This window comes from Macaca mulatta, chromosome 9, assembly GCF_049350105.2.
Source record: "Macaca mulatta isolate MMU2019108-1 chromosome 9, T2T-MMU8v2.0, whole genome shotgun sequence".
In the NCBI taxonomy this organism is placed as follows: domain Eukaryota; kingdom Metazoa; phylum Chordata; class Mammalia; order Primates; family Cercopithecidae; genus Macaca; species Macaca mulatta.
The window spans coordinates 60,963,518-61,035,606 of record NC_133414.1 but is presented as its reverse complement, the minus strand read 5'-3'; the positions used below and the strand labels follow the sequence as shown (position 1 = coordinate 61,035,606).

The following is a 72,089-nucleotide window of genomic DNA, read 5'->3' as shown; positions in this document are numbered from 1 at the left end:
TCCACCCGCCTTGGCCTCCCAAAGTGCTGGGATTACAGGCGTGAGCCACCGCACCCAGCCAAGCACTCGTAATTTTAAAGTTCCCCAGGCGATCCCAGTGTGCACTCAAAGTTGAGAATTACTGAGAAAATGGAACCTAGATCTTGGAAATGTACACAACTGAGTGTGCAAGCTACTTAACCTCCCTTAGCCTCAAAATTCTCATCTACAAAATGGGAATTATATGTACCTCCCAGAGTTGCTGAAATATTGAGATTCTATACAAAGCTCTTGGGAAATGTAAATTCTCATCCCCAGGGGAAACTTGATCAAATCTTCACAGCTTAGTGTAAAAATGCTAATTCTATCAGCAATTCACATTTTTCGTTGTTACCTGATTATCATATTGAACATTTACATTGGGGAAATTCAGAAATGTTCATTTTTCCACTTTCCTGGTGGTAAGTTGCTGCCTGAAGCTATGTTTAAATTTTTAAGAGTAAATAAACTATGGCAGGAAATCTAGCTGACTATGCCAGTGATTCTCAACCCTAGCTGTACATTAGAATCACCTGAGAAATTTTTTTAAAGAAACACACGAATGTCCAGACCTCACCCAGGCTAAATTAAATCAGAATCCCTGGGGTGGCTCCAGAACATCAGTATGTTTTTAAAAAGCCGATTGAAAGGTAATTGTAAAACACAGTTAGGGCTTAAAAGCACTGATTTGCACTAATGATATCCCATGCTAACTGCACATCACAGTCACTGGGGGAGCTCTTTAAAAAGTTGATTGATTCCAGAACCCTGCTGAGACTTACTGATTCAGAATCTGTGGAAGTGGAGCCTGTCATTCTGCAAATCTTCATAAAGCTCCCCACTGGTGATTCCGATGCAAACTCACTGAGAATTACTACTTTTTATCATACGTTTACTCTACGTGTTGCACATCAGCAAAGATCACTTAGAACTTTCACTGGTCTCAAATGCCAAGCCTGCCAGTCACTTTTAATCAGTAACTGACACAACACATCGTAGTAACTCCAAAGACTTTACAGATCTTTTCAGAATACTTTTATGTCCAGCCCACTGACCCACATCACCTACCATATGCTGTGTCCAATACTGGCTATGCAGTCCATTGGCCTTTCTAACCAAATTCCTCTAAATGGGCTGCTGATCTGGGAAAAACAACATGGAATCACATTACTCCCCAAGCCTTATTCCCCTTTGCTAAGTGGTATGTAATGCCAGGATGAATGAAATGAACTCTATTGGTCAAATGAGTATGAATGAAATTTGAGTTGTTTTCTGCTCCTGGAAGCAAACTTATCTATTTGTTTCCCTCAGAGAGATAAACTCAGAGGAAACAGGAGTGATCCCTGAGGTGGGAATAATATAGTGGGCTGCAATTTTAAAACTCTGCTTAGACACAATAACAGGACACTTGGAGTATTATTTTGATCAAACCAATCGGTATATACTGCTCCATGGTGGTACTAGCAAGCAGATGATAATAGTAGCATTTAAACAACCAGGCACTATATTAGGCATATTGAATATATTAACTCATGTGATTCTCAATTGCAATGATAATAGCCCTATCAGGCAGGTACTATTATTATTTCCATTTTGTCAAAAAAGAAACAAAGGCACATAGAAGTTAGATAATTTACCCAAAGTCCCATAGCTTCTAAGTGGCAGTTTTCTGAAACCAGGCATTCTGGCTTTGGAGTCCAGCATGTTAAGTACTCCACTGCAATGCAGATGAGTGATAGTGAAGCAGTTTAAAAAAAAAAAAAAAAATTACTGTGTGCAGTAGAAACTGGAGGTCAGGGTATGTGTACCTTGGGCAAATTACTTAACCCCTTGGAACCTATTTTTGCATCTGAAAAATCAGTAAAATAATTGTACCTGCCTTGTAGAGTTGAGGTGACGATTAAACAAGATTATGCATGTGATGTGCTTAGAAAAGTGCTTGGCACTTTCAAGAGCTTACTGTCAGACATTATTGTTATTTGTATTTTAATACAGCTCAAGTGGTCAGGGAGAAATGAAAACCTATCAAACTGAAAATTTTCCTGCTGATCTTAGATTTGTAGATTCTATAGATTACTAGTGCATCAGATCTAATATGAAATGCAGTCATAAAAGATTTCACAAAAACTTAAGGACTGTCGCTGTGACAAACCTCAGCCCAAACAGTCCAGGACAATGCCTCTAAAAAGCAAACACCCTCAATTATCACACTGTGTACATGTAACCGCAACAGGAATCAGACTTCTGAGTAGCTGCAAACTGCAGTTCTCTGTGATTGGAGAACATGGCCCAGAACAGTCTGTCGGGTGGTAATTGCCAGGCCTCCTCAGTCACATATGTATAAACAGAAAAGAAAAACAAAATGAGGGCTCAAATAAAAAGCGTTAACATTCATCAAATGCCTGATCCTCTATTAAATGTTTTTCATGCATTACCTTATTTAATCCTCACAACACCCTTCCGAAGTTGAACACGATACAACTACACTGGTTTGTATCACTTTAAATGCATGACTCCACATCTCAAATGGGCCCTCAGCACTGCCTGGGAATCCAACTTTATTTCTCTAGTAAGTTCACTTTCACCCTCTCTAGGACTCTGTCACATGTCTCTCCTCCAAGTTCCCACACCTTTCCTCTCCCCTGCTGCCCTCCCTCTCAGCTGATGGACGACTGTACCAATAGACTCTCTTCCCACCATCCACCGTATCTGCACCTGTTGTCTCAGCTTCCCCTCTAGTTACAACAGAGTAAGTGTCGCTGCTCATTTCAAAACCAACTATTCACCTGCGTAGGGTCTCCTCCTCTCTCAGGTATTCAACAGCTACCCTCTACAATGTTCCCCTCTTTCATCTGCAGCAGTTTTTCCTTTCTATGAGTTTAATCACATTGCCATATAAACATTCTGCTTTCTTCTCTCTTGAAAAAACTCTACCCAACCTTAATGCCTCTCTTCTCCATTAAAGTTGTTCTTGTCAAAATGATTACAATCCTCCTAATTACCAAATTCATCTTACACAGTAACATTCAACATGGTTGACCACTACCTCCTTCCCTTTTTTGGCTTCCCCTCTTCTTTGTGTACACTATTAAACTAGATGTCTTCACCAGTCCCATATATTTTAAATACTATGTACAGTATATGATGTCGATTTCAAAGATTAACTCTAGCCTGACATCCTCCAGGACTTCAGATTTAAATTTCTAAAAAGTATATTTGATATCTCAACCCAAATATCTACTAGATGATTTATGTGTGTATATTTCACCACACTAAAAAAAACAAAACAAAAAACAAAAAACTACCAGGTGACTGATAAATGGAGAGGTGGTGAATAGGTAATGTGAAAAATCAAATATGCTAAATGTTCATGGCACCTGTAGGTGGTAGGTGGTCAGAGCCCTCTGTAAAATTCTTCCCAGCTTATGCTTATGTCTAGTAGGTTTTATTGGGAAAAACCTACTGGGCATCTCAAACTTAACACATTCAAAACGTAAGTACTGATTCTACAACTTCCAAAAATGAAACCTACCCCATCCTACAGTTTTCCTTGAGTCAACGCTAGCATATGAGGGCCTTGTCTATCACATTCAGTGATATTCATAGCTTCTGGAACAGCGTCTGGCACACAGGAGGCTTTCAAAATAGATGCTGAATGGATTGATGAATTCATGTTCTTTCTTTCTAGGTCTCTTGACCTCCACCGGCCCTTGAGTCATTGGGAAGTTCTTGGCTGTCTTAGGGCCTGATGACGGCTTCTTACTAATCATACCACACTGCTGCTCCTCAGGGAGTTGGTGGCCTTCCCCTGCCACAGAGCTACAGGGTTCCTGTCCCAGTCCCGTCACGCATAGGCGCCCCAACACGCGTCACAGTGCAGCTGGCATCACACGGCTAGGATCGGGTCCTGCCCTCGGGCTGCAGCGACACTACCTCACAGCCCAGGCCCACCCGGGCAGCCTCCCGGGCCAGGGCCACAACCCACGCCTTGGGTCCCCTGCACATCAACGGCATCTTCACGCCCGCCCTCCCACAGCCCGGCGCGGCAGCCTCCCGCACGCCCCCTGCCCACCTGGCCCCCAGTCACCTTTCCTCACCTGGGCCTGCGGGGCCGCCCCAACTGCCCCGCCGCAACCCCAGCAGCCTCGCCAGTTGGGTCCACGCCTAGCCCGCCGGCCTTCGTCGCTGTCCAATCCCACCTGCGCCCGCGAGCCTGCGCACTGGAGCCTCGCCCTGCGCCGGGGCCCTCTGCCTGCCAGGCCAGGACAGACAGAGCCTCTACCGGTCTTCCAAGGCACTGAGAACCCATGGGAGACGCCGCTGTAAATTCCCTGCGGGCCGTGTGCACTACCCTGTGCGCATCCCCCTCTCCCAGGCCAGGCTGATAATGCCAACAGCTGTCTGCGCCATGCTTATATCCTGAACCACTGAGGACTGTGTTCTCCAGAAATGCTCACCTGACCCACACCTGCCCTCTAAAACCCTACTGAGTCCCCAGAGGCAATTCTCCTGCCTCAACCTCCCCAGTAGCTGGGACTACAGGCGCATGCCACCACAGCCGGCTAATTTTTGTATTTTTAGTAGAGACGGGGTTTCACTGTGTTGGCCAGGCTGGTCTTGAACTCCTGACCTCAGGGTGGGGGTCCCTTTGTAGTATCAGAGCAGGGCAGCTAGGCTATTGCAAAAGGAGTCAGAGCCTGTGCCAGAATATGAGGTCAGTTGGCTACGAGGTCAAATAAAACAACTTCAGCAAGGGTGGTCAGTGTAGAGGGAATTCAATTGTAGACGTTGCCTGAAGACAGGAAGCCAGGATCTTTTTATCTTGACGAACACACCTCTATTCATTGGTCCTGACCAGAGCCACTTTGGTGAATCCAATTACCCTGAAGGTGTGGCAAGACCTGCCTCACTTATCCCCCAGCCTTCAATGCTGGTCCCACAGAGAGCCATATGCTTGAGCTGAACTGCAGTTGAGCAGCGACAGCCACCCTCTGTCCAGGCTTTGAGGCCAGCTTCCTGCTCCGTAGTCACTGCCAGTGAGTCTCTACAGAGACTTTTTCTTTCTGCATCAGCCAAGGTACCCTGCAAGCAACACATGCCATTGCCATATGTCTTTGTTTGTGTTGCTACAAAGCAATACCTGAGCCTGGGTAATTATAAAGAAAAGAGGTTTGTTTGTTTCACAGTTCTGCAGGCTGTACAAGAAACATGGCACCACCATCTGCTTTTGATGAAGGCCTCAGGAAGCTTCCATTCATGGCAGAAGACAAAGGAGAGCCAATGTGTGCAAGACAGAGGAAGAGAGAGAGGTGGGAGGTGCCTGGCTCTTTTCCACGACCAGTTCTCATGGGAACAAAGAGTCAGAACTCACTCACTTCCACAAGACTAGCACCAAGTCATTCATAAAGGATCTACCCACATGACCCAGACGGTTCCCTCAGGCCCCACCTCCAACATTGGGGATCAAATTTCAACATTAGATTTATTTTATTGATTTACTTATTTATTTTGAGATGGCGTCTCGCTCTGTTGCCCAGGCTGGAGTGCAGTGGTGTGATCTCAGCTCACTGCAATCTCCACCTCCCTGGTTCAAGCAATTCTCCTGCCTCAACCTCCCCAGTAGCTGGGACTACAGGTGCATGCCGCCACAGCCGGCTAATTTTTGTATTTTTAGTAGAGACGGGGTTTCACTGTGTTGGCCAGGCTGGTCTTGAACTCCTGACCTCAGGTGATCTGCCCGCTCGGCCTCCCAAAGTGCTAGGATTACAGGCGTGAGCCACCGCACCCACCCCAGCATTAGATTTAGATGGGACAAATATACAAACTATATCACCAGGGTAGGATTCCCCTTTAAAGATGGACCCCATGTCTAATGTTTCTTCACAGTGTCTAACATCAGGATTCTGCGCTGGTCATCATTTCACAAACATGAGCAGCATGGCTGCTCCAAGACATACAGAGGGAATAACCCCCACTCACATCACCACGAAATCCTTGCATAGAGGCTAAATGAACAGTTGGTAAGAGTGGACCCTGAGGTCTCATTCCATCTCCCCCAGACTTCCTGCTTGACCACACAATATTCCCAGAAGCCACTGACCCAGAAGGCTCTTCTTGGCTTTCTGTCCTTTCACCTGTGAAAAATTCAAAGAACTATAAAGTTTAGGGCCCATCACAGTTAACTACCCTTCTTTGGAGGCCTCTTTAAACCCTTGAGTCTTACCAATTTCCAGTAGCACTAGGAGTCTTGCAAGCCTAGCCTTAAGTCCCTGCTTTGCTACTGAATAGTTGGTGGCCTTTGGCAGATTACTTCCCAACTTGTGTCTCAGTTTTCCTTTTTTTAAAAAAGGGGACACAGTTGCAAGTGTTTAATGAGACAAAGAACAGAAGCATTCATCACTGTGCCTGGCAGTGAATACTGCTTTTCTTGCTCAAGAGATTTGAGCCATATGCTTCTCTAGGTCTGTGACTCTCCCAGAGTTTCTGGGAGTTCTCTCTGAGCGACAGACCCACTGCAGTCTCCGTACTTTAGGGGTAAGGCTGGATGCCCTTCACACATCACGCAGTCTGGATGAGTTCATGCACCACACAGTGATTCCAAAAGCAGAGGCCCGACACCTAGTTGCTAATGTTGCCTCTCCTCATGGTCCTAGGATTCAGTCACACAGGGCCTCCCATGCAGCTTAAGGTCCTCCTCACTCCCCAGTGCAGGCCCAGTTTCACTCTCTGGTCCTCCAGCCTAGGCCTCAGTTCTGCCTTTTTTAATCTATCCCTCCAGGTCCACTTTCCAACAGGGCTGGGAAGTCTTTTGGTTGTCCCCTGCCTGCTGCACCACACCTCCCAGACACCGCTTCCTTATTTCCTGCATGGTCCGAGGCTCAATGCTAATCCCTGGGTGTCTGCTGCTATAACAGAATTCCTGAGCCTGGATAATTAGCAAGGAACAAAATGTTTTTTTCTCACAGTTCTGGAGAATGGGAAGTCCAAGATCAGGTGCCAGCATCTGATGGGGGTCTTATTGCTGCATCCTCCAGAGAAGAAGAACACTGTGTCCTCATGTGGCAGAAGGCAGAGGGCAAATAGGAAAAAGGAAGGCAAACTCGCCCTCTTTAATATCATTAATCTCACCCAGAAGGACAGAGTCCTCATGGTCCTTTCACCTCCTGAAGGTCGTACCTCCTAACACTACCACAGCAGCAACCAAATTTCTTTTAATATTAATACATGAGTGTAGGAGGGGACAAACATTCAAATCATCACACTGGGAAGGCTCAGTTGGAGAAGCAGAATTGGCCAGCACAGGGAGGCAATGCTGGTTTTGGAATTTTTGTCTTTGCAGTCCTTGGTCTTGATCCAGATATCCAGATGCCCTTTGAGATGGACCTTGAGTGCCATGCTAATGTCTGCTTTCTGCTGAGGTAGGGCTCTATCCACTCCTTACAAGTATAAGTACTTACTGCCAAACATACCCTCATCCAAGCCATGGGTCCCCAGATATGGTCAGGAGGACCCCAATGGATAGCTGGAACTCAGGACCTTGGGAGAGACCCCAAGGCCCATGCTCAAGTTCAGAGTTTTCTAACTCAGGCTTGGAGCCCAGGAAGAGAAGATAACTAAGAACAATACTGGCAGAAAAAAAAATCACTTCATTGACATTACCCTTCACAGCACCCCCTGCTTCAGGCCTGTGCTTTGCAGCCTGGTTCATTTGGGAATGGTATGCGTCACACCCAGCCCTATTAAGTCTGAGCTGAGCTGATGAGGACCATGAGCTTGGAAGAAGCTGGGAGGGCCTCTCTGTGTGTTTCTCTCTGCCCTGCTTTGAGACGCTTCACATAAAAGACTCTATAAAAATAAATTGTGGAGATTTCAATGCCAATAAAAATCCCAGTGGAGGTGGAAAACTATTTAAAGGGCACAAGAACATACATTTATCTTGTGAATCCCTGGCTGCCTGGTCCCTGAGCCTGACACACAGCAGATGCCCAATAAATATTAATAGATTGATCCATTTATTGGCTGCTCATCCATTTGCAGCTTCAACCAGCCCATGGCTCTGCATGCACACACCACAAGGAGAGATAATCCATAGGCTTCGATGGAAGAGAGCTGCTCAGCTGGCAGGAGGGCCTGCCACAAACCCTTGAACATAAATGTCTTGCCCTCTACTTGCAGCTCTACTTACTAACTGTAAAATAATGATGTGGCAGAAAGTGAAGTGCAAAGACTGCCAAATTCTAAGAAAGAACCTAGATTCATGCCTTTTAATCCTTATGAATTGCTCCTTGGTCTGCACCAAGTCCTGTGCTTTACAGCAAGAATACAGATGTCTTCACTGAATTGCATCTCATTAGTGGAACCTAACAGAGTGCAAACAGAAGACAACTTTGTTTCTTTCCAATGCCATTTGAACTCAATGCCCAGATGCTTTTTCCCCTGGGCCCATGCATATGAAATCTTGGGCTGGTTTATAACTTTGAACACCCAGAATATTCCCATTTCAGTTTAAGATTCCCTCTGACTTATAATTGTTAGGCTCTCTTCCCCTTCAGCCTGGGAAATGGGCACCATCAATTTCTCCTTTCTCACCCAGGTTCACACCTAGGCGCTCCAGACTCAGTGGCTGTCTGACACCTCTACAGCTGGAGTCCTCCTGCAGCGGGCCCGCTGGGCTCAGCAGCTATTTTGAGCTGTCTATTTCTTCTGCGAGACAATCTTATGTTTTCTCAGGAATTCCTGTACAGAAGATCTCTGAGTATAAACCCATGCCCAGTGATGTTGCCTCTGCCAAGCTACTTACAAGACCCTCCCTCAGCCCCTCCAGGGCTACCAATCTATTTATGTAATTTTTGCCATGAATAAAGGTACCAGACAAATGAGTAAGTGGAGGCTGAGTTGTAAGCATTGTTTTGTGCCCCAATAATGGGCTGCACAGGAAAGGAAGGGCCACCATTTTTGTAATTCAATGGCTACACGTGGGTGCCTTTTTGTGATTCCCCCTAATGCATGCTCTGTGGGAGCTGAGGCTCTGGCTCTCTCTCTCTCTGCTGGGGTCCCCTTCACCCCTGCTTATTTCACAGTGGCTCCAGGCTATGCCCTGCCTGCAGCTTACTTGGCTACATAAAAAGCGCATCCACACCCTTGCCCTGACATAGGGATTGGCTGTTTACTCCTAGCACAGTCCTCTTTCTCTTTGCTCTCCTGTCAGGCATGTTGTTGCTGTCATCACCTCTCACCATGAGATTGCTCAGGGCCATTCTAGACACCAAACCCTTGCAGAAGACACATGTCAAACCCTGTATATGATTTGAGCAGTCTTTCTCATGTGGCTGGAGGGAAAGGAGAGGTACCTCATTCCTCTCCCCTCCACAAGGAGGGGAAACAGGTATGGAAGGGGAAATGCTATAGCAATCCAACAACTCTTTCCAGAGGAATTTTCTACTCCTGGCCTCAATTTTTTGTAAACCCTCATGGGTGTGTTAGTGGTAGAAGTCATCTAGGTTATCGGTGGCCAATCTGTATGGGTCTGCAGCAATCTCAACTCTTGCCTCCTCAGAAGAAAGAATCTGAGGGGCATAAGGCAGAAAGAGAGACCAAGGCAAGTGTTAGAACAGGAGAGAAAGCTCATTAAAAAGCTTTAGAGCAGGAACAGAAGGAAAGAAAGTACACTTGGAAGAGGCCCAAGTGGACAACTTGAAGGACAAGTGCCCCATTTGACCTTGAACCTAGGATTTCATATGCTGACACACTTCCAGCATTTTGCGCCCCTTTTCCCTTGCTTTTCCCTCAGGGTGAGCTGCCCGCATGCACAGTGGCCTACTAGCACTGGGAGGTGAGCATGGGCAGTGTGCTTAGTGGAGCTGTACACATGTTCACCTGAGGCTTTCTTCCCTTTCCGGGTGGCATGCCTCCGGAAGGTCATACTCTGCCATTTTGCCCGTTAATGCTCGTGCTTGAGCCCACTTGCCCAATTCTTGAAAGCTGCCAGTTACCAATTTCAGATGTTTTTATCTATTGGGAAGCTGCCTCTCTCTGGTGCTGGCTGTGACCAATTATTATTTCAGAGAGACAATGCGACAACTGCCTGACCATCAGCTGATGGTCGCCTGACATTCCTTGTTGGTGGGGGTAGCCCTCTCCTGCTCTACTCCTGCCTGACTAGCTACCTACCAGGAGCCCCAAATGACTGCAAGAAAGAGTTTGGAGATGGTCCAAGAGCTGGGATTGGAACTGGTGACCTGGGTTGTAGTCAGATACTGGAGAGTTTCACATGCCATGCTGAGAAATTTGAACTTTATCCCATAGGATTGCAGGGAAGCGATATTCAGCAGGAGAGTACCTGGACTTATTTGCCTCTGAGCATGCTGGGTGGAGAGGCATGATGAAAGTGGAGACCTCTTTGGTGTGCACTAAGTAGGTTTATAAGCAATGTCCAGAGAATCTTCTACTCACAGTAAAAAAAATTCTCACCTTTTTCTCATTTCTCAAAATGGTTTCTAATTCAGTCTTAAGAGCCAGACACTCTTCTTGGTTTGGGTTTTGTACTGTCTTATGTGTTGATCAATTAGGTGAGGCCTCAAGGGTAGACTGAGTGCTCAGGAACACAAAATCTGTTATACTTTTAGGTCCTAGAGACAGCAGGCACAGCAGGCCACACAGGACCACATGGGGAAGACACCAGGGTGGCCAGGAGGCTGAAGACAGGAGCATGCCTTTGATATACAAACGAACCAGCACAGAGCTGCATCTCTATCTCTCCCTACGCTCCAGGAGACCATACTCCTCTCCTTAATCATCCCAGGGCCAGGTACAAGACAACTAGAAACGTGTCTAGAGTCAAAGCCCACTGGAATGATTCAAACTGGCTAGTCCTAAGCTGTTCACCCTGCCTTGCCTTTCCCATGGAAACCCAGTAAAGGCCATGGCCTAGGTGTCCCCCTTGCCTGTCTTCTGCCTCCTGACCACCCTGATGTCTTTCCCATGTGGAGTGGCATGGCATGCCTGCTGTCTCCAGAACCTGTATGTATCATAAACTTTATTTTCATGAGTCTGTCCTGGGTCTCTTCTTGTGGTCACACCTGACTGACCACATCATAAAAGAATACAAAACAGCTTGCCAGGTCCTTAGGCAGGCATGATTGAGTGAGAAGGATGTAGTCCTGGGCCTCAGTGACTTTATTTACTTGTGGCCTTAGACAAATTATTGAACTTCTCTTGGTCTCAATTTCCTCATCTATAAAAATGACCCTTGCAGTGTACAAGTCAGAATAAACTAGACTACGCTGCTGTAATAGATAAACCCCGAATCTTAGCCACCTGTAGCAGTAAAGGTTTCCTTCTTGCTCTCAGTGCATACGCAATGTGGGTCAGCTGGCCACTCTGCTTCCTGTTCCCCGACTTAGCACGCAGGCTGATGGCACGCCCACTGTCTCTGATCACATTAGGATCTCGGTGGCAGATGGAAGGAGTGCTCAGGTGGGTCCTCCACCTGCAATTAAATGCACCAGCATGGAATTGGCAATGCATGCCTCTCCTCACAGCTCCATGGTTGGAAATCACATGGCCCTGCTTCACCACAAAGGAGCCCTGCATGACTACCACAAATGCCTACTCCATGGGTATAGGGTGAGGGTTACATGTGCTACAACACAAAGAGCCTGGCACAGGGCTTGAAGGCTGGCAGGTTCTGACAAAGCTCTTCTAGGAAGAGCAGCCTCCACCCACAGCTGTGGTCAAGACTCCAAGGTTTGCACTGGTAAGTACTTTAGAAAAAACATACTGTCTACAGTAACACAGACTTTTTTCTTTTCTTTTTTTTTTTTTTTTTTGAGACAGAGTTTTGCTCTTGTTGCCCTGGCTGAAGTGCAATGGTGCAATCTCAGCTCACTGCAACCTCTGCTTCCCGGGTTCAAGTGATTCTCCTGCCTCAGCCTCCCAAGTAGCTAGAATTTCAGGTTCTCACCACCATGTCTGGCTAATTTTTGTATTTTTAGTAGAGATGGGGTTTCACCATGTTGGCCAGGCTGGTCTCGAACTCCTGACCTCAGGTGATCCATTCACCTTGGCCTCCCAAAGTGCTGGAATTACAGGCATGAACCACCATGCTCTGCTGGAGCTTTTCACTTTAAAATTATTTCAAAATGATAAAAGGAAATCTGAAAAGTCCAGTGAAGGAAAACCACTTGGGAAACAGAAATCCCAAAGATCAGGATTGATAAATGTCTCTATCTTCGAGTTACAGACTAAGAGGACTCTCAAGGACAAAATCTGGGGAAAGATGATTGATAATCTCTTGTGTAAGAAGGTTTTTGGGCCGGGTGCGGTGGCTCAAGCCTGCAATCCCAGCACTTTGGGAGGCTGAGACGGGCGGATCACGAGGTCAGGAGATCGAGACCATCCTGGCTAACACGGTGAAACCCCGTCTCTTCTAAAAATAATAATAATAATAATACAAAAAAACTAGCCGAGCGAGGTGGCGGGCACCTGTAGTCCCAGCTACTCGGGAGGCTGAGGCAGGAGAATGGCATAAACCGGGAGGCGGAGCTTGCAGTGAGCAGAGATCCGGCCACTGCACTCCAGCCTGGGCGACAGAGTGAGACTCCATCTCAAAAAAAAAAAAAAAAAAAGAAAATTTTCAGTTGCAAGAAACAGGCAGAGCAACTTAAGCTGGCTTAAGCATGAATAGACTGATTGCCACAGGAACTCCAAGTCCCACTGCAGGACAGGGTTCAGCTGGTTGACTCAGTTATACCAACTGGGACCCCAGCTCTCGCCATTCCCCAGCTCTGGCATCCACAGTGTTGATTTTGTTTGGCTTCCTTTGAAAACGGATCCCTCTTAAGGTCATGGAAAGGCTGTCAGAAGCTGTACAGTGGGGTAGATAAATAATTGCTTCTGGAAATTTTCCCTAAAGATGTGCGGGTATTTTTCTAAAAGTCCCTATGAAATATTTGTGTATTTCACTGGCTTAAATTTAACTATGACTCCTGTCCCTAGCAAGAAGGGTTGCCTTGAAGCCAATTGGGCCATGCTGACAGGAATAAAGAGGAAAGGATGCTGAATAGACAACGCGTAGTCTACGTTACCCAGTGAGAGTAAGCAGGCCTGGTTTTAAGAACTGAGCCAGAGATGGGTTTGAAACCTGATGATCTTTAGCAGTTTCTTCTCAAAGACGTGGGATGACTTGAAAGCGCTTGTCAGTCAGGCAATGAGAAATCTAATGAAGAACCACAGAGGAGACATGGTGTCCCTTCCTCTGCTCTTCTCCTTCACCCTCAACCCTGAGATGCGTCCACTGACACTCACCTTGAAACTCCCTCCCTCCGCTACTCCCTTTGGGGGTTGATGCTTCATTGCGTGTCAGCTCTCTTTAGAGTGCATCCTACAGAACCTCATGTAGATAAAACCATGTCACAGCATTGCTTTGAGGCCTCAGTGACTGTTTCCCTTGCAATGGAATTCACCATGATTTCGCCTAAGTGGAAATATCCCTCTGGGATCCCTCATGTTCAGAGATATCACAAATTCAAAATGTACAAAGCCAAAATGATCACCAAATAGGATATTCCAACTCAGTCGATGACCCCATCATTCCTTCTTCTCTGGAATGAGTAATGGTCTCTAGAGTGGTCTCAATTCTTGTCTTTCTCATACCAATCCATCTTCCACCCCACAAACCAGACTAACTTTTCAGATTTGAGTTCTGATGATAACAAATACCTGCTGAAAAGCCAAGCCTTTTAGCTCACAGTGCGTGCCCACCTCGCAGTGGCTCTCCTCCTGCCTCTCAGCTCCATACATGGTCTGTCTGCATGTTGGGGTCTTTGATGGCCTCCTCCCATGCCTAACATGCTAAGCCCTTTCATGCTTCCACCTCTGCTTCCAGAGGAGCTCCTGCGACCCCATCCAAAGCCCTCTCCTCAGGCAGGATTCCCATTTCCTTTTGGGAAAAAAAAAAATCCTTGTTTTTTTATACGTTTACTTCCATACCATCATTCCAGCATCCATCCGATTGATTGTAATACTATTTCATGTGTTTATGTTTTATCTCCTGCACAGGAAGCAAGACCCCAGACGGCAGTTCTCATCCACATCACCGCCGTCCGCTGGGCCTTGCCTACAGCCTGCTATACAGCATGTGCTCAGTGAATGTGTGTCAAGCCAAGGGAGCAGACACCTAGAGCTGCTCCAACATTCTTCCTGTATGTTTTTCTTCATGATTATTTGACTCTGAAGTTGAAGCTTTTATTCTGTAGCAGGTATAAGTACTGAGGGATGGAATTGGTTTAGACTCTTATAATTTATTAAAAATTACTACAGGTGCCAAAGTGATAACGTTGACTATGTAGGTGGGCTAATCAGCCACAGTGAGCCTCAGAGGCTGAGCACTCTCATTCTTGGTCAGTGAGTCTGTAACCTTCTATAGAACTTGACCTGCCAATATGTGGAGCCACTATGGCATGGTTAAAGCACAGTTGGAAAACCCAGTTTTTAGTTAAATGTTTTTATTTTGAAATAACTGTATACTCATAATGCAGTTGGAAGAAATAACACAGATGATGCCCTGTCACCTTTACCTGGTTTTCCCCAACAGTAGCATCTTGTAAAACTAGAGTATAGTATCTCAATTAGGATATTGACATTGACATAATACATCCATCTTATTCAGATTTTCTTAATTGTATTTATACCTGTTTGTGTGGGTGTGAAAGAGAGAGTGTGTGTATGTGTTCTATACAATTTTATCCCATGGGTAGGTTCATATATCTGCTACCTGTCAGGATACAGAGTATTTCCATCACCAAGAGGACCCCTCCTGCTGCCCTTTTATAACCACACCTGCCTTCTCTCCTCCCCCACATCTCCTTAACTTCTTGTAACCACTAATCCATTCTCCATTTCTATAATTTTGTCATTTTAAGAATGTTCTATATATTGAATCATACTTGTACTACCTTTGGGGATTGGCATTTTCTCACTCCACATAACTCTCTGGGGTTTCATACAAGTTGTTGTGAGTGTCAAGAGTTATTTCTTTTGATATGGATTACCACACGTTACCTAGCCATTCACTTATTTGAAGGATATCTGGGTTCTTTCTCATTTGGGGCCATTACAAGTTAAGTTGCTATGAATATTTTCATAAAGGTTTTTGTATAAACACAAATCTTAATTTCTCTAGGATAAGTACCCTACGTGCAATTGCTGGATCTTACGGTGATTGTGTGTTTAGTTTCATAAGACCCAATCAAACCATTTTCCACAATGTATACACTATTTTACATTCCCATGAGCAATGTATGAGCAATCCCCTTTCTCCACATCCTCAGCAGCATTAGGTGTTTTCCCTATTTTTGATTTGACCATCCTGATACATACGTGGAAATAACTTATTGTAGTTCAGTTTGCATTTCCCCAGTGCCTAATTGAAGTTGAGCATCTTTTCATGTGCTTATTTGCCATCTGTATATTATCTTCAGTGAAATATCCATTCATGTATTTTTCTTATTTTCTAATGAGATTTTTTTGTTTTGTTGCGGTTGAGTTTTGTGAGTTCTTTATGTATTCTAAACACCAGTCCTTTGTTGGATATATGATTCCAGATACTTCCTCCTCATTTGTTGCTTGGATCTTTTATCCTCTTAACAGAGACTTTTTACAGAGAAAAAAATAAACAAAAAACAATTTGTTAATTTTTCCTTTTCTTTTTACAGATCATGCTTTTGGTGTCAAGTCTGAGAACTCTTTGCCTAGTCTTAGATCCCAACAATTTTCCTCCCCCCGCCCTTTATTCCCTAAAGATCATATAGTTTTGCATTGACATGTAAGTCCAGGATCCATATGGAGTTCATTTTTGTACACAGTGTGACGTTTAATGTCAATGATCATTTCTTTTTTTGTCTATGGATGTCCAATTTTTCCAGCACCATTTGTTGAAAAAACAATTCTTTCCTCACTGAATTTCTCCTGCATTTTGTCAAATATCAGTTGGGAATATTTGTGTGGGTCTATTTCTGGATTATCTATTTTGATCCATTGTTTTATGTGTCTATTTCTCTATCTCACTATTACTCTAGCTATATAGTAAGCCTTAATATTGATTACAGTGATTCCTCCCACTCCACTCTACTTTTTGAATATTATAGCTATTCTAGTGCTTGTGCATTTTCAAATTAAGTTTCAGAAGATATTTTTATTTGTATAATGTAAATTACATTATGAATATAAAATAAAATTTATAAAATTAATTTCAGAATAAACTCATCTATGATTACAAAATACCTTGCTAGGACTTTGATAAGAATTGCATTAGACCTATAAAATTAATTTAGGGAGAATTGATGCCTTTACTATGTTGAGTTTGGAAGCCCACTTTTGCACTTCAACTTAGTGCTGAATATGTATATGCTTTAGCAACCTCATAACAATGGTGTGCTGGCACATAATAGGAGCTTCATAAATATTTATGGCATGGAGGGAAGATGGGAAGGACGAGTGAAGTCTTGAAGAGTCTGGATCAGTTGTCCTTAAATCTGGCCACAGAGACAATCATCTGCTGAGCTTGGTAAAAGTACAGGTTTCTGGGCTTCATCTCAGCCCTACTGGTTCAGAATCTCCAGGGATGAGGCCAGTGAATATGTATTTTGAACACCTGCTATAGTTGATCCTCAAGTACAGCCAGGTTTGTAGGATGTAGCAGCCAACAATGGAAGCAGTTGAGTCTCGTAGGAATTAGCTGTTCTTTCTGACATTTGCCCTGAAACAAAGCAAGTGGTAGCTGCAATTGAGTCCACCTAAGACAAATTAACATATGGCTCAAAATGAGTATAGCAGCCTGGGAGTCAAGGGTGGTCCTTTCCTATAAGGAGGAGGACCAGATGTATTTTGAGCCTGTATCCGCCAATTTCTTTTCCAAAGAGGAAATAAGCAACCGGTGTTCAGCAGAATGTGAGCAGTTCTAAAATTGTAAATACTGTTATTGAATCACTTCATTGCATACTTGATTAGTTCTCTAACCTTGAGGACTGTGAAACTGTAATGATGCATCAGGGGAGCTGGCCTCAGCTCTGAGAGAATTTAGAACAAGGCTGTTCAGATCCCTGGAAACATCTTTTTCATTAATAGCAGAAGAAGCCAAATGACCTATAAGATTTTTCTGTCATAAGGAGAACAGAAAAATTAGAAACAAAAGCACATAGAGGAGAGTTCACGAATTAGATTTTAGAGCACAGACTTTTTTAACCTTGGTCTTTGTTTTTGTTTGGTTGGTTATTCTTGCTTTCTTTCTCTCTCTTATTTTGCAGTTTCAGTCTCTTTATTTTCAATGTAAAATTTATAGCTATATAAAAGTAATTTTTGACAAAATAAAGTGTATTCTCCTAATCCCATTACCCAAACTTTGGTCAATTTCTGTTCCATTGCTGAGGCTCCCCTCTGTTCATGTTGCTTCTCCTTGTGCCTGCGAGGCCTTCCATAGTTGTAACCAGCATGTAATTCTGAGTTATTACATCAAACACTTGACTAAGTTGTGAGTTCTTCATAGTTATATTGCTTTCTTGGCAGTGCAATATTCTATTATGCTATTGTACCATCATTTTCTCTAATGTTACCATCATTCTAAGGCATTTCAGCCAATTCCAATGTGTTGTTTTTATCAAGAGCACTACAGTGAGCATTTTTAAATAAATTAATATTTTTGCTATTCTGGATTATTTCTATGCGATAATTCTCAGAAATTTCATTGCTAGGTCAGTGGACATACCCCGCTTTTGATATTTCTGAATATGCCAGCTTCAGCAAAATTTTGCCAGCATTGGACAGTTTTTTTTTTAATTTTGTGAACGTAATGAATGCAAATCAATATATTGACATTGTTTTGGTTAGAATGTTTTGTATGTTTGTTGGTCATTTGTATTTTATTGTATATTTTGCCTATTGAAATCCTGTATTGATCTATTATAAACTATAATGGGCTTTCTAAATATTAAAAATATTAATCTTTGTTCACAATTATGTAAATGCTTTCCCAACCCATTGCTGTTCTTTTTACATGAGTTTTGTCATTATTATTGTACGGAAGTTTAAACTTTTTCAATATTGTCAGCTTTGTAGGTTTTTTGTTGCTTTTGGTCTACTGCAGTAAGCTGGAAGAGTGATCATTCCTCTGCAGATCTGATAAAACTAGAGCCTGTTTCCTACCAGTCTTTGATGTGTGTGTGTGTGTGTGTGAGAGTCTAGTAGATGAAGTGGGCTTTGAAACTAAATCATTTTTCCAGCTCTCCCAGTTGTATCTATGAAGTTGTCTCCCCTTCCCCTATGCTGAGACCCCGACTCTGCCCTGCTTTCTCTGTTACACAGCACCAGGTATGCTCCTGGGCTTGCCTCTGGTCCCCCAAGTGTTTCTTTTGGGCGTTTGCTAATCCACGTGTCTTTAGTTCTTTGTCCTAATATGGGGTAATGCTGGATCTACCACATCACTCCGCTTTCTTTACTAGATATCCGCATCTTATTTTTCCTTCATATGCTTTGTAGAATCAGGTATAAAGTCCAAAAGGAAAGTCCTTTTAAAAGAATGTATAGCTATGTGGAGTTGTATAGAAAAGATACAGAAAGATATCAAAACATATTACACCCATAACCTTGGAGCCAATTCCCTTTACAGAGTCCTTCCACTGTGATAACCACAGAAACTCCTTTGTTCCAAGGTGAACTACGAAGTGCACCCTACAACCCTGTATCTGTCCCGGAGAGTGTGTGCCAGTGCCGCAGCAAGACCTCACCCTGCCTGGGGTATCTTTGAGGAGGAGGTTGGTTCTCAATTCCTTTCACAAAGGGAAGCCACCCACCCCCTTATCACCACCTCCCCTTTCCGCACGCACACACACACACGCAAAGCTTTGCTGGACGTAAATCCCAGAACTGAAGAGAGGCAACAGCTATGATTCAAAATGAGTCTCGGAATTGACAAGCATGCTCTTCTTGCAGTGAGCTCTTAACAACAGGGCCAGGCCCTTCATCCCAGGTCACCTTCGCAGGAGCCTACAGGTTTCTTTCCCCGTGGCAGAGCCAGTGGGTACACTCTTTGGACCAAGGTCACCTGAGGGCTCTTCTGTCAAAAGGACTTCCATGCAGAAACCCTCAGTCTCTGCCTCGGGAGACGGTTGCTCTCTGTGTTTACCTAAAACAAGAAGCAGCTTTTAATGGGTGGCCTCCTCATTTTGCTAGCAGCCTTCCCTAAACAGAACAGTTCCATCCTCTTCTTAATACCACTGAACAAGGGTGTTTTTCTTAGCCTCATAAAAGAGAAATATTTTGTGAAGGAAAAGTAGGACTCATGCCACTTTGTGGAAAGACCTGTGTTACACAAATTCACATGAAAAGACACATTCTAGGGGAAATGTGAAAAGGCACCAAAAGGAGAACCAGACAGATGTAGTGTGAATCCACCCCTCCTACCTGTATGATCTCAGGCAAATTAAACCTTCTAAGCCCCTTTTAAAAAGAGAAATAAGAATATCACTCAAAATTGACATGAGGATTAAGTTAAATCACATGTAGAAACTATCTTATGTACTAGGACTGTCTTAACGTCTAAAAGGACCAAATGAAATAATTGGCGATTAGGTTTAAAGGCTGCACTGCTCTGTAGGCAAAGTCCTCCTTATAAATGAGATCATAGATACAGTGGAGGGGGTTCAGCTTATAGGGGTTATGGACATTTTGGAGAATTTAAAGGCTGTTAAGACCTTCATTTCCCCAAAGAAGCACACGAGTCAACATTCTAGGTGCAGTAGCCCATAGATGCCATGAAGCACACCTGTGGGCTGCTGCATGGAGCCAAACTAAGAACTCACGCCTTGAGCACTCATGTTGGCACACCCATCCTCTGTCTGCAGGGGAGGGTGAGACCTGTTCTCCTTTTTGTGCGGGATCGGTGATTCTAACAGGACTCACCCTGAGCACATCCCACGCCACAGTCCATACATAGATGAGGACTTGGTAGAGCCTGGCACCCTTGTCATAGGTGAGTGTTTCTCCCCACCCAGACCCATATCACATGTTAGGGCACAAGGCCAACTGTCTAGTTCCTTTGACTACATGGAAAAACCCAACAGGATTGAATGCATTAAAAAGCTTGTATCCTCTCACTGGAGTAATTCCCTCCTTTGTGACTGAAGATAAAAGTAGCTAATGTTTTTTAAGCGCTTACCACTACACACTTGGCATCATAACCGCGTGAGGTGGGTTTGGTTATCTCCATCTGGCAGTCAGCTGCATATGGAACAGTTTAAAAGTCATGTGCTGCTGGTCTCCCAGCTAGTGAGTGGCAGAGCCAGGCTTCAAATCTGAGCACCCCCAACCACAATGCCACACCTTCTGCCTTTCTCTTCCCAGCTGGCTCAGAGGCACTGCACATGTCAGTGGACTGGCCCTTGTGGTTCACCAATTGTTCAGCCTTCTTCTTTCAGCTTCCCAGACCTGTGGAGTCAGCTCCAAGAAGACTGCCCCTGCATATAAGCTGCTTCCTGCTTGCCCACACTTCTGTCAGTCCATAATGTACACTCCCGATGTTATAAAGTGTTCTACTTCCCCATAAATGAACATGAACGGTTTCAAAGCCTCTGAATCTTCCACTCTATTAACTTATTGCTTCCTATTTCAGATAAGAACTAGCCCTTTTGTTATATTTTAATTTCAAATATCCACTCTCTTTATCAGCTGGCCCACCACTGTCCTCTGAGGCTCCAGCTCAATCATTTGTTGTGGCTGAGCTTCCTTATGTACAGCCAGGAAAATGGATCTGGGACACAGTGGAGGAGTGTGTTTCAGTTATACCTGAAACTTCTCGGACTGATGTCTCGGTAAGTTTCAATGGACTTTGAAACTCTGTTTATGTGAAAGTTTTTGGAACATTCAGCATTTTTAAATATGCACTGTAAGTACTTTAACAGAATGTTGGGTGGTTACAGACCTGCCCAGAATTTAACCTCCCTTCCTCCCAGTGTGACAGTTTCTGCTGTCCTTATTCCTCCTGTGTCCTCATCAATATGTTCTGACCCTGCCTGGTGACCAGGTAAGCTTCCGGTGGCTCCTTGCTTTAACAGTGAGACTTTCCTGATGCTGGTCTATACTCAGCCACAGCAGTCCAACAAGATGGGCCCTATGACAGGACACCAAGACTCTTCTCTGCAGTACATCCAGCAGAGGGGCAGGTAGGAGCAGGCAAAACAGGAATCAGCACTAGACATTTAGACCCCCAAAAGAAAGAGACCCGAGGAAAGAGATGCACCCTCCTGTACACAGGAGTCAGAATAGATGGGCACTCAACAGGTGGGCCATGGAGTGGGGAACCGATCAGGCTTGAATTCTGGTTCTGTCACTTACTCACTGGATAACCTTGAGAAAGCCCCAAATGTGTCGTGTGAAATGGGGCTGATGACAGTCCCCATGTTGTAGGTCGTTTTCATGGTGCAAGGGTCATGGTAAGTGCTCTGTGAAAATGGCCATCACAATGACGCATGACTCCCAGAGAAGATGCAGGGGAAACTGGGCAATGCCCGCAGACCATCCCCCGCCCCCAGCTGAAGTGGCTTGATAGCACTGAGCCCTGCTGCTGTCAGAGTTCAGCCCCAGCCCACCCAGTCAGAGTGATACCCACCTGAGGGCACCGTACTCCAGGTCCACAGGCTCCTCCAGGTCTTCCCATTCACTCCCACTCTCTGGGGACTCTTCTGGAGGCAAAGACTCTGGGACAGTGCCCCAAGAGCAGAACTGTGGCAAGAGAATGGTCCCAGAATCTGCCTCCAAACATTCTTCACAGGGTAGCTGGCCTTGGCATGTAGAGTTGATGGTAAGATACTCTTCATCCTCCGAGGTGGGAGAAGGGGCTCCACATGGATGGTACATGTCACCTTCCCCATCCTCCCCATCCAATTCAGGACTAGAAAACAGAAGCCCATGTGTCTTCCAGCCTTAATAAAACAAATTCCTTGCCCTACCTTCCCCTTGCCTTTTAGAATACTCTCCACGACGCAGGCCGGTGAGACTCAGCCAATGTTCAAACAGCTCATGCCAGAGGCTGCTCTGGGCACCAAGAAGCAAGAAACGAATAAGGCACTGCCCCTGGCTTTGAGGAGCCCCCAATTTAATGAGAAGTTGGAGCAGTAAAGAAATGTTACAGTCCATGTAGGAAGTGCTATGATAGAGGCAGCTGCAGCACCTTACTGAGCTCAGGAGACAGAGGGGCTTGCCAGAGAGCACAGCATTGCAAGCAGGGCAATGACCCAATTCTAAGACAGACTCTTCACATGGCAAACAGAGTCAGTCAGACCTTGGACAAGTTTATTGACTTCATTGGAACCTCAGTTTTCTCATTTGACAAAACTAAATCGTCAAGAAGCGTCTAGGATTATTGGGACATGTAAATTACATAATTCCGACACAGCCCCCTTGCTCCGAGTTCCTGATATGCGGTAAGCTTTTAGTAAATGTGAGTTGCTGTGATTACTACTGTGAATATGATAACTATTTCAACAGAAGAATTACAAAGAAAGGGCCTCAGGAAGGGGTTGGGAGTGACTCAAGCAGGCAACCATCAAAGTACTTTGTGCAAAGATCAGGTCCTTTTCTGAGCACTGAAAATGTGCCTATTTAGAGAGGCGGCCAGCTAGAGTGACATTTACTCCCTGTGAAAGGACACAGGAGTCAGACAAGTGAGTGGTGAAGCTCATTATCTGGTGATGCAGCTGCAGACGTAATGGTCAAAGAACAAGGCTTCCAGGGGCTGCCCCAAGTTCGCCACACACGCCTCTTGATTAGAAAGAACAGTCCATGCAAAGGTAGGACATTTTACACAGCACTGCAGACATGCAGAGAAGGTGCTCAGAAAATATCTGTCGAAGGTCTGGTTAGAGAAGATGAGAAGGAATATCTAAGAGAAAAGCACAAAGATTTAGCTTTTTACCAAATACATGGATCCTCATTTCTCAGCCTCCTTCCCCATACCCAAATCAATGGGTTGGCTTTGTTATGTGCTGCTGCTCTCCTTCTCCTTTCCTGCATTGCCTCTTTCTCTTAAAATTGGCTCTGGTGCACCCCAATAGCTACAAACACCCAGACACCCAGAGAGTCCATCTTCCTCCCCAGTAGAGCTGGAAGCGTCTGTCCCAAACTGAGCTTCACTGTGAAAGAGACATTATTTCCGCTCATAAGAGCTACAGGGTATGTGAAATAGTGAATGTCATGTAAATATATGCACACTCAAGTGTATAAAAAAGAAATTATTCTACAAGGACTGAAGAGGAACACTCACTGTCAAAAGACATTCTTAATTCTTGAGCATTTGCAGGGAAAATTGGCTTTAAACTTGGCCAAATCATGTAGAAACTGTTTTCTTACAAAAATAGGAAAGAAACATTCAAGAAGTTTTATCAAAGAATGGGAAATCTAGCCTATTGCCCAGGCCAAGACTCACTACTGACCCCACCCCCTCAAGCAGCACCCACTTCCCTCCATTCTGAGCACACTAAGCCTTGTTGAGGAGTGAGAGGTGGCAGCAGTATGTTTCCACTGGCCACTGCAGCTGCTTATGTCCACACCTCACCTCCCACCAGTAGACTCCCTCCACCCCTTCTAATAAGCTCTTTGCCCTCTGGTTTCGATTCGGAGTTCCAGCTACTGGCTCTGCCTGGACAGAGACCTAGGGAAGCCATCAGCCTAAGAGGCAAGAGGCAAGGCTTCATCTGAGGCTCAACCAAAGAAAAAGTTATTTTCTTCCCACTTGTCCAGGGGCACTTGGGGTCCCAAGGGTGAAATCTTGGCCATTATCCCACCACAAGTAGGGACAACGACTGCCTATCCTTCTACCCTTTTGCACATGCCATCAGGCTGCCCTTGGAGATTTGACCTGGGGCTCAACTGTGGGCATAGGGAAAGGGTGACTAGGGAATAAAGAGGCACCAGAAGCCTGTATGCCTATTTCACAGAAAGGGCAAGACTTGGAAATTTGGAGAATTTCATTAAGATAGAGACATTCTTTCACAGCAAGCCTCATGTTTTGCCATGTGGACATGATGGGTAAAGAGGTGGAATCCTATACCCAGGGTTCAAGGTCAGCCATCTCACGGCTAATGTAGCAGGACTTTCAGCAAGACCCTGATGCTGTCAGGGTACACGGAGCTCTCTGCTCACCCCCTGGGTTTGTGTAACGACCTCAAGTTCTTCTTGCCCTCATTCTCTGCCCACCAAGCTGTCCAACAGAAGGAGGCTTTTATAGACAGATGATAACCAGAGGAGAATCTGGAGATTTCACATGGGCTCCCTGGCCAGCCATCTCTCCCACACAAACCAGCAGGACCCCAGAACCAGGGTCCCCACCAAGGCCTGAAACTCCTCAGTGGGTATTTTTAAGAGGAATCCTAGTTCAGCTCTGAGGTCAGTGAAACCATTCTGAAGGCTCTGCTTGCTACAGGATATTTACTGAGAAAAGACACTATGCCCAACTTTTCTGGACAGCTATCCTTTAAAGACTTGGGCCACCAAAATCATCTCTACCTTCAGGAGGAAAGTCACAGAAGCAGATTGGGCATTTCAGGCTTGAAATATGAAGGTATTATAATTGTCCTATTTGCTTATGCTTAAACTCACAACAAAGTTTGGGTTTTGTGTTTCTTCATGTCTCCAGTTCTCCATCGTCAGGCCCCATACTGATGTCCCTGTTAGCCCTGATGACACAGCTGGGAGCCCCAGGTCTCTGCTCCTGACAACTGCATTTAGTTTTGGCAGGTTGGATTTATGGTATCTCTAAAACATCAAGGTAGACTAGTTCAATGGACTGCCAGATTTGAAGCTCAGATGATAAATCTGAGCTGAAGTATAATAGTTGGGATTTGTCAGAATTGTGTGGATAGGAATAGGAATGCAGGGGGCAGGTACCCGTGGGAGCCTGGAAGGTATAAAGAGAACCCTACTAGAGGCAGCACCCAGGCTCCATCCCAGGCTCTGCCACCTCACTCACTCCCCTCAGCCACACTCCAACCCAGGAGCAGGCATGACAGCTCCCTCACCTGGCAACTGCATCCCTCCCTAACTACTCTGACATCACACCTGGCCTAGCAGCTGCAGTTGAGTGAGATCTCTGGCCTCCTAATTATCTTCTGCTATTCCAGGCAGTGTCCTTCCCCAGAAGGTATGTCATAACTTTAGGTTCATTTCAAGGACTCCTGCTTCATTTTGCTTTCTTAAATAAATGACCATCAAGATTTATACCATCACTTTCACAAAGTGATGCTTGGTGAACTTACGTGCATTTTACTTACATGAGTTTAGTGATATGTGCTAGGCAAAAAAAAGAAAGAGAAAGAGAACCTTAAACATTCTGCAAAGACCAACTGTCCAACCAATGAGTGTAAGCCCTGAAGTGCACATGAGTGGGAGAACTAAATCTTCCATCCTCTCAGTCTGTCTCTGTTTCTATGGGGCCAGCATTTAAAGACAAACATTTTGCATACAGCATGGCCCATAAATACAAGCCTCCTAACTTCGTCTGAAGCTTGACCAAACAAAAAGTGATTTGCTCCCACACCAAGGGGCAAACAACATCACTCCTTCCAAAGTGATGATTCAAGGGTAATGAGACTTGATGCGATTGTTGCCTTATGCCTACCTTTAGGAACTAACCTTATAAAAAATGTGACTCCAGCCAAGCTTTCCCTCTGATAGGCACGTAATCCAAATCTCCTCCATAAAAATGTACTATAGTGCTTTATTATAAGATATTTTTATAAAGATCTACTACTAGACGGTAAAACCTCTAGATATAGAGTGTGAGAAAAGAAGAGAACAGAGAAAGAAAAGTGAAATCGAATCTTGTCCATGAACACTTTGGGTTTGCTGTGGTGCTGGCAGCCATCTGGTTGTAGGAAGTTGCCACCTGGCAGATGGTAAGTTCCGGCAATTTGCTGGGAATTTCAATTGAAGGGACCTGTTCTTTAGCTGGAAATAGCTCAGGAAAGGGAAGGAAAACAGACTTGCACTGAGTTCTTACTGCATGCCAGGCAGTGTGACAGCACCCTGCACGTGCTATTTCTTTTGACCTGCACAGTACCCTGTGGAACTGTCATGGCCCCCATTTACATTTGGGAAGCCTCCAGCTCAGGGAAGGCAACTCTCCAGGCATACTAGTAAGTGGCAATGCTGAAACCATGTAATAGGATCCAGAAATCCATGCTCTTTTTGTTAAAGAGTTTGACTCACAGATGCCAGACATTTAAGAGGCAGTGGCCTGCGACAGCCACCTCAGAACTGAGCTGCAAACACTTTTAAAGCTTCTGCAGAGAGTCACAATCCCACTTTGACATTCTTATTCAGACCCTACCCAGGAACTAGGGGAACTGTGTCCAGGGGTTGCAGGGCATGCGTCCCTCTTTTCTTCCTGTAGGGGGCGGCCACTAACTATGTGTGCATTAAATGCAAACTGACGTCCTGTTGGAGGAGAGGTGGACTTGGTTTGAGTTCTTTCAGAGGGGAGGAAAGGTTCCTAAATGAGGGAGGGAAAACGAAGTAAAAATAAAGTCAGGAAATGTGAGGAGGCAGAAAGCATTCATCAACAGAACCACCACAGGGAGGCTAGAGAAAAAGGGGGAGCGGTTGGCCATTGAGAGAGCCAGGATATGCAGAACAGTAAGGCTGACTGCCCACAGTTCATCCATGGGTACATGGACCATGTTGGCCTGGCAGTGAGTATGATGGGCGACGGGCGTTCACAACAGACTGAAGATCAGAGACTCCCCTGGAATGCTCTGGACGAGCCCTTGGGACTCTCATGTGGCTCTAGAAGGAGCAGTCCCTCCAAGAATGACAGATTTTGGACATCTGGTATACCCTTGCAAATAGGGCCACTAAGCCAAATTTAATTTGGTTCAGAAAAACAGAATAATGTGATGTTTGATGTAAAAAAAAAAAAAAAAAAAGCAAATGCTAAAAGATAGGCAGAAATAGGTATCCGGACTTGGAAGTAGAAGACATAAAGAGACATAAAGATGTATTTGCTCCCTCTATGTGGGAGCAAATCACTTTTTCCTTGGTTGAGCTTCGGATGAAGTTAGGAGGCTTGAATTTATAAGCCATGCTGTATGCAAAATGTGTAACTTTAAATGCTGGTCCCATAGGAACAGCATAACAGCATAAAGATTTCACCTTAATATAAGGAAGAACCTCTGATCAGTAACTAGATGATGATAAAATGGGTCACTCAAGAGGTAGCAAGTTCCGCATCCCTGCAGATATTCAAGCAAAAGCTAGGACCCCTTCTTCAGGAATGTTATGGAGCAGATTCCAGCATGGAGTCTGAGGCTAAACTAGATCATTTTTATATTGAACAGGCTGATTTTCTGTAATTTAATGAATGAAACAGTGACTGCCTATACTAATAGTTTAAAACACCATTTTAAATAACTATTAACTATATTAAATTAAAGGCACCTGGCAAGTCAAATTCCAAGCTTGTACCTGTACCCAGAGTCACTTTATAATTCAGCTCCCAGGGTCTCTTTTCATTATCCCAAACTATCTGGCAGCAAAACCTTTCAATATCCAAACAAGTGCCTCCTGCCTACAGGAAAGTACGGTTCCTTTTATATGTCCTTTAAGATCATGGTAATGATTGTCCTTGGACAAGTCGCTGTAGGTTATTTTCTTTATTATTTTATCAAGTATGTCAATTACTGCCTAGAGTGCAATTGTAAAGAGCTATAAATACACTTATGTTATACATTATCAGACAATGAAAGTGAATGTCATTGATGAATGTGCTTGCCCACCCTGTTCTACTTTGCAAACCAGTTAGCTTCTGTTCGGCTAACACAGCATTCTTCAAAAAATTGTAGCAGGGTACTTTTAGGGAATGCATGCCTGGCTCCTGGATTTTACAGCTCTCACCAGGTCCAACTGTATTACACCACCGCTTTACACTTCACAGGGACTATCATTCCCTATGGATCTACCTTTGACAGTCTTCTAGGATGACCATCAAATGAGAGCCATTTCATCTAAGTGGATTTATAGTGTCAGACACAAATGATTGCCCCTTGTTATTTGCCTGCTTTATGCCCAAGCCTCTGGCTGGCAAATGCCTAGAAGCAGGTCTTATCCTACATGTGCAGCCGTCTGTCTGCTCCCAACAGGTTTCCAAGCCCCTTGTGTAATAAGTACTTGTCAAACTGAATCAAAGACTATGTGTTCCTTCAGCATAGGACTGAGAACCAGAAATACTTATAGATGGATGGACACAAAAATGCAGACTAAGTTTAAAATGACTGTGAAAATGAATGCTGCAGGGTGGTCTTGAAGATATAGATGTGTTTAGAAAACAAAAGCTGGTATAGCCAGGCATGACGGCCAGTGCCTGTAGACCCAGCTACTTGATCAGCTGAGGTGGGAGGATCACGTGAGCCCAGGATTTTGAATTCAGCCTGGGCAACATAGTGAGACCCCATCTTTTTAAAAAAACTGATGTTGATAATAAAGCATTATATTAGCAATAGAAACAAGGATGCATGTAAGAACTTCCTTCTTACTACAAAGCTTTAAGAGGCCATGGAGGATACAAGAGAAAAGTTTGTGTGCCAGGAGAAAACCTGAGGCCTGCCATCTATAGTTTCCAAGACATATTGGGGACAATTGTGGTCTGGGTAGGGTTTGCTTTCCCAAAAGCTCACAGGTGGTCACAGCAGCACCAGACCTTATGCTTCTCTTGGTGCAACCTCTCTCCTAAATGCCCTGAACAGTGCTGGGTACAAAAAGCATCCAAGCATAGTTATTGATGGCTTGATTATAATTTCCTAGCAATGAGATGCACACAGTTTACAAAATGACTGCAAATGTGGCAATTCTTACCTTCCAAGTCTCATGATATCACAAACTGAATAGCAGTTTTGCCTCACATCCTTTTCCAAAGAGGTCTCCAATGTTGATGCATCCCTTTCTTGGTGAAGTTTGCATAAATGAGGGTGGGACTCAGGAGAATGTGTCAAGGAACTGGCCCAAGGTCTCTCTCTATTTTGGCCCCATTGTGCTGCTCTGATGGCCTTTTGGGAAGACTCTGGCCTGAGACCCAGGCCTTCCCCTGCTTCTGGGGAGGCACTGTCCCTCCAGCTGTCCTCTTGATCCAGGATGGGGCTGGTACATGAGTCAGTACATGTTGCCCTGGTGAATTCTTTGTCAGTTGAGAGTTCAGGTGTCTATTAAAAGAAATGCTACTGATTACTGGCTCTGGGGTGCAAATTGTTTTTTTAAAAATAAAAAGCTTTTTTCCCCCATGTGGTTGTAGATCAGAGCAGTTACAAGATGGGTTTTGAGGTTGGCCTATCACCATAGCATCCCAGCTCCTCCACATGCTCCCGGCTGGACCCTGGGTAGCACACTCAGGCACCTTAGCTTAGGGGGCTTTGGAAGCTCTCCATAAATGTGAGCCTTATTTTTAAACAAAAAAAATTTGCAAAATTTAGACAAAGATAAAAATGGAAGATAAATATGCTAAACAATGACTCTATTCCACTTTCCGATAAGAAATGTTTTCTTTTTAAGTTCATCTTCATCTGTCATCGCAGGGCTTGTCTCCCTGTCTCCCGCCCCATCAAGATGTTCTTTCCTGGGTCTCCTCCTCACTTTCCCAGACATGACTTGCTTCATCTCAACTGCTCACCTCCCTGTCAGCCTTTTAGGTTTGGTTTTGGTGACGTGCTATGTCTTGCTGCCACTGCTCGACCTTCTACAGAAAAACAATCTGTGTTTCAGTAGAAAACTGTTTTTATCTACAGCAGAACCTGCTGGGTTCTCTGATTCTGGCTGTCTCCACTGTCTTTGAGCTATTTTACAACTCTATAAATAAACAGGTCCTTTGAAATCTTTTTTTGAGCCAGTTTTAACATCTGCCTGGTCCCCTCATTGAATGAGTTAAATAAAACCTTTAACATGTGTTCATTTTTATATCTGTAGGAATCATGATTTTACCTTTTCCAGAAAATTATCTTCTAGCACTTCCACCCCCGGATCTCCATCCCTGATGTAATAAAGCCCATGGCTGGGTTCCCACCCCTGCCCTCACCTACAAAAGAAGAACCACCCCAATGAGTGGTCTCCCCACCTTTCTGATTGTACATCCCTAGCAACGAGAGGGATACACCTCCAAATGTGCACATTTATTTAATTATAAGTCATAAACATTTACTACTCTTCTGATAGACTGGACATTATAAAGGATACACCAAAAATCAAAATTTTAAGAAAGAGCATATTTTATCACATTTCATACTATTTGGAGAGACCTACAAAATCTGTTTTTTAACCTATCCTCTCCTAGCTCACTGTCCCTGGACACGCTCTCCAGCAATCCTTCCCCACTCCAAGATTTCCAGTCTGTGGAGCTGCTGCTTTTCATCAGAACCCCCACTCCCCTTCCCTGTCACACATGTCCTCGGTGTGCCTCTTACTTTGCTTAGATTCCATGGCTCTGCCCCCTAGATGCTCACTTACAGGCAAGGAAGACCCTGAGCACCCACCTCCTTGCCCCTCTCTTCCTCCCACATGTCACTTGCAGATTCTGGGTTTCCATTTTAATTCCTACTCAAACTGTGTGAACCTCACCCCTGCTTCTGAGCCTCTGACTAGATTAGCTTCAAGTGTGTGACTGCAGATGTCAAATGGGCAGTCAAGACTTCCAGATAATCTTTCTCTGTGTCCTTAATCAATTCAGTTTTCTACCTCTGCTCTCTAAATTATTTCTCATCTTGTCTCTCTCTTCAAGTTTCCAACAACTCCACCCTGACCTTGCCTGTGACCTCACAGTGAGAACGGACACGTTCAGATGAGAACTCTTCATCTTCCCACAGCAAATTCCACTGAGCAGCCTGTGCCCCTACCCCAACTTCACCTTCCACCTCTCGCCACCCATTTCTGTGCTCTACTTCATGGCAGCCTCTTACATGAGTGTCTCTTCTCACAATTTCCATGCCTCCCTCCTTCTTTCTCGTTCCCACTAGCACCAGCCTTCTGTCCTTACCATCCAATGGAAGGAGCCCACATCAGGGTCCCCAGTGACCTCTATCTTTCTAAAGCCGAAGAACAAATCTCTGTCCTCCCACTCTCTCTCTCTCTCTCAGCAACGTTCAACAAAGTGTGTCCCTCCTTCCTGCCTGAGAGCTTCCTCGTTCATTTGCTGTACTTACCTGGAGTTGATCTTTAGTCTCACCCTTGCTTCGTTTTTCCACCAATTCCCCGGCCCCATCTTAATCTCATATGCTGTTCCATCTCTGTACCAGGCCTCTCAATGTTGGCATGCTCTGTGCTGACTTCTGAGTCCTCTCCTTGAACTTATCTGCACTCTTTCCCAAGGTGATCTCAACCATTTCATGGCTTTACATGGCCTCTACATGCTGACAACTCCCAAATTCACTTTTCCCAGCCCTGATCTCATGCCTATTCTCCACAACTGCTTAATAGATATCTTCACTGGATAGCCTATAAACATCTCAGTTTTACATGATATCAGAACTATTGTTTCTCCTCCATGCACCCCAGATGGCCTTCCCCAGCCCCTGTAAGCAGTCCCTCTCTTGGTAATTGGTACCAAGAGAGATGAAGAGGAAAATAGGATCTATGATTACCCTCTTAAAGCATGAAATAGGCATGTGTGATCTAGTGCAGAGAGAGGTATTGGAATCAGGAAAATTGGGCTTTTTACCTTCTGACCCCTCCTTCACCCTGTATTGGCTTCCTCATGCCAAAGCTTCATGGCTCTCTTTCCTCATACCCTTTTCTAATCACAAAGTAGTCTCCTGACTCCACCTGCCAGATGTATCCCAAATCTGGCTGCTGCTTAACTCTTCAGCTGCAGTCTGAGTCCAAGCCACATCATGTTTGACCTGCTTGACCTCCTGCAGTCCCTGAGCACGAGCAACCCAAGTGGCTCCTCTGAAGAATGGAGGAGGACATTTCCTGCTTAACCCTCCATGCCAGCCCAGTGGCTTCCCACTGCATGCAGGATGGTGGCATCATGTTCCTCTGATCCCCAAGGCCTTCCAGGGTCGGTCCCTGCTGCCTCCACAACTTCCTCCACTTCTGCTTCATTAACGATGGCCCAAGCACACTTGTATTTTTGTCCCTCAAACATCCAGGTGGGTTCCCATCTCAGGGCCTTTGTTCATGCTGTTCCTTCTGCCTGGAATGTCCTTACCCCAAATGTGGGCATGGCTGCCTCCTTCTCAGAGATGCTTTACTTTATGGACTAAATGCTCACTCCCCAGAGCTGCTTACCCTTGCTCTGCAATCTGACCACTGGAGCCACCTGAGCAAATCACAATCCTTCTCCCACTTGGCCTTCGGGTATGAGGAGGGAAAGCTCACCCCCACGCCTCACCTGGACCCTTCCTGCTAGAGCTTTATGGGCTCTCCTGGGAGGAGCTATTTTCCAGGATGGAAAGATTGCTTTTTTCCCTGGGATTTCCTAGAGATTTCAACAAAAACACAGAGTCCCAGCACCTTGGCCTGAATTGGTGTATGTGAAATTTGGCCCTCTCTCATCTGGTTCAGTTTCTTAACACAATTGCTGTCATCTACCTTCTTTTCCAAACCAGCAACTTTTGGATATCTTTCCCATAGCTCTTCTCTCCCTAGATGCTATGTCAAATGACCTCTTGGAGTCTAAGCATCAACAGGATCTGGGTCATCAAGCCCTTTATGTTGTCCTAGTGATGGTGACACCCTCAGGCACAATAAGTGATCCTTTTTATCCACATCCTAGAGATGAGGAATCATGAGGCCTAGAGAGGACAGGCAACTGCCCAAGGCCCATGCAGCACAGCAGGTACAGGTGATCCAGGTACCCGCCCAGATCCCCTCTCCAGGACTGAGACTCACATCCCACTGCCTCATCTCCCCCCCCTTGGGGTGGCCTACACCCCAGTGCTGGTTAGGGCAACACGCAAAGGCACAGGTTCTCTTGTCCCAATTCATGGCAGCTCCAAAGCGCCATCTCTGCTCCAGGGCTCCCTCCAGGGTCAGCTGAGGCCCTGGTTATAGATGCACATTGATCTCTCCTTCTGCCTCACCCCACTTCAGTCACCCTCACAGGGGATGTTCTCAAGTGCAGGCCCATAAAAACCTCCCACACTCACATGTCTGCTGCAAAATCTGTTTCCTAGGGACCTCGCAGAAGGCATGGCAATGGGTAATTTTATCTGTCAACTTGGCTAGGCCATGGTACCCAGATAAGTGGTCACATACCATCTAGATGTCGCTGTGAAGGTATTTTTTTTAGATGTGATTTGACATTTAAATCAGCAAACTTTGAGTAAAACAGATTGTCTTCCATAATGTAGTGGGCCTCATGCTGTCAGCTGAAGCCCCTAAGAGGAAAGACTGGCCTCCCTGAGGAGGAGGGAGTTCTGCCTCCAGATCACCTTTGGGCTTGATCTCCATCAGTTATTCCCTGGGTCTCCAGCCTGCTGGCCTGCCCTGTCGAATTTGAACTGGCCAGCCCTCATAGTCACATGAGCCAATTCCTATAATAAATCTCTTTCTCTTTCTCTCACTCTCTTCATATATAAACACACATAAACACACACACTCACACACACTCATTCTATCTGTTCTATTTCTCTGAGAACCTGACTAACATAGGAATCAAGGTAAAAATCCTGATTTTCCTGATTCCAGTGGCTCTCTTCTTTGCACTAGACTGCGCGCGCCTATTTCATGCATTAGGGGGGTAATCATATATCCTATTTTCCACATCATCTCTCAGAATGGAAATTCTTATTGGAAATTCCCTTGGTCTGCTTCTGTGTCTACTCTCCTTCCTCCCAGGCTTCCCTCTCTGATGCCTGGGCTTCCAAAGAACCTGGCCCTAAAAGTTTCACAGCCAAAGTCTAAACATGTAAACATCTACAGGAAGACCCAAATGTTGGAAGAGTCAGAATCAAGGAAAGGAAGGAGACCTACTGAGGTTCGGGGACCAGCTATTTTCCTGCCCCTGTGAAAGGAGGTGGCACTGAACCTACCTACAACCCTACAACCCTCTTAGGACCCTAGAATCAGGAAAAGGGGGGCCCAACCAGAGCCAGGCAGAGCGAGTAGAAGACACTGCAGCCTACCTGCCATTCCTGCTCCATCTCAGGCAGCGCACCTGGAGGGGGTCGGCAAAGGAGGAGCGTGACTTCCTGTGGGGCCCCTCTCAGTAAATGCAGCACCTCCTGCGAGAAACCAAGATTCACTGTTAGATCTGGGACTGCATCGCTGGGGATACAGCGATGTTCTCCCCACTGTGTTCCAGGCACTGGCTCCTCCCTCCTGCACCTTGGTCTATTTCTCACTCCTAAGAACTCCAGAGAACACTGCCGTGGCCCTGACTTTTCAAAGTGCAAGGAACCAACATCAGTGTCCTGCAGCTTCCATAAAGTTGATGCAAGATGCTGGGCTGTGCATCACCTTTGTGCAGCTTGGGCTCTGGGAACTTCTCACCTGTAATATTGCAGTAACCGCCTCTCTGGTCCCTGCCTTCACCAGTGTCACCCACCTGCCTCCCTCCACGTTGCTCAAGGGAATGGCAATATCTGCCAATACCAATGCCTTTTCTTCAGAGAGAGAAAGAGTGGCTCCAACAAATGGCTGTTCATCTCAATTGCCCTTTCCTCCCAACCTCCCCTCATCTTGGGCCACCAATTGTGCAGGCTCCACCACCTGAATCTCTAAAGCCTGATCCTTGGCTCTGAGCTTCCTATCAGGGCTCGGCTTGAGCTCTGGGAACCTCTCGCCTATAGGATTGCAGTGACCTCCTCTCTGCTTGCTGCCTTCTCCAGTGTCACCCACCTGCCTCCCTCCACAATGCTCAAGGGTAGTTTTCCATAATGCAGATATAACTGAGTCCTTCCTCCCACTGCACACCCTGGCTGACTCACTTTTCCCTCAATGTAAGCTCCAAGGCATAGCACATAGACCCCATTTCTACCTGCTGCTGCCTCTCACCCCAGTTCCCTCTCTCCCATCTACTCCCCTCTGCACCCACATCCTAAGCCCCTGCCATGCTGAACCTGTTGCTCCAAGCCACCCCCTCAATGTCCAGGGCTCAAGGTTGCCTCGATAGCTCCTATTTCCTATTTAGACCAGGATTTCTCAAACTCTTGGCACTGTTGACCTCTCAGGCTGGACAATTCCTTGTGAGAATGCCTGTCCTATGCATCGTAGGGTGTTTAGCAGCATCTCTGGTCTCTACTCACTAGATGCCAGAAACACTCATCAGCTGTGACAACCACAAATGTCTCTGGACTTAAGCAAATGTCCTCTGAGAGGGAAATAATCCCTGCTTGAGAATTGCTGATCAGAACACTCCCTAGTCCCTGCCTCAGCCATCCAGGACTTCCAAGGGGTGTACTTCTTTCCTGGCTCACTGGTGTGAGCACTGTAGCATGGGCTTTCGTCTCCCAGGGTACGTGTCTCCTGCCATCACCGCTGTTTCCTGCCCATGAGCTCTGAGACTGCATGAGCTGTCCTCCTCTGTGTCTTCAGTCTCTCATAGAGTTGCCAGCCCAGCAGTGGTTCTCAGAGAAGGGTTCTTGGATCAGGAGATGGACAGATGAAGGTACACCCTCCCACCCGAGTGGATGATGTTCTAGAGACCTCCCCGCTGCCCTGCCCTGCCCTGAACCACTGTCCCCATTTGCCCATCTTGCTTTGTGATTCTGGAGCTGACCTATGAAGACTGCATGAGGCTTCCTGTTGGGCTCAGTTAGGGGAACACGGCGGGAGACCAGAGACAGGGAGAGGAGGTCATTGCTGCTTCCAGATTCCTCCCTTCAGGTTGCCATGGGATGACTACAACCTCAGCCAAGGCAAGAGCTCATGCCAGCGAGTCCCTCCACCAGCTCTCCATTCCCGGGGTGGGGTAACTGCGCTTTCGCATCCCCTTTGATCTCGGGTTACGGGTAACTGCTTCCCACTCTTCCTAGCCCTAGGCCACAACATGCTCCCTTGAGCTTCCTAACAACCTGCCCACACCTTAATTAAATGTTCCTCAAATGACTCCATTTTCTTCCAGGACTCTGTCTAATATATACAATATTTCATTACTCTTTCTTCTTCTTAAATTGCATTTTTGATCATAGGCAGGACAATCAGTGCAACAATGTATGAAAAGCTATAAGTGTAGCTGAGAAATGAGAAGGAGAACAGAAAGGGACCCAATCTAGTCCCTTCAGCCCCACGCCCAACTCCCAGGATGTGTGTGAAGAGACGTCAGCCAGCACAGAGGCCAGGGCTTTATCTTCAGCTTCTCTCATGAACCCAGCAAGAAGCAAGGCTGAGTTAAGGTCAGATATTTAAAAACAGAGATTTTAAATTAAATGTGAGCGTGTACCACTAATTACTCTCTTTGTGTGATTAAAATCCAGGCTGCTGGTGTGATTTTCAAGAGCCCAGAGTTTTCCCTATGGCGGCACGCCAGCAAGAGGCAAAGCTGGGGCCAGCCTGCACATAGAGCTGCATTGCCCGTGCCCCCCAGCACCTGGAAGATGAGGCCTTCCGTGGACCTTCCATTCACGGCCAGGATAATGTCACCAGCTTCGATGGCCCCATTCTCCTCAGCTGGCTGTCCCGGAAAGAGCCTCTTAATCCTCACAAGATCACTTTTGAGATGGCTGCAGCTCTCTTTCTCCATCTGCACGAAACTGAATCCCAAACCATTGGCATTCTTTTTTAGTTTAACTTCAAACTTAGGACCTGTAGTGTGATATGTTGATAAAAACAAATTCTTCAGTAGATTACAAGTGAAATTGACCAGTATCAAAATGTAAATTGTCAAGTAGATGAATTATTTCTTTTACGTTAAAATAATTCTTTTGCTACTTTTTATGGCAGAGTACATTATGTATGTTATGGATTAGTGCTGTCCAATAAAATATAATGTGAGCTATAAATACAAACCACAAATGTCATTTTGAAGTTTTCAAATAGTTACATTAAAAGAAAAGGAAAAAGCAAATAAAAAGTAAAACAAAAAATAAATAAAACAATTAAAAAAGTAAAAGGAAACCGGTTAAATACACTTAATCATACATCTTATTTAATACCATATATCTAAAATATTACCACTTCAACATGTCATCAATATGAAAAAATTGTTAATGAGATTTTTTTATTCTTCTTACAAACTAAGCTTTCAAAATCCAATACCTATTTTATCCATTTAGATTGGTCACATTTCAAGTCCTCAATAGCCACATGTGGCAAGTGGCTACTATATTGAATAGCACTATTATAGATAACCCAACTATGTTTATACATAAAGATATAGCTGCCAGGCACACACAACATGCTCTTGGCATTTAATAAAACCTGTATCACATATATTCTTATTACTCCTTTAGAACTCTAGTCATTTTGTAGTATACTTGAAACTAAATTTTGCATAATTAGACCATGGAGAAAATTATGGCCGACTCTATGGACAGTGCTTTAGCTGCCATTTTGTTTACCCATGTAGGCTGACCATAAGATAAAACGGTTGCCTCTGGGCACCAAGGATGAGCACAGCTGGCCATCTACATGGTCTGTCCACCAAAAAGGCCTCTGGGCTGCCTCTCTGATGCCAGCGACTCCGCTGGCATCAATGCACAGAGGCACAGAGCACAGACTTGCAAACTTCACCAGGGCAAGAATGGAAGCATGTGAAGCAATTATGTGAAGGTGTGTCGCACGACCAGTTCTACCATCGCCATGAGGCCTCTTCCACTCTTTGGAGTCAGCTTCCCAAAGGCCCCAAGGGAGTGAGCAAAGGGATGAGGACAGAGGAGACTTGATTTAAAAAGAAGCATTCCCCCTTTACCCCATCCCAACCCTATGGCTGCCTTGCATCTTCTGCAGCAAAACCAGAAAATCTCTATGAAGGGACTAAAACATGGCTAAGGTCCAAATAATTCTTACTGAGGAAATTAACATGTTCCTGGCAAATACCAAAATCACAAGGAAAGTGCAGAGGGGCAGCCCATTGGAAAACATGCAGTGTTGTCCCTCTAAACTGATTGTTCATTTGCTTTTTAAAATGATGCTAATAACAAAGCTAGATTCCTGAACCTTCCTCTCCCAACCTGCCTAGTCATTCCTCAAATAACTTCATTACAAATGACTTGGCTGGACTGTGAAGCCAAATGTATCTGACAATGTATGACCCTTTCAGTCAATTTCATCCTAAATATTCACACAAACATTAAGGTTCTGGCAGCTGATCAAAGGACTGAGGAAGGCTGGGGGCAGAAAGACGCCTAGAAATCATTTGGGGAAAATGCATTTGTTTCCAGAAACCTATTCCATGAGATGGGCTTCCATCGCATGAGAAAGCTGATCTCAGCATGATCACCATGGCTCACTTTCTTTTCAGAACCCAGAGGAAGGCTTTGTGCCTTTCCCTTTTGACCTGACAATTCAAAAGCGGCACACAATAACATGACAATAGTAACACTCAATTCTCTCTCCTCTCACCATCTGTCACCGAGACACAGCTCGAAGGCCTGCCAGGCAAGGCTGTTACCAAGGAAACAGCCGTGTGTTCATCTCCCATGCTGTCATTAGCAGAAGGACACTGCTGTGTAGTCCTGGGGCCTCTTCTCTCTAAGACTAGTCTTGCAATCTAGAAGGAAGGGTGAACAAACTCAGTTTACACTTCGTGTGGCAACCAGGAGGCACTCCCTTGACTCTGCAAATGCTTTTTAATTTTCGGACGCTTCCTATGAGCAGCCTCATTTGAATCTCTCAACTAGCCTATGTGTTGGAATCTAGACCCAGATTTCTCAGTGCTTATTAGACAAGTACACCTGGAAGCAACACATTTACCTCCACTTCACATATGCAGTGCCACACTCATCTTCCTCCCCTCACTCACCCTCACTTCCCCTCCTCGTTCTTCCTAAAACACTCCTCCCCTCACATTGGCTCACCCCACCATTAACCTGCCAAGGGCCACATTTGGAGTGGTCCAGCTCTCCTTCATCTGGTTTCTAAGTTGTGAACATTCTCCATCAGGAACAACTCCCCAGTGCCCCCTCCCCTGCACCCCCTCTCTCACTGCCAGTGTCCCCCTGGGCCGTGGCAAACTCTGGTTACCTTGGCTCGCTGGACCCTGTCTGCACCCCTCTTGGTCCACCCCATCATGACTGCCATTGAACAAATTGAACATGCAACATTCTTGACTTAAAGTCTCCAATGCTTCCCCTCACCTAAGACTCAAACCTGTGGCACCCGAGGTCTGCACCAACTGCCCTCCCCTTCTTTCCAACGTGATTTCCCACCTTTCTCCACACAACACCATATACCCTTGTTGCCCTAAGTGTGGTTTCAAGAACCAGCAGCGAGACATCACCTGGAAGCTTCTCAGAAATGCCAAGCTCCCATTCAGGACATGTGGCCCTGCCTTCATCTTCGTGCTGCACCTGTCACTCAGCACCTGCCAAAGCAGCCAGGAGGCCAGCCAAGTACCCTCTCTACCCATGCTCATTAGCAAAGGTCTAAATATCAGAAGGTATCAATAAATTATGGCTCCATTCTCAAGATAGGTCAACCAAAGTCACTAATATAAGCAAATTTCACCAGACACCAGAGGACCACTTTAGGAAAGAAAGCAAAAAGTGGCCAGAACATTGCGCCACAGCTTGTCGGAAGGGCCCTTAGGAATCCCTCCTGTCTCTGTTGACTTTTTAGTTGCCAAGAGAGAGTGATGCCAGCTCTGTGGCTCAGGACACTGGGGCAGTTCGAGGCTCCCACCCTCCGGCAGAGGACTTGGCACAGTGGGGTAACATCGGGTCACTGCGGGGCAGGGAATAAAGGGGACAAAAAGGATGAATGGGTCTGCTCTTGGCACCCTGAATTCCTACCTCATTGTGAGTAAAAGAATCCCAGGACACTCTGACCCAGGCCCCGGTGGGTACAACACAGGGTGATGGGGAATGGCATGAACAGGGAGTGGAGTGGGGTCATCCTATGCAAAGGTGGGAAAGTAAGAAGGCCCAAGACCCTATGGACACAGGGCCAGCGGGGCCGGGGCAGCCAGAGCCAGGCTACAGCAGTCACTTCACTCCATCTTCTCCATTCTGCTGCCTAATTCTAGAATTCAGGCAAGCCACCGGTAAGTTTCTAAGGCTATCTACAGGGGGTGAGATTTTTTTACTTGGAAACATCTGTCTGCTACCTCCTGGGTTGCACATCCCCATAGAAAAGTGAAACTGAGGGTAGAAGAAATGGAAGAGAAAAAAAAAAAAAAACTAACAAAGAAAAAGCATTGTTTCCTGCCTGCCTCCCTCCCACCCAGAGGCAATGTCAGCTTCTGATGTTGTCCAGGAAAGCTCTGGAAGGAGGGGAAGCTGGTCAGCACAGTCTACTCACCTGCCCAGGACCCTTCAGGCACTGCACAGCCTGCTTGTGGGTGAGGCCGCACAGACTCAATCCATCCACCTGCAGGAGTCGATCACCTGGGAAAGGGACAGATGTCATGTCATGACCTGGTACCCGAGGCTGCAGGAGGTTCCCTTCCAGGAGGCCCCTGCCAGGTGCCCCTCCATGCAGCCTGGAGAAATGGGAGAGGAAGCAGAGGTGCCAGGTGTCCCCCCGGAGTCAGCAGGAATCCTGCCTCTCTGAGCAGCCTCGCTCCCTTCTTCTCAGGCACATCACAGATCAGAGATATAAAAGCCTTTCTATTATTGGCTCACAGAATGGTTGAGCCAGCTCTTTTCAACCTCATCCTTCCTCCTGTTTTCCTGTGAAACCAGTTTTGAAAGTATTTTCAAGTTGCTTAGATATTTATATCTCCAGGATGTATTTTTCTTATTATTATTTCAAAAAAGGTCAGGGAGGCATGGTTGATGCTGGAGACATCAGAATTCTAGGGGAAATGGAGATAAGTAAGATCCCAGGTTCTCCTTTTGGCTCAATTCTGGCAGTTTTGGAGACCAACAAAAATCACTCCCTTCCCTCAGAGCAGTGGGAGGTGAGCAAAGGCGACAGAAGGCTCAGGTGTCCTCCCCGGATGTGCAAGTGAGGTTACCGAGGTCCACTTGTCCTCCAAGAGAAGCAGTATGTTTCCCTATGAAGGCCAAAGAACAACCCAAGTCTTTTAAGTCTTCTACTATTTTTCTATCACCTATGCTTCCCAGTGTGCCACTGCAGAACCCCCAACCTGTCAAATGGCAGGGCAGGTTCTATCACCCCCTTTCCAGGTGAGAAAAGCATGACCTGGGGTGGCAATCATTTGCATAGTTTTCAGAACAGGAGAAGGGCAAGGCCTCGAGGCTGCCCTCCCTGTGCAGGGCTCTTTACACCATGGAGCACAGAGTTCCCAATGAGACCCCATCTCTTACCCTGTAGGATCTGCCCTTCCTTGGCAGCTGGTCCTCCAGGAACAATGGATTTCACGTAGATGCCACCATAGGGCACGCTGGTGTTAATGCCACCCTGAAAAACACAACAGAAAACTCACTACCCATCTGTCCTCCTCCAGGAAGCCTCCCCAAGCTCCCCGGTTAAGGGAATCCCCACCTGCCCACCACTGTATCCCATGACCTCACTTCCGACTGGCACTGTCTTCTGTATTCACCTGTTCGTTTAGATTGTATTCTCCACTGAGCAATAAGATTAGGTGTTCATAAGCTTAACAACAGAAACTATGTGAGAGATCTGGGCATGTCCCCAGCCCAAGCACTGGTACATGGCAGGTGCTCAGCAACTGGTCACATGGGATGTACCACTATCTCTCTATTGGTAGCGACCAGTATAGGTGGATATGGCTCTGGGCCTGAAGGCTTGTGCCTGGCACTTCTTGTGTGCTTTGATAGACCAAAGGATATGTGCATTTTTCATTATAATAGATGCTGCCAGATTGCATCCCTATGTGAATATGGATATACTTATTCACATTTCCACCAGCTTTGTATGACAGTACCACTTTTCGACATTCCACCAGCTATATTTGGCCAAGCTGATAGATATAAAGTTTAAAATTTCATTTAATTTAATTTGTATTCCTGTGGCTTTTCATGGGTTTGAGTGTTTTTCATGTGCTTAATGGCCATTTGGATTTGAGTGAGACATTTCAGGAATTATTTTTGAAATGAAATAGCTGCAAAGAAAATCCAAGTTTTTGCCAGCCAAAGGAAATCACCAACCTCTTCTCAGCAAATATATATTTGTGAATAACCCAAAATTTAGTGAGTTTTTCAGACAAGAAATAGCTATGTTTGGTGTCTGATAGAGCTGTTACCCCAAGCCAAGAATAAATTGACCATATTTGGCATCAGCCTGTTCCCTCCACATGGATTCATGAGCCTTATTGCTTGGTTTCTTACTTGGTCCCTTAAAATCATACACTTCTGACAAACTCATTGCAGGCTTAGGGTCCAAGAAAACAAATATCCTTGCTCTAGGTGCACAGCACTGTCACAGGGGAAAGGAAGGATGCCCTCTATTCACATCTCTCTTCAATTTCCTCTGAAAATTTTCATCAGTCATAGCATTTCCTTACTTTGATGGGAGATGCTTCTATTTCCCATCAACAGTTAAATCCAACAATGGCATTCCTGAAGTCCAGCCCATTCCAGGGTCTCAAGATAATGGATCACTTTCTTTCTTTCTTTCTTTTTTTTTTTTTTTTTTTTTTTGAGACGGAGTCTCACTCTGTCGCCCACGCTGGAGTGCAGTGGTGCGATCTCGGCTCACTGCAAGCTCTGCCTCCTGGGTTCATGCCATTCTCCTGCCTCAGCCTCCCGAGTATCTGGGACTACAGGCGCCCACCACCATGCCCAGCTAATTTTTTTGTGCTTTTTAGTAGAGATGGGATTTCACCGTGTTAGCAAGCATAGTCTCGATCTCCTGACCTCATGATCCGCCCGCCTCGGCCTCCCAAACTGCTGGGATTACAGGCGTGAGCCACCGCACCCGGCCAGTAATGGATCACTTTCAATACTCAGTAATAAAAGCAGCACCTTCCAACCTCTGGCCTCTGGATTTTCACCAGCTTTGTGTGTGCCATTCCCCAACCCCTTGGGTAAACACAGTTACATGGGTAATCTCCTTCCACAAGGGTCTACCAGGTAGAGCTTAGAAACCAAATGCAAAGTGTCAGTCCTGATGGAGGCCTGGCCCTTGGGATGTCTGAGTAAGAGGCTCCACACTGATTCCGTGCTGGATGACAGTGGACTGCCCCACCCATCCTTGGCCAGATGACAGTGGACTGCCCTTCTCACCTTTAGCTTGTATCCCTGAAGATCCAATATGCTTCTCTCTCTCTCTGCAGTCCAGCTTGACCTCAGAGTCAGGACACATCACCCAACTCTGCCCACACTGCCTCCCCATGTGGTTGGAATTCCCTAGTGTATGTCCTGCTCAGCCTGAAGTTCCCCAGTACCTCTGTTTGTCTCTGAACTCATCCCCCAGTGCAGGCCCCCACTGACTTTCTTTATTCACCCCTTGTACTTGTGCACACTGAGCACACTGTCAGAGGGTGCTGTCTGGGTGGGATGGCCACCAGGCTCTAGAGGGACATCTTGTTAACTGCTTTTCAAGCTCTCCTAAAAAGTCTTACAGTTACGCTGAATCCAAGTGTCCCATCTTCTTTAACCAGTTCCACAAAGTAGATTTCACCAGCACTGATTTCCGGAGGTGATGGAGGACAAGAAGAACCAGTACCCTGCCATAAACAAACAAACAAAAATAAAGAGGGGATCAAGGCAGATGTCACCTCTTAGCTCTCACCTGCTCTCAGGAGCATTATTGCACCTCCGAAAGAGCATGAACTTTGGGCTGGGTCAGTAGGGGATGCATTTCTAGCTTTATCAGGCCTTCTCCATGTGACCTCAGACAAGGCAGGAGGAAGATGAGGGAGCGATGGACTGGACTGATGCCACTTCTAGGCAGAGAATGCTTGGGTCACTGTTCATGTTCCGCTGTCCCTCTGCCTAGAAGATAGGGTCTTTTGTCCTATCTGTCCCCTTTACTTAGTGCTTTCTAATCACCATGCATGTCAGAAAATTCTAATAACGCACAGGAAAATAAACAAGCTGGAGGAAGCTGAACAACGAAGCCTCGATTCTTCCAGAGACCTTACACACCCCATGGCTGGCAAGGTGTTTTGTCTAAATATTAAAATTCAAGGAGCAAAACAACTGCTGAGGGTGAGACCTGAAGTGAGAATGTAAAGTCCACCATACTACAGAGGATCATCTGGCCACAAAGTTGGCCACAAGACCCAGAAGAGCCTGCACCATCTGGGTTGGGTCCTACAGCCTGCACCATGGTCAGCGTGACCTTGGAGCTCCCTTGCTCCCCTTAACTGCCCCCAACCCCAGGAAACCAACTCTCAGGTTTGCCGCCAAAGAAGTCGCAGCCTGAAGGCCTCTCTGGCCTGATTCCTGACAGAGAGGACCTCCCAGAGGAAGGCCTGGGGTGAAGGTTTCGGCTCTGGAGGCCAATCCCTTGCATTCCAATCCCAGCTCTGTCACCTGCTCCCTGAGAGAGCTTGGGTGTGCTCCTTTGCTCTCTCTGTCTCAGGTACCCCACCTATAAAAGGGGTTGATAATAGGAATGGTCTCATTGGGTTACCATGGAGCTTCCATAAGCTAATACATAAAAAGTGCTCAGGACCCTGCCTGGTACACAAGTAAGCACTCAATTAATGGCAGCTACTACCATTATTCCTCTACCGGCCTCCTGCATACAGTTCCTCATGGGATGTGCTGTCCAGGTGAGCACCATGGCCAATTAGGAAGGCACTGTCACTCATGGAGCCCTATTTCATGCCAGATCCCTGTGGCAGGGGTCAAGACACACTACCCCAAAATAGGGCACCTTGGCACATTGGAGGAATTGGAGAAACAGCACATACAGGAAGGTTTCTCTGACCTTCCCATGCTCTTCTCTTCTGAAGCAGGCCCTAAAACCTAGGAGGGATTTTCTAACCTTCCCCTGAAGCAAGGCAGAAGACCCTCAAGTGAGAACGCCCTCCCTATATCCGGGAAAACGGAGCATGTTGTCTGGGAAGACACAGGGACTGAGAGAGGAATCTGAACAAACAGGCCTTCACTGAGTTCCTCCCAGGTTACATACTCCTGCTTTTTGTCTTATCTCATTTTTCCATGACTCTCCATTCTTCATGAAACACACTCAGGGAGAACTGTTTCTTCAGGTCATTTCCATATGAAGGCTCACATGTCACATAAAACTTACAGTAAATACTTGTGGATGCTTTTCTCTCATTAATCTGTCTTTAGTTACAGGGGGCCCAGCTGATTAAGCTAAGATGAGTAAAAGAAAGAGACGGGTGTTCTCCCCGACGCTGGCCATAGTACCTTAGCTTCCACAGCTGTGGACAGGCATCATTATCTCTGTCATAAAAAGAGAAATGAGGTTGAAAGAGGTGCAATAACCTGCCTGTTTCAACCAGCAAGTTGTCCCAGCGAGAATGAGAAGGGCCACTCAGCCTGAGTAAGGGAAGAGAGGTTGTGGAAGGCCTGTTTTCAAAGGTCTTGGCAGCCTTTGGAGAAACCAGTAATATCAGTTCAGCACCTGGGGCTGGAAACACTGGCTGCTGTGACCAACCCTGAGGCTGAAGGGCGAGAGAAGGGAGTGGTTGATGGACCCTGATAGAGCTGTACTCTTTGTAGAGGGACACAGCCAACCTGTGCCAGCACAGGGAGAGAGTGGGATGAAGGGTGTGCAGCTGAGACCCCGGCACTGCCACCCTGTCCTCATTCATCCCACAACTGCAGGCTCCTCCCGAAGCTTCTCCTGGGCAGAACCAAGCAGGACACAGCAAGCTGACTCAGTCCATGAGCACCAGCTGTGCAGGGCCCAGAGCAAAACGGAGAGGCTGGAGGGGCCTAAGGAGACAACGCCACTCGGAGTCCAAAGAGACGGCAGAGGGTGGCAGAGCTGGGACTGAAGCACACAGCCCTCCATACACCTACTCCAGATCCCATCTTCTTCCTCCATGGGGTATGGCCAAGACCAAAGCCACTGAGTTCCCAGCTTGAGGACCAATTCAAGGACAACAATAGGAGGTGCCTGATTGCCCACGCCTTGCCGTTGGCAGCAATCAATTTCCTCATGTTGCTATTATCATAACAATTATAATTAGTGACTAAGGACTCCAGAGGCACCCACACTGAGCCTGCGCCCAGACACTGACTAGGAACTCTGCCTTCTTCTACGCAGTTTTCTCAACAACCATGCCATGCAGGCATGTGCTTCTGTTTGAAGATGAGGAAGCTGTGGCTCAAAGGGGCTAAGTAACTTCCATCTACCTGACATGGAAAACAGAGAGCAGAAAGGGCCTAGGGGCCAGGCTGTTGGGCTCCACAGCCTGTTCTTGTTCCTCCAGATCTAGAAAGTTAACCAAGGGATGATTACCTTTAACGGCAGAAAGGAAAGCTGATGTCTCAGCCTGGGCACTAAGCTCTTCACCCCAGCCATGTCTAGTTCTTCAATATTTCTGTCCTGGTCTTGTGTGCGTGACAACAAACTTCCCTGGTACCCGAAGCTCAGGATGTCTGTAGAGGAGACCCCAGAATTGGCTGTGCTATTCTTCTCTTCATCTGGGTTATTTCCACAAACACCTATAAAAACAAGCCAAGAAAAAGTCAACAGCTTAAAAAGGCTGGCTTCTCGGTGGCATCTCTATGTGGGCACAGCGTTTTCCTCCAATGACAGAGGGATCTTTTATAGCTGCTCAGGAACAATGTGAATTTAGCTCCTCCTGAAAGATGTTGCATTTAGATTAGAGAAAGGGAAGATTCTATATGTGATTTAGAAACCTAGATAGAGCTTAAATGACCCAACTATGAATGCATAGGCTCAAAAGAAGTTCATAAGGCCAGCTCTCCCTTATTAAGCTCTAGCCATGTGATAGGCACCTTAGATATACATACATACAGGAAGATATGGACATCTTCCCATCTTCTCAGCAGACCACCATGAAGGTGTAATCCCTGTTCAAACATAAGAAAACAGAGTCAAAACTATTAAGTATCTTGCCCCAAATCCTACAGCCAGCGTGTGGGCACTTAAACCCAGCCTCTCCTGAACACCCCACTGAGCATATCTACAACCACCATGTGATCAAAAACCAACGTATCAGGTCCTTTTGGGAGGCTTGGTAATAACCAGACTGCAGGCCCCTCTGAGTGAAGGCTAGGCCACTGATTCCTGCTTACCCCATGTCTGACTTGTGACCTGGCACCGAACAAAGAAAAGAATATGAGGTTGTGAATCAGTAGAAAAACCTTGGGCAAGGTGCTTAACATATCTGAACCTAAATTTTCCTGTATCTAAAGTAGAGATAATATCAATATCAATAATATTGTAGAGTTGATGAGGCTTAGAGATTATACATATAGAAAAGATTTTACATATGTAAAGATAAAAATATATATGTATATATGAAAGAATATATATTTCCTCATATGTATATATATGGCTCTCTCTCTCTCACACACACACACAGACACACACAGCTTAGTACATGGTAGAGCCTCAATAAATGTATCTACTGTTAATATGTTATTATTAGCTGCTCAACAAATACATGTGGGAGGAATGAATAATAGTCAGATTTTCTTTAGACCTGGATACAAGTAGATTTACTACTTTTGATACAGACTCATTAACACTCAGGGAAGTGCCCAAACTCACATGCTGAATGAATTCAATTTGAATAAATTTGATTTAATGAATTTGATTTGAAGTTATTCAAATCTAAAGGTATCCAGCAGGGAGTGGCTGGGCCACTGTTTCATAATGCTGCATTTCTGGCCATTTCATTCACAGATTCTGTCATCGTTGTCCTTCTGGCAGTATCATAAGCATCGGCTCATTATCTTCCACATCCTCCATGAGAGGTGAGGATGGGACTTACGATTGAATTGAAAAGTCAAGCCATGCTGCAGCTGGTGTCCTGCCTAGTAGACATATGAGCTGGGAGACCTTCTTTGGTAACTAAAACTCAATTTACTGTAGGCCATGACAGAGGCTCATGATGGACATTTTATCTGTCTGATCCCGATCTCCCATCTAGCCCAGGTGCCTTAACAGCAGCCTAACCAGATAGAAGAAAGTCACAGTGGTCAAGTCTCTGCCACGGAGACCCAGCCAGCATCACCAAGGAAACGTCTTCCTCTGGCAGTGGCCCAGCTGTATGAGGAAACCCCACCATGATGAAGGCAGCATTGTCAAAAGGTAGCTGGGGCACCACAGTGAAAAGACATTTTATTCCCAGCCATTGTGGGAAACTCATTGTCTGGAATTTTAATGTGAGGTTGCGGTTTGAGAATAGCAGACCTCGAGTACCGCTTTTTGACAACCTCCACCACAGCAGGCCATCCTTGGACTATGCTGAATTGTGATTCGGTCACCTGCATTGTGTTTCCTGATGACACATGGGATGGTTTGATTGCTCCTGTCAGTGGAGGATGTGGAAGAAAACAAAGGGATTGCTGAACCACTGCAGAAAGGAGAGCAGTGGTGCTGGGAAATCCAACAGAGACAACAAGCCTGAGACTGGCATTGGGGACGTGCTGAGGCCAGCCCCTGGGAGGCTTCAACCCTGGGATGAAGGGTGTGGGGCTGAGACCCCAGCACGGCCACCTTCCACCATCCATAGCTTCTGGACGGGGGAGCTGCATGACACTGTGTACATATACAAGAGTGAGAGTGTACACGGTGTTCAGAAGGCAAGGCAAATGTAGTGCCTGCATTTAGGACCTAGAAAATGCAGGCTGGTGTGACAGGAAGTCCTCCTGTATACAAAGGAAAACTGTATGACACCCCTGAAGTGTGAAGAAGCAAGTGTGAGCCTGAATTTGTAGGCAGTCTGCTGGTAGTTTACAGGATCACCCAACCAAAAGCAGCAGTGGTCTCAGGAAACTAGGGAGAAGGGATGTTAGCCTCCTCCCATTACTTCCTCCAGGCTCCTCAAGCTTGCTCCCAACAAAAACAATAGTATTTTCCTTTGATATAGGCAGTTGTTGCTCTCTCATTCTTATCTAAAGGATGAAGAAAAACATCATTAAAAAGTACTTTACTCTTTAGGTTGATCATGAACACGCACATCAAGTAAGAAGAGTGAGCTTGCCATGAAAATTCAGCTTTAAGAACAGGCCAGGTGCAGTGGCTCATGCCTGTAATTCCAGCACTTTGGGAGGCAGAGGCGGGCAGATCACCTGAGGTCAGAAGTTCAAGACCAGCCTGACCAACATGGAGAAACCCCATCTCTACTAAAAATACAAAATATGCTGGGCGTGGCGGTGCATGCCTATAATCTCAGCTACTTGGGAGACTGAGGCAGAATTGCTTGAACCCAGGAGGTGGAGGTTACAGTGAGTGGAGATCACACCATTGCACTCCAGCCTGGGCAACAAGAGTGAAACTCTATCTCAAAAAAAAAAAAAAAAAAAAAAAAGAAAGAAAGAAAAGTTCCCGTTATCCTCAGCAAACTAACACAGGAACAGAAAACCAAATACCGGGCCAGGCGTGGTGGCTCACGCCTGTAATCCCAGCACTTTGGGAGGCTGAGGCGGGTGGATCACTTGAGTTCAGGAGTTTAAGGCCAGTCTGGCCAACATAGTGAAACCCCGTCTGTACTAAAAACTACAAAAATTAGCTGGGTGTGGCAGCGCATGCCTGTAATCCCAGCTACTCAGGAGGCTGAGGCAGGAGAAATGCTTGAACCCAGGAGGTGGAGGCTGCAGAGATCATGCCATTGCACTCCAGCCTGGGCGAGAGAGTGAGACCCCATCTCAAAAAAAAGGAAAATCAAATACCACATTTTCTCACTTATAAGTGGGAGCTGAATAATGAGAACCCATGGTCACAAAGAGGGGAACAACAGACACCGGGGCCTACTTGAGGGAGGAGGGTGGGAGGAGAGAGCGGGTCAGGAAAAATAACTATCGGGCACTCTGCTGAGCACCTGGGTGATGAAAAAGTCTGTACATCAACCCCTGTGACACTAGTTTGCCTGTAATAACAAACCTACACAGGTAGCCCTAAACCCAAAACAAAAGTTTAACAAAGAACAGTTCCTGTCTCCTCCCCAGCTGATTGCTATACCTAAACCCAAACTACAGAAATCCTGGTGCAGTCCCTATCAACAAGGACTTTGGGTGGCAAGAAAAAGGTCCTCCCTGCCATGCAAGGAGAGTTGACGGAAAAAAAAGACTGGTTGTATCCAGCCGTGTCTAACAAAGAATTAGAGTAGGTTACTCCCTTTCAGCAACACAAGCAGTGGTAACGCCCATCCTGCCCCTGAAATTGAAAAGCTTATTAATTCGTGCCACTACACTGCTTCTTTGCAAGCCAATACCACGAGGAAAGCAATACAGAAGACCTACGTGGACTTCAAGGTCTAGTACCTCATAGTAATCATGTACTCCTGAAAACAGGGGAGGCTCTTCAGCTCCCAAGAGCAGGTTAAAACATACCTTTTGACTGAGAAATAATTAACTCTATGTTGTCAGGGGAATTCTGGATCATCCTAACAGCCATGTTGAATGTGAAGCCCTCCAGACTGATGTGATTCAGGGCTAGTATCTGCCCTCCTGGAAAAATAATACATCTAAATAATCCTTCCAAGGAAATTAAAAAAAAGAGTGATTTCTTAAAACAGTATCTCTAGTGATTTAAAAAGATGTACCTGGTTTGATCATTTTTGCTTTTTCTGCTGGTCCTCCAGGTATAATAGAAGATATAAAAATGCCAGGGTCAGCTTGGCCTGCATACTCTCCCTCATTAATGACAAAACCTGTAATCCAAGATGACAGTCCATGATAAGATGATACTTAGTGATTTTGCTGTTCAGAGAGGTTAGGTCATTTCCCTGATATCACACAGCTACCAAGTGGCATTAGCTAATGGTTACAGTCAGGTCTTCTGATCCTCAAATAGAGGATCCTTTCTACTCTGCCATGATACTTGGAGAAAGGTGGATTGTTCCCCATTAGTAAGCACAGCTAAAGCTAGGAGCACAAACCACCAATAGGCACTGGATTTTGCTTCAGTAAAGAAATGATTTTTAATCAAGTACCTTGTTTCTTATACAGTTTTTAGGGTCTTAGAAAGTGGTCACTAGTAAGAGGTGAGATAAATTGACTCTTTTTCCCCATGGCTGACTAGAAGAAGGTTGCTACATGGGGAAAAAATGTAGGGGAAAAAATCTTTTTCTGCATTGTACTTAGATGCACTGCAAAAATGTATCAGGCCTAAAAGAAAAACTTTGAAACAAAAGTCCCATTGCTCTTTAGGAACAATTAAAGGGAGAAAAAAGCAGAAGTGATTACTAGAAAAGGCAAACTGGGAGAGGAGGGATAGGAAAGGGGAGTAGACAAGTTGAAAGGGAAAACAGCACCCACCTCCCCACTTTGCCCAGTGGTAGAGACTGGGCCTCACCTGCAGGGAACCCTCTTACCAAAACCACGATGTGGGTCGCGTTTCAGTGTCACACGCACGATTTCTCGGCCTGGTTCAGCTGTAAAGCTCTTCCTCCTATTATTCTGTGACCCTAGAGGTAGAATCAGAGCACCACACTGTGCTTTTCCCCAAAATTATTTGGGAGCTAATACAAAAGGAGTAAACAGCATTTCACACACACACGTGCATGCACATTCACATGCACACATTCCTGAAAACAAAAGTAGCTCATATTTTATCTTCCAGCAGTGCTGGGAATGGACGCCTGAACACACACTCGCATAAGCCTCTCTGGAGTGTCACTTCACTCAGTGTTGCTCAAGTTCCAGCTTAAAGAGCAGGGGCAAGAACAGTATGGGCTATGGTGCGTGTTTTCTGTATGACTTATTGTAGCTATTTTGTTCCGCATTGGTTTTGGGACAAGACAGAGGATGAGCAGAGATGTATTAATACTTGCTGAGAGTGAAAACAAAAACAAAAGCTAAAACAGAGATGAGACAGCAAAGCCTTCCCATCCCAGGCCTCAAATAACCAGGGGTGACAAGGTGCCAGCAGCCCAGCCTGTGTGACCTGTGGTCTTCCCCTGGCTTGGATCATGGAGGAGCCCCAGACAGAGCCCCGAAGCTGTTCCTGGAGAGCTGGAGTCCTGGGGTGGGGCACTTCAGTGTGTGCCACAGCGTACTTGGGACAATCCCCAAACAGTGACCCACCACTGCAATCCTTCCGCGTCTCTCCCTCCCCCAGGGACCTTGGCAGCAATTGGCAGACGGTTACTGGTAAAGAGTTGCCTGGCAGTTTTCCTGATTGATATGGTTTGGCTATGTCCCCACCCAAATCTCAGCTTGAATTGTATCTCCCAGAATTCCCACATGTTGTGGGAGGGACCCGGGGGAAGTAATTGAATCATGGAGGCTGGTCTCCCCATGCTATTCTCGTGATAATGAATAAGTCTCACAAGATCTTATGGGTTTATCAGGGGTTTCCACTTCTGTTTCTTCCTCATTTTTCTCTTGCTGCCATCATGTAAGAAGTGCCTTTTGCCTCCCACCATGACTCTGAGGCCTCCCCAGCCGTGTGGAACTGTAAGTCCAATTAAACCTCTTTTTCTTCCCAGTCTTGGGTATGTCTTTATCAGCAGCATGAAAACAGACTAATACACTGATCCAATCCCCAGGTTTAATGCTCACTGAGTAGAGATATTTTTCCAAGTGTCGGATCTCTTTGTCCTTACATTCAATGGGGAACTGGCCAGGAGGATGCATGGCAGAAGGGACTGCCGTCTACTCTGTGTATGTTTTCTGGTGAATACTAGGAAACATGGGTGTTCTGGCCTGCATAAAGAAGCATATCTACAGTGAATGGTGCCTTTTTCTGAACACACCCTCCATAGGAGGTATTATTCCTTCTGGATGAGAGTGTTGCGATTGTCTTCGCCACAGCTAACACACTTCAGATCCACATACCCAGCCAAAGCTAAATGTCTCTTCCCAACCACAGGTAGTTTAAAAAGAAAACAATTCAAAAAACAAAAAGATTACAAACATTGTGTGGGAAGCAAAATGAAGTGGTGGTAAAAGACTCAAAGCAAGCTTCCTGCGTAGGGGTTCCTCTACCCGAGACCTGGCCGCGGCCTGGCGCATACCTGCATGCACGCTCTGAACAGGTGGCCCAGAGAGAGAGTCCCAGGTCATTGGCTTCTGGATCACACAGGCACTCTTCAGCTGCTCCCGGCCAGTGCAGGGGCTGCCGGGAAAAGACAATGAGGTTAGATAAGGTGGCCGCCCACGGGGAAGGACAGTGAGGTTAGATAAGGTGGCTCAAGGAGGAAGCAATTTCTTGGTATTTCTGAGTATGGATGGTGGCCCAGGGAGGGCAGCCTTGTGTCCAGTCATCCAGCAGCTCCTCAAAGGGACCCCGTCAAGGGTTGATCTAGTTATTAGGAGGGCACTGGGAAAAATGGCTCTAGGATCTTTATGTCTCAGAGGGGACACTGAGGTCACTCGGCTTCATATGAGCTTCCTACTATGTGCAAGATATGTGGCCCTGCAAACCTCCATTTATTCAACCATAAAATAAGAATAATATTCCTACTTCCCAGGCTTCTAATGGAACTGAAATGAGATAGTAAGCATCAAACACCAGCCCTCTTAGTGGATACTGATGTTTTGTCATTTGCTCCTGTTTTCAGCTGAAGGCCTTCAGCCAGACCAGGCGCCCTCCACACCCCATCTACCATGTGACTGAGGGCTGCACAGGGTCACTGACCTGCTTGATCATTGTACATGCTTGTGTTGGGTGCCGCCTGATCATACCATGCTGTGAACAAGAAGCATTCACGTAGGCATTCAGTTGGCCCTGATGGAATGTGCCGCATGCTAGTAAATAATGTATTAGAGCCTAGCAGAATAACGAGTCAAGGGAGATGTTGCCCCAGCCCTGGGGTCAGTTCTGCACAGAGATAAGCTACATTTAGAGGTGAGCAATGTCTAGAGTGACAGGGAACAATTGATGTAAAGCTGTGTGTCTCAGAGCCCTGGAAAAAGCCAGCTCTGGGCCTCCTGGGTGGCCGAACATCTGAGCAGATTCAGCTTCCCTGGTTACCCAGACTGACCCCACCCCTCAGAGCCCCACAGCCATCTCACAGCTTCAAGCAGCTGGACTATGTAGCAGGGGATGCTGACATGGACAGTTTCCCGTGGACCCTCCCCCTGTACCCTTGGAGCTGTGACACCAGGGCTCTCTGCAGGGAGCTTGGTACTGTGCAAAGAGGCTGCAGCTGGAAAGGGAAGAACGGGGTAGTTGGGGGAGGAGAAGTCCAGCCTCACAGCGAGGTGCAGCACAGAGTAGCTTTGGAGGCTGGCAACGGATGAGGCCTCACTCTGACTTGGCTCGTGTTTGTGCTTCCCTTGCAGCGCGATAGACCCACAGTGACAGAACCCCAGGTGTCAGGCCTGGGCTCCAAAACACTGAGGGTAAAGGGTGAGTCAGGCATGGGCCCTGTCCTCTGGGAGTCCCCAGCCTGCTGTGGGATGCAGGGGGGATGACTTTCATGCCTCCTAGAGCCAACCAAGGAGCCCAGGGAGAGGCAGCGACAGGGTGTTCGTGTGCTCAATGGATGGAGAAATCCCCACAGTCTGGGAGGAGCTGAGAGAGGCCATGAGGCTGAGGGGGGCTTCAGGTGGCCTTTAGGGAAAAGGAAGAGCTTTTCTGGGCCTGGGTTTTTATGACTCATGTGATCTGGGCCACACATGCAACCCTCTACTGCTTAAAAGCCAGTCACTGCCAGCCACAAAAGGATGAAATGTGAATGATTCCACTCATCTGAGGAGCCTGGAGCAGTCACATTCACAGACCAGAAGGAGCACGGCAGCGGCCACGGGCTGAGGTGGGTGGAATGGGAGTTGTGTCGAATGGGTGCAGTTTCAATTTGGGAAGACAGACAAAACTCTGGGGATGGACTTCGGTGATGGTAGCACAACATCGTGAGTGGACTGCATGCTACTGAACTGACAAATGGTTAGGATGGTAGGTGTTATATTATGTGTATTTTTTACCACAATTTAAACACATTTTAAATGCAAACTTTAAAAAAACCCATTTACTGAAAGCTTTCCCTGCCAGCCTCAGAGCTAAGGATACACAGGGCACATTGCTGTTCTTGAGAAGCTCCATGTTTAACAGCACAGACACAAGAGTGTGGGTGTCAGGGTGGACGGGACAGAGGGTACTGCCCTAACTGGAGCCAGGGATGTGGAGGAGGCACACCTTTGCCTGAGGCAGTGGGGAAAGGCTTCAGAAAAGCAGTGATGTGAAGTCAGAGGCCACCTCCCAGGAGTGGGAGGTCAGGCAGGAGCTGTACCTCAGGGCAGGCAGCCACTGGCACCTCTGTTCCAAGAGGTGCTGTGTAAACAACTGCTCAGGAATGCCACTGGCGATGGGGTCCTGCCTCCACGTGTCAGCCTTCCCTCCTGTGTTCACATGCCCAGGCTCAGGCCAGCGGCATGGCCCGCACCTTTCTACACAGACCCCACGTGGGCCACCTATCTGCTGGCCTGTGAGCTCATGAGGCGGGGACCACATCTGCCCTGCTCACCACCGAGTCCTCCACACCTGACCCAGAGCTGGCACATAGTAGGTGCTCAATCCATTTTTTTCTAGTAAGACTAAGGAGGCCCTTGCTCATGGTGTTCCTCCTCTTCTTCTCATGGTGCCCAGATCCTACTCATCAGTCAAGACCTGATGTCACATCCCCCAAGCAGCCCTCCCTGGTGCCCTTGCTTGGAAATTGCTGCACTGTTCATGGAGCCTAACGCTGTGTTTGAGACCAGCATCAGGGCAGTCACCACAGACCCAGCCCATATTCAGCTTTTAAAACATGACTTAATTCCCACAGCCACCCAGTGGGGAGGGATAACTATTACTACCACTGGACGAATGAGGAAACTGAGGTCTGGGGTGTTGAATAACTTCCTTGAGGTCACACAGCACTAGACCGTAGAGCAGGTGTTGGCGAAGGACTTCCATGATGCAGGGCTTGATCCAGAACCCTGTCAGAAGGGGCCCTCGGCAGAGTGGCCTCTGTACCATGACAGAAACGCTAAACATCTCATCTGCATCACTGTCATGGCCTTTGGCCCACCTCAGACTTCGACTGCCGTGGTGAGGGGCAGTTCCATGAGAGCTCAGGCTCAGCTGAGCTGACAGCATACTGGCTGAGGTGTGGCCCTCTTTCTGCTCTAGAGATTCTTGTCCATCTTGGGGGCCATCTCCTCCACCCCCACTATTCCTACCTTACCCAAAAGCATGGGAGAGTCCAGGCCTCCCATCCTTCGACCAAAGGGAAGTAGGAGCCAGTACACGGTGTTTGCCTCCTGTCCTGCAGTTCTAGGAGGCCTCTGCACACCTTTGTGGAGCTGAGCCCTGGTTGCCCTCAACAGCTACCTGGTGACCCCCACCGTTGTGACCACACTTTGCCTGCTTCCTTAACTCACTCTCTCGCTCACTCCTTCTTGGCATCAGCTCCACAAAAACATACCCACACCCAAACCAGTGTCTCAAGCTGTGCTTCTTGGGGGTGGGGTTGGGGGAATCTTCCAAGAATTCAAAAGCCTAGTAATTAGGTTTCCCTTTTCACCCACGGGTTACCAGTAACTTCTGATGTGAGTTATTAAGGATCATGAAAATTTGGCATTTGTAAACCAAGATTAGAGTTATACCGAATTGTATGGAGGGCACCAATTCAGCTTTCTCTCAAGAAGGCCAGCTACCATGCAATACTGAAAAGCCCCTACTATGCATGACCACTGGCCAGTCGCTGGAAGGGCCACCATTCTCAGGAAGGATGCTTTGCGGGAAACACATCCTCAAGATGGCCTTGAGTCAGTCATGGCTTCTTCTGCCTTTTAAACAATGAAGTGCTATAAGGTACCATCAGTTGGGGTGACAGATGAAAGATGTCCACAAGGTCTTGGATACTCCTACATCAAGAACTGGAGCCTATTTCTGCTCCCCTTGAATCTGTGCTGACCTGTGACTATTTTAACCAACATTATGGCAGCAGTGACACCAGGCTAGCTTCAGGCCTAGACTTGAAGAGAACTGGCAGCTTCTTTTTGGGATCTTGGAGCCCTCCTGCCATGCAGAATCTTGCTGGAGATCCCACAGGGAGAGGAGTTGAGACTACTCACGGAGAGAAAGGGGCTCCATGAGCACTGCCTCTCAACCATCCAAGGAATCAGGCTGTGAACAAAGTCATCTTGCATCCTCTAGACTACTCCAACATCTGCTGGACCCCAGTCAATAGCACATGAAGCCCAGAAGAATCCCTCAACTAAGTCCTGCCTGAATTTCTAATCCAGTTCATTGTGAAATTTCTAATCCAGTCGTTTGTTACATAGCAATAGATGCTCGAAACCATTTTGCTTTACCACTGTTGATTTAGTTTGTGGTGCACAGCAATTTATATTTGCATCAACAGAATTGGGGACAATAATTTTCTAAGAATTACTTTAAGATGATAGTCATGGATGTAGATATAGGTATAGCTATAGATACACACATAGACTTTCAGTTCAAATGAATCATCCATACCTTCTTGCTGAAGTAGCTGGAAAACTCATCCCAAAAAAACAGATCCTGCAGCAACCTTCATTGGTCATATGCTGCCTGGGAATCTGTGCTATTTCTATAAATTGCAGTGTAAATGTAATCCAAGTCCTAGGCTATTTTTAAATTTATGAATCATTGTTTTGTCATGTGAAGTTGCATTTATAAGCCCATTATTTTTACATACAAATTTAAATGATAAGCAACTCATCAATAGGAAAGGTAGCATGGTGTAGAGGTTAGGAGTTGGACTCTAAGGCCAGCTGCATGTGTTCAAATCCTAACCCCTGGGTTTTCTCTCTGTGATGTGATGAGGACAACAGAAACACTTAACGGAGTCATAAGACTTAAATTAGTTGATGTGTACGCATGCTCGGAAGAGCACCTGGCTGATAATAAGGCCAAATAGGCTTATTGCAACTTGTTTATTTGTCCTCTCCAATTTCGTATTATCATGTAGTTCTTTCTTCACCGAAAGACGGGAGCATCATAGAAGGAGGAATGAGATGTTTGTCCTAGAGTGTTGAACATAGACTTAGCCCATAGCTGGCCTTCTGTAAATCTCTGTGGAATTGATTGACAGTTACCCAATAAATATATACTTTTCTCAGACATCTAACATCCTTTAAACAATTTCTTGGCTGGCCGTGGTGGCTCATGCCTGTAATCCCAGCACTTTGGGAGGCCGAGGAGGGTAGATCACCTGAGGTCTGGAGTTCGAGACCAGCCTGACCAACACGGAGAATCCCTGTCTCTACTAAAAATACAAAAATTGGCCAGGTGTGGCAGTGCATGCCTATAATCCCAGCTACTTGGGAGGCTGCGGCAGGAGAATCGCTTGAACCCGGAAGGTTGAGGCTGTGGTGAGCCAAGATCACCCCACTGTACTCCAGCCTGGGCAACAAGAACGAAACTCTGTCTCAAAAAAAAAAAAAAACAAAAAAAAATCTTCAATACAGATCACTGCAGAGCATCGAGCACATGGTGGTTTGGGCCCAGACTACAAATGTGTCACACCCACCTGCGCCCGATGCCTTCTGCTCCAGCCTCCTTGCTGCCGTCCACTTTGAAGTTATCCAGTGATGTACTCAACATGCCTCCTACAGCGTCCTGAAGCCTGGATGCAAACAACTCGTTTTCTGAGCATGACAATCTCTGAATCCAAATGAGAGGCTTAGACTGGGCCTGGTGTGCAGGACTCAAATTGGCCATTTGCACAAACTTATCATGGTCTGAATCTGGGGAGAAAAAGATAGACATACACACACACAAGAATGATGCTGGATTCATTGCTGTGGTGGTTGTAACATATCACTGGGCCCCCGCTCTCCTCCTCCTTTCTTTTTCTGCTGCTATTTTGTCTCCTGCGATTATCCCTGGGAATGCAAGTTCTCCTAATTAGCACTTGCTAATGAAAGAAACCTCAGAAACAGAAGAAGGAAGAGACAAGATGCTCTCTCTCCCCCCTGCGACTGACAGGACGCAGAGCCAAGGAGCCTGTTTAAATGGGTGCTAACCCTAGAGCATTTGCGGGTGTGTCGGGCTCTGGCAGAGCCTCCCGTGAAATCAGCTGCCCCATCCCTTTCTGCTTTCTGCTTTTACAGATCTGTCCTCCCAAACATTCTTATAACAAACATCCTCCAAATCCCCTGGGATCCCAAGATTAGGCTCTGCTCTGTGGAGTATAACCTTTAATCTCTACACAGCTTAGTTTGCCCTGGTAATCATATTTAATACAAGGTCCTATTTCCTGGAATATAATATGAGATGTGTTGGGTCCCCTCAGCTTTGACAGTTGCCTTTATCCTTTCATGCAGAAATGTTTAATAAATAACTTTGATGAAATCTTGAACTTAAGACAATGGATGTGATTAACTCCCCACTTCCCTATTCACATTGTTCATAAAAAAATTTGGGATTTGAAAAATAGAGCTTTTAAGTTAATGAGGCTTTACATAAAGCCAAGTTAGTATTTTAAGAAAGGAAAATGATGACTACATTCTGACCATCTGCGCCTTGCTAAAACCAAGAAGGAAAGAATGGCCAGACACATGGTAGTGGTATGGCTCCTGGTTTCTCTGTGTGTGTATGTGTGTGTGCACATGCACTTCTAGAGCCTGGTGAAGTGCCTCCATTTCAAGGATATCCATGGGCATATATTTCTTCAAACAGACCCCCCTCTCTTCCCTACAATGGTGTCTGGTTCCTTGCCAGGGCTGTGCTCACTGAAAAAGCCAGCATTTTTTAAAAAACTTTTTGAGAATTTTCTGCACGCATGAGGCATTATGGTAACATCACTCACATACAGTAGGCAAAAAGCAATGAAGGAATATAAGTAAATTAAATGTGACCTGCAGCTTTTGCACAAATTGCATAGTATCTTACTCCAGAGCTAGGGCTTGCTCAGAAACAGCAACAACAGCAGTAATGTCAACACCAACTACTAATATTTGCTGAATGCTTACTATGTGCCAGGTATCGGGGGAAGCACATTATCTGCACTGTCTCATTTAATCGTCACAATAACCCTGTGGGGTAGATATTATTATACACAATTTATAGATCATGGAACTTGGGGCTAAGAGACTGTTAATAATTTGCTCATGGTCCCAAAGCCAGTAAGCGGTAGGGCAGACTCACACTCAAACCTGCAGACTCCACAGTCCACGCTGGAAAATGGGGACGCTGAGGACACAAAGACAATGACAGCAGCAGGGGAGATTGATCTGAGACACGCCCAGCCTTCTGTTCACCAGGGCCCAAAGGGACAGTCACCTTAGACTTAATCATGATGGATATTAATACACACGGGGGGATATTCTAGGCAGAGAGTGAAGGCAAGGTCTCAGCTCAGAGAGGTTTAGCGGGTTTGAAGCAAGACTGTTCAGAGACTGTGATTACAGGAAGGAGCCATCCCTTAGAGGCAGGGGACTCACAGAAGTCAGCAGGGGAGAGAGAGCTCAAGGGCCTGTGAGATGCTGGAGAGTGCCTGGAGCCTGAGGAGGAAGCTCAGTTAGCAGGAGAGGGGCCGCTTAGTGAGGTCAGGAAATGAGAACCTGGGTGCCAAGCACTCAGCATCAGGGACTCAGCCTACAGCTGTGGGCTGGCAGGGCTGCCGGTGAGTGCCAGTGTCATCGCTAGGCCTCAGCTTCATGGGGCTAACTGGGTGGACAAACAGTGGAGGGGGATTTGTTGGAAGGTGGTAGAGCCAAAAGCAGACAGCCTTTCAAGAACGGAAGGAAGTATTGCCGTGAATGTCCCAAAGCCACTAGCGAGCCGAGGACAGTGGACAGTTTCTATTCCCTGCTGTGGGTGACTCGTAGCATAATTGTGGCACTAGGGAAATAAGGCTGAATCCATCTGGATGTCAAGGGCAAAGTCCAAGTCAGTTACAGTGTCACAAGGGCACAGGATATACTCAGAGTCAAGTGCCACGAGGAAAAGACACCCAGGACAAGATTCTGGGCAGCCCACTGCAAATCTGCAGTCTTGCCGCCTTCTTGGGGAAGGGCCAAGACCATTCCTGCAGCCCCCAGGCCACCCATGAGAAGAGCTGAGCAAAGGCCCATGGACCCCACTGTGCAAGGCTGACAGAGCCCGCCTATTTAGTCCTGAAATTATGCATTTGTAAAAGCTCAGTGATCTATCTTTTCTCCCCACAGAACCAAATATAACTATAAAGTAATATGCTTATTGAGACAATTTACAGAAGAGTGACTAAGAAGCACTTGGAAAGTGCTCAACTGCTCAAAAATCAAAGGACTGCAAAATAAAGCCACAGTGAGAAATCACTTCTAGCTATCAAATGAACAAAGATAAACACGATGATATCTATTCCAGCAAGGATGCAACAAAACAGGCAAGACAATACTGGGCTTGAGAATGGCACTCGCGAAAACAGCAATAGTCTTAAAAATGCCCATTGCTGGTGCCCAGCAATTACACTTCTGAGATCTAACTAAAAGAAACGATATAAAATACAGAAAAATATTTATTCAAATGATATTTATCATATTATTTATAATACTTAAAAACAAAAAGTGAACTAAATATCAAAAATGGGAATGGTTCAGTAAATGATTGTAATTCCACGCAAATCGTCCATTTGTTCATCAAAAAACATGTATTAACTGCTTCCCATTTGACACACCACACCTCTGTTCTGTGCTGGAGCTGTTCTTGTGGAACTCCCAGTCCACTGCTGACTACAGGCAGACATATCCACAAATAAAAGTGGCAGAATAATACAGGTGAGAAGACAGAAGTCTGCACAGCAGAGGGAGTGGTCCATCCACCTAGGAAGAGCCACCTAGGGGCAGTCAATCAGGAAAGCCTTCAAGGAGGAGGTTACCGGACTTATCTTGGTGGTCTGAGCCAGGAAAGGGTTGGGAATGCGCTGTAGGCAGAGGGTATGCTGGACACAAAGGCCCTGGAAGCTGAGTCATCCTGGTGTGCTGAACAGCCTGCAAGCTGGCATGAAAAACAGCCAGAGGCCAGAGAGGAAGAGTCAGGGCAAAGAATACAGCAGGACTGGGGGCAGAGTGGGAAGTGTCTGGCATGCCATTCTAGAAGAAGTTTGAGCTTGTCCCTACAGACAGCAGAGAGCCATTAACAAGTTTTCAGTATGGAAGAAAATGATCAGATTGGTCCTTTTGAAAAGTCACTCTGAAGGCTGAGAAGGACAATTATCCGGGACATGAGTACCAGCAGCAAGTCCATTATGTGACGTGCCTCCATTTCAAGGATATGACATGTATTGGGTTCCCCCAGCTTTGACATTGCTCTTTCTCTGTTTTTGGTGACAAGTGGGGTGGGAAGAGACTCCCAGACACTCCCAGTTTCCTGCAGGGAGGCTGGGTGGACCCATTTGAACAAGACAGATATCATGGCAAAGAGAGGCGTGTGAGAGGAAAGGATCAATTACGGATGCTCCGAGCTTGAGGGATGTGTGGGACCATCAGCTGGAGGTGGCCAGTTCTCAGCTGCATGTAATCACTGAAAAGGGTGTCTGCAGAGAGAGTTTCTAAAATGAAGAAATATTTTAAAAGGCAAGGAAACTTTGTCTGAACCCATCCTTTCAATGCAAATAAATGTTAGATTCCTAAAAACTCCTAAGACAGTAGAATGTGCAGTTTGAGAAAACAGCCTATTACAAGCCAAATAGGCCTGAAAGGACTAATTTTACAAGTGAGCTCATGAAATCTTTATAAATATTTTACATCACTGAAATCAGGCAATAAAAGCAATATCAATGGTGTTTCACATGCTGTTCTCAGCAATAGCAGGTAAGTCAGGTATATAATTAATTTACATTTGTCACCTCCAGCTCCCTGGAAACATCCTGGAACCACCAGCCTGTGGTTTCAATGAAATGTTTATATGTTCATCTAGTTCTGCTGCAAATAATAAAATAAGCTACCATAATTTTCTGCGTTTGGTTCTGCATCTGAAAGTTCAGCAATTTTGTTTCCCAGTTGACCCCAACTCCTGGGCCAGCCCCAGGGCCCAATGACACAGCTCCCACATGAATTGGCTGGCACTGAACAAAACCCCCATGAGCAGGAGCCACCATTACTACTCTCGCACTGAGCACAAAACACCAGACATTGAGCTGGAAATGTTACACGCACGCACCTTCCCGCAGGAGCACAACACAAACCGACAGGATGGTCTGTATGCACCAATGAGGGCACTCCAGCTCTGAAAGGGGAAGTGAGCTGCCCAAAGTCACACAGCTAGAAAGTGGCACTCCCCTCAGTCTACTGGACTCCACAGGCCACATTCCAAATCAGTGTTTCTGAAGCTTATATGTACATTCAAATCACTTGGGTTCTTTTTAAAAGGCAGATTCAGATTCTGAAGGTCTGGAGTGGGGCCTGCAATTCTGCATCCTTTGCAAGCTCCCAGATGACATGCATGCTGCAGCTCTAGAAACCATGCTCTGAACATGAAGGGTGTAAACCACTGTATTATATTGTTCCCTTTTGTAACCAAAGAAGAACTAATGCTTAGAGATTGACAGCGGCTGTGGTAAAGCCAGTGTGCAAAACCAAGTCTCTCTAGCACTGAATTCCATGTTCTGGCTGGTCATAAAAGGCCGTAGTACAGGCGCCGGGCCCCAACAGCCACAGGTTCAAACCTTGACTAGGCCCACCACTAAGCAGCCAGCACATTATTTAACTTTTCCAAGTCTCAGTTTGCTCCTCCCCATAATGCTGGTATACGCCTCCTGGGGCTGCTTGACCAGGGCAGTTTGAGAAAACAATAAATTATGAACATAAGGGAGGTAATTAGTGTAAGTACTTAGCATAACACCAGAAAAGTTAGTAATAACAATAGTAAATAGCTCCATAGCACTTCGTAAATGCTCAATAAATATTAATTTGTCTTATGTGATGTGTGCCCCATTTTAACCAATAGTCTCACTCTTAGTTATAACAATAATACATGTTCATTGTTGTAAGTTTAATAAATATCGAAAAAGTATCACAGAGAAAACAGTCATGCCTGCATACCTAACTCCCAAAGGTAATAACAAGTAACATTTTGGTGTAGTTCATTTCTGTATTCGTTCTTATCTTAAAATACATTAATATTAACCAAATTAGTGTGGTGTGTCTATCTATAACTGTGCTATTCAATACAGTAGGCACATGTGGTTGTTTAAATTTAAATATAAATGGACGAAAATTAAATAACATTGAAAATTTAATCCCTCAGCTCTTGTTGCCACCTTTGAAGTATCCAATAGTGTGAACAAATGTGAACTTGAAAGAGCCAGTCCCTCAAGATGGATTCTGAGCAGCTAACTGGGACCAAATTTAAAATAGATTGCCTTGGCTATTCAGGCTCTTTTTAGGTCCCATACGAATTTTAGAATAGTTTTTTCTAATCCTGCGAAGAATGACATTGGTAGTTTGATAGGAATAGCACTGAATCTGTAAACTGCTTTGGACAGTATGGCTATTTTTACAATATTGATTCTTCCAATCCATAAGCATAGAACGTTTTTCCATTTATTTGTGTCATCTCTTATTTCTTTCAGTAGTGTTTTGTAGTTCTCCTTGTAGAGATTGTTCAACTTTCCTGGTTAGCTGTATTCCTGGGTATTTCATTTTCTTTGTGGCTATTGTTTAAGTGGGATTGTGTTCTTGATTTCACTCTCAGCCTGAGATGTTGTTGGTATATAGAGATGCTACCGATTTTTGTACATTGGTTTTGTATCCAGCAACATGGATCGAGCTGAAAGCCAAATTCCTAAGGAAATTAATGCAGGAACAGAAAATCAAATACCACATGTTCTTCCTTATAAGCAGGAGCTAAGCATTGATCAGACATAGACATAAATATGGGAACAATAGACACTGTGGACTAATAGAGGGTGGAGGAAGGTGAGGTGGGTTAGAAAACTACCTATCAGCTTCTATGCTCACTACCAGGGTGACTGGATCCATACTCCAAACCTCTCAGCATCACATAATATTCCCATGTAACAAATCTGCACAAGTACCCCCTGCATCTAAAATAAAAGTTGAAATTTTTCTGAAAAAAATAAGTTCAGGCAAAAAAAATCCTACCATACTAGGTACCTTAAATTTTTAAGATATGGTCCTGGTAAAACAAGGGTATTTACATTTTTTGAATTTAGAAGCACAGTAAGCAAAAGATCTGCTAAGCAACCAAAAGTAGGAGAATGTGATGAGTTACATTTCTCACTGTAATTGCTAAGCAGCAGCAAATAGCTTCCTGATTGGTACAGGTGCTTCCAGGGCTATTTCATAGGACATTCCTTGTCATTCTTGTGGTAGGTAATCTTCAACTGTGCTGCATTCAGGTCACCATGCTGTTCACCTGATCTCTAGATTATGTGTACTGCAGAAACATTTTAGTGTTTTTCCTTGCAAGGATTCCAATCTAAACACAAATTACAAACTCTGCCTCTTCAGTAATCTGGTCCTGCTATGAATTTAATACCAAACTCTCAATTAAGGGTGATACAGTAGATGGCTACAGCCATTATGGCAAGGACCATGGTGTATCATTACACTACTTCCTCTTCCTGGGCACACAGGAACTCCTCCCTTTCCAACCCCTCTTGTAGTGGTCATGGGGGCCGTGTGACTATGTTCTGTTAATGAAATGCAGATGAAAGGAATATGAGTCACTTTGGGGTCTGTCTCTTAAAACATCTTGTGCAATTTTACACCTCTCTCTTTCCTTTCTGGAGTAATTGTTCTAGATAATGGAGCTCTCCGTGGAAGCAGCCAAGACCCCAAGTCGCTGGAGGAGAGCTGCAAAATAGCCAGACTAAGAAGCACCTGAGAAGCAAACTTTTGCTGTATTAAGCCATTGAAATTTCAATGTTTATTTGTTACCTTTTGTCCAAAATTGTATTATGTTTCATAAGTAAATAAAAACTAAAAGCTAAAAAATCTAAATAAATAAATAAATAAATAAATAAATAAATAAATAAAACAGAGCCAAGCAGCCATTTGCTGATTAGAGGTCACACAGGTACTCTGAGTTCCCTGAATACCCACCCTTCTGTTTAATATTGGGACTTTCAGAGCTCACCTGAACCAACCAATCAGAGCTCACCTGCCTCCTCAAATCAGAGCTCAGCTACTTCAGCTAGCCAGAACTGCACCACATCAACCAATCTGAACTAAGCAAGTTTGAATCCTTCATTTGCATAAATGAACTTGATTGGGAACCTAGGTGGGAACTTTCTCTATAAAAGCCAAACCCTCTCTTAGTTCTCTAGAACACACCTTTGTTTTATACCCAGGTTGTGCCTTCTGGGTTTGCAGACTGTAATGGGAATAAAGTCTTTTCCTTCGAATTCCTTTTCCAAAAACTTTTGTTAATGATAGGTCTGCATTGCTAGTGACTCCCACACTGAACAATGCAGATATTTCCATCATTGAAGAAAGTGTCATTGGACGGTGCTAGCTAGATACAGTCTTATAACTTCCTTTTCCTCACTTAGCACCATATCATGTAGTTTCATGTATCATTAGTGTCCAAAAACTGATTTTACTGTCTGACTTATATAGATGTTCTTGGTTTATTTATCTGGTCTTCTATGTTTGGATACTTAGATTACTTTCAAATGGTCACTGTCATAAACGACACCCTAGTAGACGTCCATGGGCAGCAACTTTTGGGTATGTCTATATTGATTATCTTAGGATAAATATCTAGCTACAAGTAAAATTATGGGGCCAACAGGACATGCACTTTTTAAGGCTTTTGATATATATTTCCAATTGCACTCTGAAAAGATCATATTAATTTACCCTCCCAGTGTTATTTATTTTAGTGCTTGCCAACATGAGAAAATAAAACTATATTTCATTTTTATTGTATTTCTGTCATTATTAGAGAGATTTACAACTCTGTTAGAGGTACCCAGATCAATTGTTTCTATTTATACAAATTATTTTATGAAATAACAAACTGTCACAGTGTATATGGGGAATATAGCTTCTACTTACCAAATAAAACATGGGAAGGCTGCCCAGAACCCATCTGTGCATTAAACCCATGCTGGGCTGAGCAGAGGTCCAGTAAGTATTTACTGGTCTTGGCTGAATCCGTGACAAACATGTGCTTCTTCCCAGTGACACTGCTTGTGATGGTGAACTTTTTTTGCTGAAGGAAGCAAACACAGACTTTAATACACTGATCATCTCTCCACTGATGCACAACTGCAAGAAAATGCTCGGTCCCTCAGTTCCACATCCTGTAGCAGGCATCCACGGGTGCATGGCAGATGCTGTCTGACTATGGCCTGATATTCTTCTTGGCGTAAAGGAAATCCCTCTTTTTAGTTTTTTCTTCATTCATCAATCAAATTGTTTATCAAACAATTACTATTTTCCAAGGAGCATGCTGGGTGAAGAGAACATGAAGTGGGTCAGGTACATTGACCTCAGCAAGGATGGAACCTAACCCTCAGTGTGCATTATGAAAAGCCACTAAGTACTCCCATTGCTTTTATTGTACAAACTCCAAGAAGTTGTAGACAAAATCTCAACTAGTCGGGTTATGAAAAAGATAAAAACACCTGTGTGTTATAATATTTCTGCCTATAACATGGCAGATTCTGTTCTAAATGCTTTATGAGTATGAATTTATTTTGTCTTCACAACTACAGAATAAGAGAGATTCTATCACTTTTTTTATTCTGCAGATGAAAAATAAAAAAGCAAGAGTCCTCAAAATGCCACAGGAATTGAGGTCACACCACAAAGAAATGCTTCCCCACATTATACCTTCAAGGCCCACAAACAAAGTGATAGTATTTGTCCAGCTCACTGGGCTAAACTGGGGAAGATGACCTATATGAGCCTACCTGTATGGAGCCTTATGAGAAAGATATAAATTTTTGCAATATATTATTCTGATAAGAACAATAAAATATAAATATAGGTGGTATTAAATATTAATTCGTATAAAACTTCCAAATAAAATCTTCATTCTGGGTATTCTATCTATTTCAATAAGAACTTTCAGCTTGCTCCCATAAAGATAACTTTATAGAAACAGGGCTTATGCTTGAAAGGGCTCCCAGAAACCCCTGATCCTCTTTAAGGCTAATCTCTTTTAATTCCTGATAGTCACCATTTCCAAGAAATTCCATTCACGCATGTCAGATATCAACAAAAGGCAGATAAATATTCATTGCTTTTTCTCTGAGAAACTCCTTTTCACCATTAACTTAATTTTAGATAAGTTGCTCATTCTCTATATACTCTACTTTTACTGACAAGTATAGTGCTAAGTCTCCTTGTGCTAATAGGAATGGATTCTGAATCCAATTGAACTGTACTATAACTAGTATTTCTTTAAATAAGGTGTTGTCTCAAGCATTCATAAATGCTGCTCCACTACTCGTAATAATTCTTTAGTACTCAACAGATCATTTTATCCACATTTTTTCAAAGTTGAATATTTGCTTGAAATCCAAACACTTTATCAGTACACACTGATAGTCTTTCATGCAATCCTGATAGTTTTATATTAAGTTTATCCAGATATTAAGCATTTTTTATATGAACAAGTCACTCTTCTTTTGAGACAGGGTCTCGCTCTGTCACCCAGTCTGGAGTGCAGCGACACAATCATAACTCACTGATACCTTAAAGTGCTGGGTTCAAGCAATCCTCCCACCTCAGCCTCCCAAGTAGCTGGGATCACAGGCAGGCACCACCACATCCAGCTAATTTTTGTATTTTTTAAGTAGAGACAGGGGTATCACTATGTTGCCCAGGCTAGTCTCGAACTCCTAGGCTTAAGTGATCCTCCTCAGCCTCTCAAAGTGCTGGAATTACAGGGATGAGCCACTGTGCCTTGCAAGAATAAATCACTTTTTAAAATGTAATAACTATTTTTTAACAAATCTGAGAAGGGAGGATCATTCACACACACACATACAAACAAACACACACACCAAAGTTTCTTTCAGCTTATAAACTCTCAGCAAAACTCTCCTTTCAGATGCCAGTGCTCCAAGGTATCAAACACCAGAGTGGAATGTTGATCCTATTTCTTGACATAAAGGTGAAAACAGTCTTGACTGTAGTGGTTTGGATTTTATTTCTATTTATCACCATTTTGATAACATCATATAATGGAAAATTCTTATCCGCAAACTTTCGTATAGGCAAGCTGCTGCTCTAATGATGTATACGATGATGTATAACTCCAATCTCTGAGTTTTCAGCACCAGCATGAAATCCCTTCTTTACACTTCTGTGGTTGCAGTATAAACATATTAGGTTGGTGCAAAAGTAATCGCGGTTTTCGCCGTTAAAAGTAATGGCGAAAACCGCAATTACTCTTGCACACACCTAATTCATAGCAGGTGCTCTGTAACATGCTGGTTTCAAAGCATCAGTTTACCATTTTGAATGTTTTTCATCCCTAGGAGTTTTTTTTTTTTTTTCTGTTGCTATTTGTTCACCTGCTTGATTATTTGTTTTGATACATCTTTGTATCAAATACAAATAATAGTTTTCTAGGCAGGGGAGATTTGCCATCAAGCTAATGAAACTGAAGCTCCAGGGCCCTCACCTCCTGGGAGGAGCCCTGGCAATGCATTCACATGGTCTTATAATACGCAGAAAGTAAGATGTTTTCACCCCAGTTGGTTAAGACCACTGACTCTTTCTACTCGGACACACCCTCCTTGCCACTTACCTTCGCACCAGGTGGTATTGGGTGATACGAACCAGATCTCTCCAAGAAGTTGAGATGGGGATACACTTTGTTTAGATTTAGTTGGATTTATTTAGGTGATTTGAAGGCTCTTCTAGAATTGCTTTATTGCTAGCCATCCCAGAATACTCCTTCCATTTGTCTAACTCACCTAAAATCTCAGCAGAAAGTTGCAGGGCCAGCAGCCAGATGAAATTGACCATGCTCTATAATACCCAGCCCCCGACGGAAGCATGAGCTGTACAGAGCCAGTAGCTGATCTACAAGAAGTTTTTGCACTCATCAGAAATGAAAAACTATAATTTAGTTCTCAAAAATACTCATCCAATTGAAATGCTTCCCTATCACGGATATACTCTATAATTGTGTATACTGCATTATCAATACATCATATGAATTTTTTATGGGAATCCCATGAAATAGAATTTGTTAGGTTTCACGCATTTGCAGCAAAGAACTCTGTTGCAGCACTAGAAACAGCAAAAATGTTTCGTGCAAAGCTGCGTGTTTCATGCATCCTATTAATCATTTCAATAATAAAAACATTTCAATCCACCACGCTAGAAGAAAAGCTAAACTACATTTCTATCCTCTCTAGAGAAAATTATATAACAAAAGTTTCATCATACGGAAAAATAATCAGAGTATGCCATTAAAAATTTGAAAGGAAAAAAGTATTATAGACATTGTCAGGAAGTTAATAAAAATATTACTTGCTGGCTTTTGTGATATCTGCAGGATTTGTTCAGCTTTTAAAAATTCATAAAGTTTTTGTGATTTCTTTTCTCATTCTAAATAAACATTTCTTTCATGCCATCTATTGTAACTTTGTATTCTTTTTCATAGAGAGGGCCCTACATAGCATGTATCTGCTTCTGTTTCTATGCATTTCTCTTCAGAGATTTAACTAGTGTTGATAACCAAGAACAGTTACTAACATGCATAGGTTTATTGTTCTAGAAGGAACAGGTTTTTGATTGAACAATCAAACCACACATGGATGCCAACACATCTACGAATCATATTCTTTGGAAATGTCATCTTTCTCTATTTCCTTTGCTGCTTTGGTGCAGGCTGGCAAGATGAATGATCTGTAATTGTTTGAAGAATTTTGGCCTCAGGTATTAAAAAGCAAAACTAAGACCAGTTTCCTGAGTAAATTTTCATATTATTCACTGAATTCCCTATTTTGTTCTTACAGAAGCATAAAGAGTTCAAGTCATTTTCTGCGTAAGATGCTTGGTTTGCAGCAAGCTGCCGATGACATTACTTCATCTGATGACTGTTCTGTAAAAATAAGTTATTCATGCCAAGGAAGAGGATGATCATCAGAGAATGGAAACCCTAATTAAGTATTTTTTGAGCTAGTAAGTTTGTCTTCAGAGCCTGATGACTTCCCAGTTTTAATCAAGAAATTAATCAACTAATTTAATCAGGAAATCCCCTGGTAGGGGGGGAAATAAATACCTGTAAAAGTTAAACCAATGTATACATAAAGTACTTACTTAAGGGGACTGTTGAGCTTTACAGCTTCAAAAAATTCCATTTTTAAAAGTTACTTTTTAGGTTATCTGCATTTTTATGAATATTTTGAAGCATAGTGCACTGAAAAATCTGAACAATTAAACATGCAATAAAAATAAGTAATGTAGTAGTATTAAATTCATTAAACAAAGTTCTTCATATAATCTTTCAGTTTAGTTAAAGTAATTTGAGTAACTAAAATTCTGAAAAATTCACAAATATAAATTCATTTGAGTTTGGTCAAAATAATTTGGAAAAAAAAGTCAGTTTCCTGATAATATATGGACCACTTGAATAAACTCTATTAAATTGTGCTCAATTATTATTTATTTTTAGATGTAAGCTTTTTTCCTGAAAACAAACAACAATTTATTATGAAATTGTATCTTGACAATGTGTTAACTTCAAAGCCAAGATGGAAGAAATAAAAGAAACATCCTGAAAATGAATGAAAGCAATTATGTTCTACTCTGGAAACTCTAACATCAAATAATAATACAAATAGTGATCTAGTCAGAAAATGTTTTTAACCATAGATAAAACTAAATAGGAAACAAATATTTTTTCATGGGCCACAAGATAAAGAACTTCATATTTTATAATAAATCATTACTGAAGTGACACAGGTACTGACTGGAACAACCACAGGACAGGCAGAGGCTGTCAGCCACCAGGATACAGTGCCAGAGTGACTCACTTCAGGAGGTAGAAATATGCATGCAAATAGTGTTCAA

At 44.9% G+C, this 72,089-nt stretch overlaps 1 protein-coding gene across 1 annotated transcript; it reads right to left on the bottom strand.

The window, feature by feature from the left end:
• Positions 1 to 22,135: 22,135 nt before the first annotated feature.
• On the bottom strand, positions 22,136 to 40,798 carry FRMPD2 (FERM and PDZ domain containing 2). Its single transcript, XM_077945558.1, has 6 exons — positions 40,441 to 40,798; positions 38,545 to 38,692; positions 36,572 to 36,786; positions 34,167 to 34,265; positions 28,912 to 29,255; positions 22,136 to 22,948 (listed from the first exon to the last, which is right to left on the bottom strand). The coding sequence occupies exons 1-6, from the start codon at positions 40,546 to 40,548 to the stop codon at positions 22,900 to 22,902; spliced, it is 963 nt and encodes a 320-aa protein (XP_077801684.1). The 5' UTR covers positions 40,549 to 40,798; the 3' UTR covers positions 22,136 to 22,899.
• Between the last annotated feature and the right edge of the window lie 31,291 nt (positions 40,799 to 72,089).

Excerpts from the sequence above, each read along its gene's own strand:
- FRMPD2 (XM_077945558.1), bottom strand. The coding sequence starts at position 40,548 with ATGACATCTGTCCCTTTCCCAGGTGATCGACTCCTGCAGGTGGATGGA. Across the intron at positions 34,266-36,571 it reads CGGAAGGCCTCATCTTCCAG|GAGGTGCTGCATTTACTGAG; the intron begins GTGCTGGGGGGC and ends GGTTTCTCGCAG. Across the intron at positions 29,256-34,166 it reads AGATGGAGCAGGAATGGCAG|ACACCTGAACTCTCAACTGA; the intron begins GTAGGCTGCAGT and ends TTCTTTTAATAG.